General features: G+C 46.8%; 2 protein-coding genes across 2 annotated transcripts; one reads left to right on the top strand and one right to left on the bottom strand.

Moving 5' to 3' along the window:
- Positions 1–46,798: 46,798 nt before the first annotated feature.
- LOC123054340 (pre-mRNA-splicing factor ATP-dependent RNA helicase DEAH1) lies at positions 46,799–50,444 on the top strand. Its single transcript, XM_044478093.1, has one exon. The coding sequence runs from the start codon at positions 47,220–47,222 to the stop codon at positions 50,400–50,402; it is 3,183 nt and encodes a 1,060-aa protein (XP_044334028.1). The 5' UTR covers positions 46,799–47,219; the 3' UTR covers positions 50,403–50,444.
- A 264-nt stretch (positions 50,445–50,708) lies between these two features.
- Positions 50,709–54,936, bottom strand: LOC123054333 (cyclin-dependent kinase C-2). The gene is made up of 12 exons (XM_044478088.1): positions 54,712–54,936; positions 54,533–54,614; positions 54,359–54,449; positions 54,233–54,262; positions 54,008–54,120; positions 53,859–53,931; positions 53,640–53,760; positions 53,429–53,546; positions 51,926–52,065; positions 51,763–51,820; positions 51,551–51,621; positions 50,709–51,423 (listed from the first exon to the last, which is right to left on the bottom strand). Exons 1-12 carry the CDS (start codon positions 54,819–54,821, stop codon positions 50,889–50,891), a joined length of 1,542 nt encoding a protein of 513 aa, XP_044334023.1. The 5' UTR covers positions 54,822–54,936; the 3' UTR covers positions 50,709–50,888.
- Positions 54,937–72,089: the final 17,153 nt, after the last annotated feature.

Below are 72,089 nucleotides of genomic sequence, written 5' to 3'. Positions count from 1 at the left end.
TCGAGGCGCTATCCACGCCTAGGCCGAACAAAGCCGACTCCTCGCTCTAAGAGGCATAAGTCTTTAGGGACTCGAAAACCTCTCGAACAGCGACCAGCTCTCGCCTCATCATGACGGTCAGTTTTAGCTTTCTCTACTAAGGTGCTTAGCCTAGCTCAACTGGGGCACAACCGCAGTAGTTCTCCTAGTGCTACCTTAGCCGATATAACGGAACGTAAGGTACCAAAACATAGGAGCCGGGCAAACCCAACTATTGACCCAAGACATGATTCGGAGCTGATGCATATAATGCTATAAGTTCGGGGTGCCGCACTTGTGAAAGTGTTCGGACTTCTTGCACCGTATTGTGGGGTACTTAAGCCCCTGGCGTGTTGGCCGTACCAAAGTGTATGGGTGCAACATGTCATTAATGAACATATATTCGTAAAAAAGAGTAATGCAATAATATACGGAAGCTATGCATTGTTTATTTAAAAAGGCTGTGATCAAAGCAGAACGATACAAATAGTGCGATAAGCAAAAAATGGGACTATTTAACGTGTCCTTTCCAGGGGCGAGCTGCGGAATGGCATGTGAAACAGGTATACTGCTTGTTATAGAGACCACCTTAGAGTTCCGTAGTGCGGCGTAGCTTTCTGCTTCCCTGGTTGTATCGTTTGTGCGGCAATTGTATTGCCGGACATGCCTTCCGAGAATGGAGTCCTGGAAATAAGAGAAAATTAAGAAATCGGCGGCCCCTAGTGCGGTTTAAGCCGTGTTTCGGGCGTGCCGTGTGAAAGATCATGGATGTCGCCTAGAGGGGGGTGAATAGGCGTTTTAAAATAATTACGGTTTAGGCTTTAACAAATGCGGAATAAACCTAGCGGTTAATTTGTCAAGCACAAAACCTAAAACAACTAGGCTCACCTATGTGCACCAACAACTTATGCTAAGCAAGATAAGCAACTATGTGATAGCAAGATATATGACAAGAAACAATATGGCTATCACAAAGTAAAGTGCATAAGTAAAGGGGCTCGGGTAAGAGATAACCAAGGCACGCAAAGACGATGATGTATCCCGAAGTTCACACCCTTGCGGATGCTAATCTCCGTTTGGAGCGGTGTGGAGGCACAATGCTCCCCAAGAAGCCACTAGGGCCACCGTAATCTCCTCACGCCCTCGCACAATGCAAGATGTCGTGATTCCACTAAGGGACCCTTGAGGGCGGTCACCGAACCCGTACAAATGGAAACCCTTGGGGGCGGTCACCGAACCCGTACACTTTGGTAACCCTTGGGGGCGGTCACCGGTACCCGTCAAATTGCTCGGGGCGATCTCCACAACCTAATTGGAGACCCCGACGCTTGCCCGAAGCTTTACACCACAATGATTGAGCTCCGAACAACACCAACCGTCTAGGGCGCCAAGGCACCCAAGAGGAACAAGCTCTAGGGTGCCCAAACACCCAAGAGTAATAAGCTTCTCAAACTTCACTTCCACGTAGCACCATGGAGAACTCAAACCGATGCACCAAATGCAATGGCAAGGGCACACGGAGTGCCCAAGTCCTTCTCTCTCAAATCCCACCGAAGCAACTAATGCTAGGGAGGAAAATGAGAGGAAGAACAAGAAGGAGAACACCAAGAACTCCAAGATCTAGATCCAAGGGGTTCCCCTCACATAGAGGAGAAAGTGATTGGTGGAAATGTGGATCTAGATCTCGTCTCTCTTTTCCCTCAAAAACTAGCAAGAATCCATGGAGGGATTGAGAGTTAGCAAGCTTGAAGAAGGTCAACAATGGGGGAAGAACACGAGCTCAAAGGATAAGGTTCATTGGGGAAGAAGACCCCCTTTTATAGGAGGGGGAAAATCCAATCGTTATGTGCTCAGCCCGCACACGAGCGGTACTACCGCTCCATGAGCGGTACTACCGCTCAGGCGGAAGAAACAGGGAAAAGGAGCAACAAAACATGAACCTTGGGGCGGTAGTACCGCAGGAGACAGCGGTACTACCGCTGGGTTAAGCGGTACTACCGCTCCCTTCGGCAGTACTGCCGCGCAGAACGAAGGGGAAAGGGAAAGAGGGAACCGGGCGGTACTACCACGAAGGAAGGGCGGTACTGCCGCTAAGGAGCGGTACTGCCGCTAAGGAGCGGTACTGTCGCACTACTGCCATAGCGAGGTACCGCACAATCCGACACAGAAAAAGACCCCTCGAATCGACGCGGTAGGGACCTGGTAAGCCAGCGGTAGTACTGCTGCGGAGTCACCGCCGGTACTACCGCTATGGAGCGGTACTGCCGCTTGAGACCCCTCAGCGGTACTACCGCTGGGTACCACGGTACTACCTCTGGGACCCTGACAAAAACCACACTCAAGAAAACAAGAACTGCCATAACTTCTGCATATGAGCTCCGAATTGAGCAAACTCAAGCTTGTTGGAAACAAGACGACGAGTAGCATCAAAACAAAAGGGAGGCAGGGGAGGTATGCCTAACAAAAAGAGGAGTGAAACCTCCAACCGAGAAGAACCGGCAAAACCTCCAACATCGAAAACATCATAGAAGAAGCAAGCGAACTCCGTTTTCGATGAACTCAAGCTTGTCAACAAGATGACCGTAATCTCTAAGACTCACAAAGAGAACCAAACAAGAACCAAGAAAGATGATGCAAGGATGCAATGGTTTGAGCTCTCAATGAACGATACGATCAAGCTACTCATTGAGATCCCCCCTTGATAGTATGGCAATCGATCCTATAACCCGGTCTCCCAACTACCATCATGAGACCGGTAAAATAGAAAACCTATCAAGGGCAAACCTTTGCCTTGCACATGGTCCACCTGAGCTAGATGATGACGATCTTGACTCCCTCAAGTTGGACCAGCTTTCTTGATTGTGTTGGCTCGATGAAGACTAGTTGATTGCTCCCCCATACTCCACTATGGGTGAGCCTTTCTTCCGCACATCTTCACAAGTCCATTGTCACCACAAAGGACGGAAAGCTTCAAGCATTTGATCTCTTTGTGATGATCCACTTGAACTTGCACACCACAACCTTTCTTGATTGTGTTGACTCGATGAAGACTAGTTGATTGCTCCCCCATACTCTACTATGGGTGAGCTACTCTTCCGCACATCTTCAGAGGTCCATTGTCACCACAAAGGACAGCAAGCTTCAGGCATTTGATCTCTTCGTGGTGCTCCACTTGAACTTGCACACCGCAACCTAACCCCACAAAGAACCCTCACAAAGACCATGGGTTAGTACACAAAGCGTAATTGACAATGCTTACCATACCATGGGATCACTTGATCCCTCTCGGTACATCTTCTACGCTTTGTGGGTTGATCAACTTGATTCACTTTTTAATTTAGTCTTGATCAACCTCTCACAAGACCAATCTTTAGGTAATTCCTTGAATAGCACCTTGGTCGACACAAACTCTCCTTGAAACCAACACATGTACTCCAAGAAAAGCCTATGGACAAAACCTTCAAATATAACTCAAGGCAACCATTAGTCCATAGAGATTGTCATCAATTACCAAAACCAAACATGGGGGCACCGCATGTTCTTTCACCGTGATGGTGCCCCTCCCCCTGTGCCCATGGTATTTCCAGAGCATAGTTATGTACGCGCAATACTGGTTTCGCAAGTTCACGAGGGCTGGGGTTGGGGCCGCATTGCTACGCTTGCTCGGAACGTGCCAGGTGGTCTTGTTGTAGGTTACTCCGGGCACGCTTGACGGTGTCCAGATGTTTAATGGTCGGACTGGAGAATTGCCTTGAGAGGCTGCTTTGTACTTCCACTGCGATAGCCGCCGTATGCTCCTCCGTTCGGAGAGAGCGTTCGGTGTTTCCATTGACCGTGATGACTCCTCGAGGGCCTGGCATCTTGAGCTTGAGGTATGCGTAGTGTGGCACCGCATTGAACTTAGCAAATGCAGTTCGCCCAGCAGTGCGTGATAGCCACTGCGGAACGGGACTATGTCGAAGATTAACTCCTTGCTTCAGAAATTATCCGGAGATCTGAAGACCACTTCAAGTGTAACTGAGCCTGTACAATTGGCCTCTACACCTGGTATGACACCTTTAAAGGTTGTTTTAGTGGGTTTAATCCTCGAGGGATCGATGCCCATTTTCCACACTGTATCCTGGTAAAGCAGGTTCGGGCTGCTGCCGCCGTCCATAAGGACTCTAGTGAGGTGAAATCCGTCAATAATTGGGTCTAGAACCAATGCAGCGAATCCGCCATGACGGATGCTAGTGGGGTGGTCCCTTCGATCAAAAGTGATCGGGCAGGAAGACCATGGGTTGAACTTTGGGGCGACTGGCTCCATCGCGTATATGTCCCTTAGCGCACGCTTCCGCTCCCTCTTGGGGACGTGGGTTGCGTATATCATGTTCACCGTACGCACTTGTGGGGGAAAACCTTTCTATCCACTGTTGTTCGGCGGCCGGGGCTGCTCCTCGTCATCGCTATGTAGGCCCTTGTCTCTGCTTTCGGCATTTAACTTGCCTGCCTGCTTGAACACCCAACAATCCCTGTTGGTGTGATTAGCTAGTTTTTCGGGGGTGCCATGTATCTGGCATGAGCGGTCGAGTATTTGGTCCAAACTGGACGAGCCCGGAGTATTTATTTTGAATGGCTTTTTCTGCTGACCGGGTTTAGAGCCTCTGAATCCGGCATTAACTGTCGTATCCTCAGCATTGTCGCCGTTAATGCGGTGCTTTTGCTTGTTGCGACACGACCTGCCACTGCTGTCCTTGGTATTCAAATTACCAGGGCTCTTGGTCATGTTATTGCTGCGAGCTAGCCAGCTGTCTTCTCCCACGCAAAAGCGGGTCATAAGTGTCGTGAGGGCTGCCATAGATTTCGGCTTTTCCTGTCCTAGGTGTCGTGCAAGCCACTCATCGCGGATGTTATGCTTGAAGGCTGCTAGGGCCTCTGTGTCCGGACATTCGACGATTTGATTTTTCTTGGTTAGGAACCGTGTACAGAATTGTCTGGCTGATTCCTCTGGCTGCTGAATTATGTGGCTTAGGTCATTGGCGTCTGGTGGTCGCACATAAGTGCCCTGGAAATTGTCGAGGAATGCGGCTTCTAGGTCCTCCCAACAACCAATTGATTCTGCTGGCAAGCTATTAAGCCAATGCCGAGCTGGTCCTTTAAGCTTGAGTGGGAGGTATTTGATGGCGTGTAGGTCATCACCGCGGGCCATGTGGATATGAAGGAGATAGTCCTCGATCCATACCGCAGGATCTGTTGTGCCATCGTATGATTCGATGTTCACGGGTTTGAAACCCTCGGGGATTTGATGATCCATTACTTCATCTGTGAAGCATAGTGGGTGTGTGGCGCCTCTGTATTGGGCTATATCATGATGCAGCTCAAACGAGCTTTGTCTACTGTGTTCGGCCCGGCCGGATTTACTGTATCCGGCGTGACGTGTACCGTCTCGTGCCGTGGGGCGCCCACGCGATCCGTAGATCGATCTTGTTTACCTTGCCTTGTCCTCCAATATATCTCGCAGGCCTGGCTTGGAGGGCGTTTGAGTTCATACTCTTCGGCCGCAAGGACTTCAGTCCATCTGTCGGCTAGCAAATCTTGATCAGCTCTAAGCTGTTGCTGTTTTTTCTTGAGGCTGCTTGCTGTGGCCATAAGCCTGCGTTTGAAACGCTCTTGTTCGACAGGATCCTCCGGCACGACAAATTCGTCGTCGCCGAGGCTTGCCTCGTCTTCGGAGGGAGGTATGTAATTATCATCCTCGACCTCTCTGTCTGCCGCTCTCTCATGAGGGCTGGCTTCTCCATCCTCCTGTGCTGAATCTTGCTGGAGGTGGTTGTCTTCAGCACTGTCCGGGGTTTTATTATCTCCCGTGCCGGAATCACCGTTTTTGCTTTGGCGGGATTTAGAGCGGCGCCGCTGACGCCGGCGCTTAGGCTGCTTCTTGGAGGGGTCATCCTCCGCTGTTCCATCGCCATTGCCTTCTTTTGGGGTGTCCACCATGTATATATCATATGACGAGGTGGCTTTCTAGTGCCTATAGGCGCTAGTTCTTGATCGTCTCCTGCATCGGCGTCCATACCGTTGATGTCTTCGGAGTCGAAGTCGAGCATGTCGGTTAAATCATCGACAGTGGCTACGAAGTGGGTGGTGGGTGGGCTTTGAATTTCTTCATCATCCGCATCCCAACCCTGCTGACCATAGTCCGGCCAGGGCTCTCCTGACAAGGAGAGAGACTTTAGTGAATTCAGAATATCGCCGAAGGGCGAGTGCTGAAAGATGTCCGCGGCGGTGAACTCCATGATCAGTGCCCAATCGGGTTCGATCGGTAGGGGCGCAGAGGGCTCGGAGTCTGGAGAGGAGTCCGGCTCCTTGGAGTCACGGGCTTCGCAGAGAATAGGGCTGGTGTTCGGCTTGATCGCCGTAGAGATTGCAGCCCCCGAGGCGGTGTCCAACCACCCATCCTCGATTGGCGCAGTTGGCTCTGAACTAAGGGTCGGAGCTGATGCGGGTGCGGCCTCCAGGGCACTGTTCGGTGGCAGAGCTAGATCATGCCCATCGTGACAGTGCGGCGCGCTCGGCTGTGGCTCGAATCCATCAAAGATCAAGTCTCCGCGGATGTCGGACGTGAAGTTCAAACTTCCAAATCTGACCTGATGGCCAGGGGCGTAGCTTTCGATCTGCTCCAGATGACCAAGCGAGTTGGCCCGCGGTGCAAAGCCGCCGAATACGAAGATCTGTTCGGGGAGAAAAGTCTCACCCTGGATCGCATCACTGTTGATGATCGGAGAAGCCATCGGGCCTAAAAGTGACGACACATAGGAACTCTCAATGAAAGCACCAATGTCGGTGTCAAAACCGGCGGATCTCGGGTAGGGGGTCCCGAACTGTGCGTCTAGGTGGATGGTAACAGGAGGCAGGGGACACGATGTTTTACCCAGGTTTGGGCCCTCTTGATGGAGGTAAAACCCTACGTCCTTCTTGATTAATATTGATGATATGGGTAGTACAAGAGTAGATCTACCACGAGATCAGAGAGGCTAAACCCTAGAAGCTAGCCTATGGTATGATTGTTGTTCGTCCTACTGACTAAAACCCTTCGGTTTATATAGACACCGGAGAGGGCTAGGGTTACACAGAGTTGGTTACAATGGTAGGAGATCTACATATCCGTATCGCCAAGCTTGCCTTCCACACCAAGGAAAGTCCCTTCCGGACACGGGACGAAGTCTTCAATCTTGTATCTTCATAGTCCAGGAGTCCGGCCAAAGGTATAGTCCGGCTATCCGGACACCCCCTAATCCAGGACTCCCTCAGTTGGAATATATTTCCAAGAATTATAACAATGGTCTTTATGTGACCTGGTAAGGTGATGTCGTGCCTAGCACCACCTGGCCGGAGGCCCTATTGTTATAGATTCCTTTTCAGCAAGGTTACCCGTTCTTCCATGAGGAAATTGTAAGACTTATTCTATAAGTTGTTTCCGATGGATCCTTTGTATCCAAAGTCTTACCTTTTGCTTGAAGACCGTGCCAATGCTACCTCGAAGCATGTATATGGTACTCTGATTTTCAACAAGAACATTTGAAGCCCAATGTTAAATGTTTCTCGCTCAATTATCCAAACACCATTGTATGGGTAATGTCATAAAATGTCTCTCACCTTACCTAAAGAGTTTACTACATTATATCATGTCCTGGATATCATGCTCTGCTTGTCCTTGGGAAGGACATACCCTTGAAATATGTGTTTAAACACATTTTCCTTTCCATTGTTCTATTTAATTCTGATAATCATATCTTCCTTTCCATTGTTTGGTTTAACCTTTCTTGGGATCTATATGATCTAAGCAGTAATATTCTCCTGCTTTTGTAAACACCTCGGTGTACAATTCTGTCAGAAAGACCCTGTTACTTTTGTTGATGACATTCTGGTAACCACCGATGGACGAGAACTTTGCCTACTGGTCTGCCTCGTTCAACAAGCAGGAAAATGGTTTTCTTCGTCCCTCGCCCTTGGTACCGATGTTGTTGCCGACATAACAGGCAGACTATCCTCTGACATGCCTGGCTTACATGATCGTACAAGATGTCACCGACCTTCCTACTTGTAACCACATGGTGGGCCCATAACCCACAGTTCCACAGGATCGGAACCTGACTCTACTATACACCCCCTGTTTCGAAAGTTATTCCTCACGCTTGGCTTCGTATGTAATTCACGAGCCACCTTCCGAGAGATCATCAATCCTAGTAGGAAACACAATACTTATTCCCGTTGCTCTGAAACCCTTTTTCACACTCCGTTTCAGGCAACGAGCGATTGCCTGCCCGCTCGGAATTTCCCATTATACCTCCTTACTTTGCTCTCGATATTTCCTTAAATTTCAATTCAAGAGATACTTGTTCCACCTTCCCTGAGGTTATCGACTAGGTAGTCGACCTTGCAGAGGTCTGTTCTTCCGGAATACCCACCCTTTATTATTTCGTAAGTACGATAGAGTTCCCAAAGAAAGGATGTCGACTTCATCATGAAGACCTGAAGCAGAGAAATGAAGACATCAACAGAATGGATAAACTTCTTCGGGAAGAGCAACCAAGACCGAGAACACTCGTTAGAATTTTGTATGCAATTCCTTCCCCCTAACTCTACCACTTAAATCTCGGGACGAGATTTCTTGTAGTGGAGGAGAATTATAACACCCGGATAATTAAGCTACAGTAATCCCATGCTAATGGTGCCATGTCATCGCTTTAAGTGTTGCTAATCTCACGTTGATTCAAAACTGATTCGAAATTCAAATTTAAAATAAAGGCAAATAACAAACTTTTCAAACATTAAAACTAAAATGTTCTAGAGGTGACAAATACTGCATATGTAATTTTGGTGGAGAAACCTAACTTTGATAAAATGTTCAAAGGCTCTAGAATAGTTAAAACAGTAGTTAAAGCAATTAAATAAATGTCTATTAAACTTTGAAAAATACTAAACCATTTTTATTTTGGGGTAAAACTTTTATGGCAGTGAGTTATAACATTGTTTTAGTAGCTATTGTCATATTTTAATAAACTAAAAATAATGTGTAACTAAAATAAAACATAAAAGAAAAAAATAAGCAAAGAGAAAATAACAAAAAAAGGTAAAGAGAGAGACCCCCCCCCCACCGGGCCACGGCCCAGCTGGCCTCTCTGCCAACCGGGCCGGCCCGACCGGCGCCTACAGCCCCCACGGGTGATCGAACCCTAGCGATCCCCTCCCCACAACCTCCACTCCTCCCGCACGACCCACCCCCACTCTCCCCACTTCGCCTCTCCCTCTCATCCCTCTCGATCTAGATCGAGATCGGTGGTTTGGCCTCGTTACTCACCGCCCGTTGCCCATCGCATTGGATCGCCGCCCCGGACCGCCGTCACCGCTCGCCGGATCCGCCGCCTCACGTCCCCGTCCTCCTCCCCAACGGCCTCCACCTCGTCGTGCCAGACTGCCCCGACCCCGTCGCCCAGTCATCTCCAATCTCCACCTCGCGCCCCGCTGCCTAAGACCCTACGGCCCCGCCATGAGCTCCGGCCTCCCTTCCTCTCTCCCCTGGTTCTCGGTCACCGGCGCCGTCCACTGGCGCGCGCATGATCGTAGCCCCGCCTCGTCGCCCCTGCTCGCCTGGCCTCGGCATGGCGCGTGCCCACGCGCGCCCGGCCGCCCGCGGCACAATGGCGCCCGCCGCCGTCCGCGTCGCGCTCCGACCACGCCCCCCTGAGACCTGCCCGCGCCTTGGTCACGACCGCCCCCCTGCCCTTCTCTGCTCGTGGCCTCGCCCGCCTGCGTACAACACCGCTGCTGCCGTCGACCTTCGCCTGGCCGTGCCCTCCCGCACCGCTGCCCCCGCACTCGGGCTTTCCCCATTGCTCGCCGCGTCGCCCCCTTGTTGTTGCTGCTGCTACCCCGCGCACCACTGCAGCTTGCCGCCCGCTCCTCGCTGCACACTGCCACGGCCCCCCACCTCTGCTCCGGCGCCCCGACGCGGCCCCGCCGTGGCCTCGCCACTGCCGCCTCCGGCGGCCGGCCTCGCCGTGCCCTACTGTGGCCGGTGCCCCCTGGTGGCCGGGGCATACGCCCAAATGGGCTGGGCGCCCAGCACCCTTTACGCCCGTGGCCCCGCCAGTTCCGGCGGCACCGAGCCGTGCACTGTGCCCGTTAAGCCCCTCGGTCGCTGACAAACGGGGCCCACCCCCTGGAATGATTTTTTTTAAAAGAAGAAGAGAAAGAATAATAAAAATAAAAGAATTAATTAAATAATTAAAAATAATTAAAATATTAATTAATTAAAGAATTAGTTAAATTAATTAATCTTGATTAGATAACCTAATTAACTAATTAAACTAATTAATGTGTTTTAGTTAATCTCAAAGTATGATAGGTGGGACCCACACGTCAGGTTGACCAGTCAACCCGTGTTGACTGATGACATTAGCATGCCATCATGTTGATGTCATAAATCCAATTTCAATTAAATTAAATAATTAATTAAATTTCGGAAATTAATAAAATATTTTGAAAATCATATCTTTTAATACGTAACTCGGATTAAAATATTTTCTACATGAAAGTTGCTTAGAACGACGAGACGAGTCCAAATACGCGGTCCATTCGTCCGCCATGCAACCCTAGCATAGAGAACCCGTAACTTTTCATCTGTTTCCGGTAGATGAATAGTGCATAACTGGTGCCTATTAATTCCAACTGCCATACTAAAATAACTAGTGTGACTTAGACATACTTTTAGGAAACCCTGCACCGCACCCTAGCTGTCACTTGCCTCTAACCCCACAGGCTTGGAACATTCCCCTCCTATCATATGTCTGGCACATGTCCGAAACCGGGAAAACTTTCCTGGGTGGGTTCCCCCTTCCTTGGTATCGTGTAGCATTGCGATAGAACACACCCGGCATTGCGTGTTATCATGTCTTGTATTGTGCTGCATTGCTTGCTTTGTATTTGCTATTTCTCCCCCCCCCTCCTTCCCTCTCGTTAGAGACCGAGACCACCACCAACGATGTTGCTGTGTACGACTACGGTGTTGACGACCTGTCCTTCTTGCCAGAGCGACCAGGCAAGCCCCCCCCCCCACCTTGATCACCAGATATCGCCTACTCTTCTCTCTACTGCTTGCATTAGAGTAGTGTAGCATGTTACTGCTTTCCGTAAATCATATCCTGATGCATAGCCTGTCATTGTTGCTACAGTTATTGATACCTTACCTGCAATCCTAAGTGCTTAGTATAGGATGCCAGTTTATCATCAGTGGCCCTACAGTCTTGTCCGTCTGCCATGCTATACTATCAGGTCGTGATCACTCGGGAGGTGATCACGGGTGTATACTTATATACATATTATATGATACCTGTGATGACTAAAGTCGGGTCGGCTCGTAGAGTACCCACGAGTGATTCACGGATTGGGTCCGAAAGGACGTTTGTCCCGACGGCCCTCTGAGTGGATCTTTGTGGCGGAGCGACAGGGTAGGCTGAGACCACCTAGGAGAGAGGTGGGCCTGGCCCTGGTTAGCATCCGCGGTTATTTCAAAATAACACGCTTAACGAGATCTGGGTATTTGATCTGAGTCTGGCCACTGGCCTATACGCACTAGCCAACTACGCGGGAACAGATATGGGCACTCGACGTCGTGGTATCAGCAGAAGCCTTCTTGACGTCAGCGACTGAGCAGCACGCGTCGGGTTGGACTGGAACGCCTGCTCTTATATAAGGGAGGCTAGGTCTGCTCGCCGGCCGCGTACGCAACATGCAGGTGTGCAATGGGCGATGGGCCCAGACCCCTGCGCCATAGGATTTAGACCGGCGTGCTGACCTCTCTGTTGTGCCTAGGTAGGGCTGCGACGTGTTGATCTTCCGAGTCCGGGCATGACCCAGAAAAGTGTGTCCGGACAAAGGGGATCGAGCGTGTTAGGAAATGTGGTGCACCCCTGCAGGGAAGTTTATCTATTCGAATAGTTGTGTCCCTCGGTAAAAGGATGACCCGGAGTTGTACCTTGACCTTATGACAACTAGAACCGAATACTTAATAAAACACACCCTTCCAAGTGCCAGATACAACCGGTGATCGCTCTCTCATAGGGAGACGAGGGGAGGATCACCGGGTAGGATTATGCTATGCGATGATACTTGGTGAACTTACCATCTACTCTCTTCTACATGTTGCAAGATGGAGGTTGCCATAAGCGTAGTCTTCGACAGGACTAGCTATCCCCCTCTTATTCTGGCATTCTGCGGTTCAGTCCACATATACTACCCCTTTCATTTGATACCAATGCATATGTAGTGTAGCTCCTTGCTTGCGAGTACTTTGGATGAGTACTCACGGTTGCTTTGCTTCCCCTTTTTCCCCTTTCCATACCCGTTTGTTGTGACCAGACGTTGGAGCCCAGGAGCCATACGCCACTGTCGAGGACGACTCCTACTACACTGGAGGTGCCTACTACTACGTCCAGGCCGCAGACGATGACCAGGAGTAGTTTAGGAGGATCCCAGGCAGGAGGCCTGCGCCTCTTTTGATATGTATCCCAGTTTGTGCTAGCCTTCTTAAGGCAAACTTGTTTACTTATGTCTGTACCCAGATTTTGTTGCTTTCGCTGACTCATCTATGATCGAGCTCTTGTATTCGAGCCCTCGAGGCACCTAGCTTGTAATATGATGCTTGTATGACTTATTTTATTTGTAGAGTTGTGTTGTGATATCTTCCCGTGAGTCTATGGTCTTGATCGTACACGTTTGCGTGTATGATTAGTGTACGGTCAAGTCGGGGGCGTCACAGAAGCGCCTCACCGTCAGAGGCGACTCACAACTCCTCGTCAACTTCTCCAACAAGATGTACGAGCCGAAGGACGAGCATATGGAGGCCTACCTCGCGGAGGTGCGCAAAATGGAGAAGCAGTTCTCGGGCCTGGAGCTGCAGCACGTGCCCCGGGGCACCAACAAGGAAGCCGACGACATCGCGAGGAGAGCATCCAAGCGGCAACCGCAGGAGCCGGGCATCTTTGAGGAGCGGCTCTTCAAGCCATCAATTGCGCCACCTCTTTCAAGCACGACTCAACCTCGGGAGGAGCTCCCCCAGCCTCCGGCCACGGGATCCCCAGCCTGTGGCCCGATCTCAGGAGCTCGGCTGCTCTTGGCGCTCGAGCCCCAGGAGGAATGCTGGACCAAGGAATTCAAGGAGTACTTAACACACGGGATGCTTCCGGAGAAGGAAGAGGAGGCGGAGCGCGTGGCCCGGCAAGCCACGGCATACTGTATCCAAGACGGTGAGTTATACAGGAGACGACAAAACGATGTCACACTGTGCTACATATCCATCAATCAAGGAAGGGAGTTGCTGATTGACATACACGGCGGGGAATGCAGACACCACTCGTCATCACGGACCCTCGTCGGCAAGGTGTTCCGTAGTGGATTCTACTGGCCTACAGCACTCAACGACGCGGCCGAGCTGGTGAAATCCTGCGAAGCTTGCCAATTCCACGCCATGCAAATCCATCAGCCAGCTCAGGGCCTTCAAACTGACCCACTCGCATGGACGTTCGCGGTCTAGGGGCTGGATATCCTAGGCCCGTTCCCTCGGGCGCCAGGGGGCTACCGCTACCTCTATGTCGCCATCAACAAGTTCACCAAGTGGGCGGAAGTGGAAGCCGTCCGTACCATCCCAGCCGGCTATGCTGTCAAGTTCATCAAGGGCCTCGTAAGCCGCTTAACTGCATCATCATAGATAACAGTTCACAGTTTACTAGCAACCTCTTCAAAACCTACTGTGCTAATCTTGGAACGCGGATCTGCTACACTTCGGTGGCCCACCCCAGGAGTAATGATCAGACCGAACGTGCTAACGCGGAGGTCCTGAGGGGCCTCAAGACCAGGACCTTCAAGAAGAAGTTGGAGGCCTGCGGCAGGGGCTAGCACGATGAGCTCTAGTCCGTACTGTGGTCCATCCGAACCACCGCCACCAAGCCAACGGGAGAAACTCCGTTCTTCCTCATCTACGGAGCTGAAGCGGTCCTTCCTCAGTAGGTCAAGCATCGCTCCGCATGGGTCCTGGCGTTCGACGAAATGCAGCAGGATGCCACACAGGGGATGGACCTCATGTTGGGGGAGGAACATCGCTGTGAAGCTGCGCTACGGGCGGCAAGGTACCAGCAAGCACTACGGCGATACCACTGCCGCAACATCCGCTCCAGGACACTCGAGACGGGTGACCTAGTCCAGAGGCGGGTCCTCTCCAGGGAAGGGTTGCATAAGCTTTCACCAATGTGGGAGGGCCCGTTTAAGGTCGTCCACATCTCCGGGCCTGGCGCCGTGCGCCTGGAGACACAAGACGGGGTACCAATCCAAAACTCCTGGAACATCCAGCACCTCAGGAAGTTCTACCCTTGAAGCAAGGCCCAGAGCCTGTGAAGCAAGGCCCAGAGCCTATGAAGCAAGGCCCAGAGCCTGTGAAGAAAGGCCCAGAGCCTGTGAAGAAGGCCCGGTGCTTGTGAAGAATCGCCGCTCGTGACACTCTCACGTAATAATGAGTTGGGGTTGTACACGCCCCGGAGTCTCAGGAGTGCCAGCCTCGGGACCTGGGGCTCCCGCCCACGCCTAGTGACAACACTTAGCTCCGCGTTGGTGAGAAGACTTCAAGACTAGATTAGGTGTCGGACGCGGCTTTTCATTTGCTTTCCGCAGTTGGCTCGCTTTTCCTTAATCGAAGTTTGCTTTTGGTATTCCTTGCTGATCTGACCCCCTCACCTCTCACTGCATTTTTCCATCCTGGATTTGCTCGTGTTCTCTCCCTCGCATGCCTCACAAGGGGGCTAGGCAGGTACATGCCCTCGCGAGCATTTTTCACCCTTCTCTGCCTTCTCGCGAGCCACCCTCGTTCGAGCCCAAAAGCTCGCGTGATTCTCCTAGTCCGTGCCCCTCGGGTACCGCGATACAAAGCGCCAGGTCAGGGCCAGGGTGAATGATACGTCTCCAACATATCTATAATTTTTGATTGCTCCATGCTATATTATCTACTGTTTTGGACATTATTGGGCATTATTATCCACTTTTATATTATTTTTGGGACTAACCTATTAACCGGAGGCCCAGCCCAGAATTGCTTTTTTGCCTATTTTAGGGTTTCGAAGAAAAGGAATATCAAACGGAGTCCAAACGGAATGAAACCTTCGGGAATGCGATTTTCTCATCGAACATGATCCAGGAGACTTGGACCCTATGTCAAGAAACAAAGGAGGAGGCCACGAGGTAGGGGGAGTGCCTACCCCCCCCCCCAGGCGCGCCCTCCACCCTCGTGGGCCCCCTGTTGCTCCACCGACGTACTCCTTCCTCCTATATATATACCTACATACCCCCAAATCATCAGATACGGAGCCAAAACCCTAATTCCACCACCGTAACTTCCTGTATCCATGAGATCCCATCTTGGGGCCTGTTCCGGAGCTCCATCGGAGGGGGTATCCATCACGGAGGGCTTCTACATCAACACCATAGCCTCTCCGATGAAGTGTGAGTAGTTTACCTTAGACCTTTGGGTCCATAGTTATTAGCTAGATGGCTTCTTCTCTCTTTTTGGATCTCAATACAATGTTCTCCCCCTCTCTTGTGGAGATCTATTCGATGTAATCTTCTTTTTGCGGTGTGTTTGTTGAGACCGATGAATTGTGGGTTTATGATCAAGATTATCTATGAACAATATTTGAATCTTCTCTGAATTCTTTTATGTATGATTGGTTATCTTTGCAAGTCTCTTCGAATTATCAGTTTGGTTTGGCCTACTAGATTGATCTTTCTTGCAATGGGAGAAGTGCTTAGCTTTGGGTTCAATCTTGCGGTGTCCTTTCCCAGTGACAGTAGGGGCAGCAAGGCACGTATTGTATTGTTGCCATCGAGGATAACAAGATGGGTTTTTATCATATTGCATGAATTTATCCCTCTACATCATGTCATCTTGCTTAAGGCATTACTCTGTTTTCATGAACTTAATACTCTAGATGCATGCTGGATAGCGGTCGATGAGTGGAGTAATAGTAGTAGATGCAGGCAGGAGTCGGTCTACTTGTCTCGGACGTGATGCCTATATACATGATCATACCTAGATATTCTCATAACTATGCTCAATTATGTCAATTGCTCAACAGTAATTCGTTCACCCACCGTAAAATACTTATGCTCTTGAGAGAAGCCACTAGTGAAACCTATGGCCCCCGGGGTCTATCTTCATCATATTAATCTTCCAATACTTAGTTATTTCCTTTGATTTTTAATTTGCTTTTATTTTACTTTGCATCTTTACCACAAAAATACCAAAAATATTATCTTATCATATCTATCAGATCTCACTCTCGTAAGTGACTATGAAGGGATTGACAACCCCTTATCACGTTGGTTGCGAGGAGTTATTTGTTTTGTGCAGGTACTAGGGACGCGCGTGCAACCTCCTACTGGATTGATACCTTGGTTCTCAAAAACTGAGGGAAATACTTATGCTACTTTGCTGCATCATCATTTCCTCTTCGGGGAAATCCAACGCAGTGCTCAAGAGGTAGCAAGAAGAATTTCTGGCGCCATTGCCTGGGAGGTTCGCGCAAGTCAAGATCTGACTCCCGACAACAAGCCATTTCTGGCACCATTGCCGGGGAGTCTATGCAAAAGTCAACATACCAAGTACCCATCACAAGCCTTATCTCCCGCATTACATTATTTGCCATTTGCCTCTCGTTTTCCTCTCCCCCACTTCACCCTTGCCGTTTTATTCTCCCTCTCTCTCTCTATCCTCCCTATCTTTCTCTATTTGCCTCTTTTTGCCCGCTTGCTTTTTGTTTGCTTGTGTGTTGGATTGCTTGCTTGTCACGATGGCTCAAGATAACACTAAGTTGTGTGACTTTACCAATACCAACAACAATGATTTTATTAGCACTCCGATTGCTCCTCTTACCGATGCTGAATCTTGTGAAATTAATGCCGCTTTGCTGAATCTTGTCATGAAAGATCCGTTTTCCGGCCTTCCTAGTGAAGATGCCGCTACCCATCTAAATAGCTTCGTTGATTTGTGTGATATGCAAAAGAAGAAAGATGTGGATAATGATATTGTTAAATTGAAGCTATTTCCTTTTTCGCTTAGAGATCGTGCTAAAGCTTGGTTTTCGTCTTTGCCTAAAAATAGTATTGATTCTTGGAACAAGTGCAAAGATGCTTTTATCTCTAAGTATTTTCCTCCCGCTAAGATCATCTCCCTTAGAAACGATATTATGAATTTTAAGCAACTTGATCATGAACATGTTGCACAAGCTTGGGAGAGGATGAAATTAATGATACGTAATTGCCCTACTCATGGTTTGAATTTGTGGATGATTATACAAAAATTTATGCCAGATTGAATTTTGCTTCTAGAAATCTTTTAGATTCGGCCGCGGGAGGCACTTTTATGGAAATCACTTTAGGAGAAGCTACTAAACTCCTAGATAATATTATGGTTAATTATTCTCAATGGCATACTGAAAGATCTACTAATAAAAAGGTGCATGTGATAGAAGAAAATTAATGTTTTGAGTGGAAATATGGATGAACTTATGAAATTATTTTCTAGTAAGAGTGTTTCTTCTGATCCTAATGATATGCCCTTGTCTACTTTGATTGAGAATAATAATGAATCTATGGATGTGAATTTTGTTGGTAGGAACAATTTTGGTAACAACGCGTATAGAGGAAATTTTAATCCTAGGCCTTATCCTAGTAATCCCTCTAATAATTATGGTAATTCCTACAACAATTCTTATGGAAATTATAATAAGATGCCCTCTGATTTTGAATCTAATATTAAAGAATTTATTACTTCGCAAAAGAATTTCAATGCTTTGATTGAAGAAAAATTGCTTAAGATTGATGATTTGGCTAGGAACGTTGATAGAATTTCTCTTGATGTTGATTCTTTGAAACTTAGATCTATTCCTCCTAAGCATGATATCAATGAGTCTCTCAAAGCCATGAGAATTTCCATTGATGAGTGCAAAGAAAGAACCGCTAGGATGCGTGCTAAGAAAGATGCCTTTATAAGAGCGTGTTCTTCTAGTTCCTATGAAAATAAAGATGAAGATCTAAAAGTTATTGATGTGTCCCCTATTAAATCTTTGTTTTGCAATATGAATCTTGATAATGATGGGACTGAATATGATCCACCTTTACCTAGAAGGCGTTCCAAAAATTCGGAGTTTTTAGATCTTGATGCTAAATTTGATGAAAGTGGGATTGAAGAAATTAAAACCCTAGATGTTGCTAAACCCACTATTTTGGATTTCAAGGAATTTAATTATGAAAATTGCTCTTTGATTGATTGTATTTCCTTGTTGCAATCCGTGCTAAATTCTCCTCATGCTTATAGTCAAAATAAAGCGTTTACTAAACATATCGTTGATGCCTTGATGCAATCTTATGAAGAAAAACTTGAGTTGGAAGTTTCTATCCCTAGAAAACTTTATGATGAGTGGGAACCAACTATTAAAATTAAGATTAAAGATCATGAGTTCTATGCTTTATGTGATTTGGGTGCTAGTGTTTCCACGATTCCAAAGACTTTGTGTGATTTGTTAGGTTTCCGTGATTTTGATGATTGCTCTCTAAACTTGCACCTTGCGGATTCCACTATTAAGAAACCTATGGGAAGAATTAATGATGTTCTTATTGTTGCAAATAGGAATTATGTGCCCGTAGATTTTATCGTTCTTGACATAGATTGCAATCCTTCATGTCCTATTATTCTTGGTAGACCTTTCCTTAGAACGATTGGTGCAATTATTGATATGAAGGAAGGAAATATTAGATTCCAATTTCCGTTAAGGAAAGGCATGGAACACTTTCCTAGAAAGAAAATTAAATTACCTTATGAATCTATTATGAGAGCCACTTATGGATTGCCTACCAAAGATGGCAATACCTAGATCTATCCTTGCTTTTTATGCCTAGCTAGGGGCGTTAAACGATAGCGCTTGTTGGGAGGCAACCCAATTTTATTTTTATTCCTTGATTTTTGCTCCTGTTTAGTAATAAATAATTTACCTAGCCTCTGTTTTGGTTGTGTTTTTTGTGTTTAATTAGTGTTTGTGCCAAGTAGAACCGTTGGGAAGACTTGGGGAAAGTCTTGATATCTTGCTGTAAAAAACAGAAACTTTAGCGCTCACGAGAACTGCTGCCATTTTTATTTGGAAAGTGCTATTTAGTTAATTATTTTGAAGATGATTAAAAGACAAATTACTCACGTCCATAAATTTATTTTAGAATTTTTGGGGTTCCAGATCTTGCGCTAGCTACAGATTACTACAGACTCTTCTGTTTTTGACAGATTCTGTTTTTCCTGTGTTGTTTGCTTATTTTGATGAATCTATGGCTAGTAAAATAGTTTATAAACCATAGAGAAGTTGGAATACAGTATGTTTGACACCAATATAAATAAATAATGAGTTCATTACAGTAACTTGAAGTGGTCTTTTTTTTTCTTTCGCTAACGGAGCTCACGAGATTTTCTACTTTAAGTTTTGTGTTGTGAAGTTTTCAAGTTTTGGGTAAAGATTTGATGGATTATGGAACAAGGAGTTGCAAGAGCCTAAGCTTGGGGATTCCCATTTCACCCCCAAGATAATCTAAGGACACCTAAAATCCAAAGCTTGGGGATGCCCCGGAAGGCATCCCCACTTTCGTCTACTTCTATCGGTAACTTTACTTGGAGCTATATTTTTATTCGCCACATGATATGTGTTTTTCTTGGAGCGTCTTGTATGATTTGAGTATTTATTTGATAGTTTACCACAATCATACTTTCTGTACACACCTTTTGAGAGAGCCATACATGATTTTGAATTTGTTAGAATACTCTATGTGCTTCACTTATATCATTTGAGTTATATAGTTTTGCTCTAGTACTTCACTTATATCTTTTAGAGCACGGTGGTGGATTTGTTTTATAGAAACTATTGATCTCTCATGCTTCACTTAGATTATTTTGAGAGTCTTAAATAGCATGGTAATTTTCTTAAATAATCCTAATATGCTTGGTATTCAAGAATAATAAAATTCTCTTATGAGTGTGTTGAATACTATGAGAAGTTTGATGCTTGATAATTGTTTTGAGATATGAAGATGGTGATATTAAAGTTGTGCTAGTTGAGTAGTTGTGAATTTGAGAAATACTTGTGTTAAAGTTTTTGATTCCCGTAGCATGCACGTATGGTGAACCGTTATGTGATGAAGTCGGAGCATGATTTATTTATTGATTGTCTTGCTTATGAGTGGCGGTCGGGGATGAGCGATGGTCTTTTCCTACCAATCTATCCCCCTAGGAGCATGCGCGTAATACTTTGCGTTGATAACTTGTAGATTTTTGCAATAAGTGTATGAGTTCTTTATGACTAATGTTGAGTCCATGGATTATATGCACTTTTCTTCCTTCCACCATTTCTAGCCTCTCTAATACCGCGCACCTTTCGCCGGTATCATACACCCACCATATACCTTCCTCAAAACAGCCACCATACCTACCTATTATGGCATTTCCATAGCCATTCCGAGATATATTGCCATGCAACTTTCCACCATTATGTTTATTATGACACACTCCATCATTCTCATATTGCTTTCCATGATCATGTAGTTGACATCGTATTTGTGGCAAACCCACCATTCATAATTCTTTCATACATGTCACTCATGAGTCATTGCTTATCCCGGTACACCGCCGGAGGCATTCATATAGAGTCATATTTTGTTCTAAGTATCGAGTTGTAATTGTTGAGTTGTAAGAAAATAAAAGTGTGATGATCATCATTATTAGAGCATTGTCCCAGTGAGGAAAGGATGATGGAGACTATGATTCCCCCACAAGTCGGGATGAGACTCTAGACGAAAATAAAAAAGAAAGAAAAGAGGCCATAAAAAAAGAAAAGGCCCAAATAAAAAAATGAGAGAAAAAGAGAGAAGGGGCAATGCTACTATCCTTTTACCACACTTGTGCTTCAAAGTAGCACCATGATATTAATGATAGAGAGTCTCTCATTTCTTCACTTTCATATACTAGTGGGAATTTTTCATTATAGAACTTGGCTTGTATATTCCAATGATGGGCTTCTGCAAAATGCCCTAGGTCTTCATGACCAAGCAAGTTGGATGCACACCCACTTAGTTTCTTTTTTGAGCTTTCATATACTTATAGCTCTAGTGCATCCGTTGCATGGCAATCCCTACTCACTCACATTGATATCTATTGATGGGCATCTCCATAGCCCGTTGATACGCCTAGTTGATGTGAGACTATCTTCTCCCTTTTTGTCTTCTCCACAACCACCATTCTATTCCACCTATAGTGTTATATCCATGGCTCACGCTCATGTATTGCGTGAAGATTGAAAAAGTTTGAGAATGTCAAAAGTATGAAACAATTGCTTGGCTTGTCATCGGGGTTGTGCATGATTTAAATACTTCGTGTGGTGAAGATAGAGCATAGCCAGACTATATGATTTTGTAGGGATAACTTTCTTTGGCCATGTTATTTTGAGAAGACATGATTGCTTTGTTAGTATGCTTGAAGTATTATTATTTTTATGTCAATATTAAACTTTTATCTTGAATCTTTTGGATCTGAATATTCATACCACAATTAAGAAAAATTACATTAAAATTATGCCAAGTAGCATTCCACATCAAAAATTCTGTTTTTATCATTTACCTACTCGAGGGAGAGCAGGAATTAAGCTTGGGGATGCTTGATACATCTCCAATGTATCTATAATTTTTGATTGCTCCATGCTATATTATCTACTATTTTGGACATTATTGGGCTTTATTATCCACTTTTATATTATTTTTGGGACTAACCTATTAACCGGAGGCCCAGCCCAAAATTGTTGTTTTTTGCCTATTTTAGGGTTTCGAAGAAAAGGAATATCAAACGGAGTCCAAACGGAATGAAACCTTCGGGAACATGATTTTCTCACCGAACATGATCCAAGAGACTTGGACCCTACATCAAGAAACAAAGGAGGAGGCCACGAGGTAGGGGCGCGCCTCCCCCTTCCCCCCCAGGCGCGCCCTCCACCCTCGTGGGCCCCCTGTTGCTCCACCGACATACTCCTTCCTCCTATATATACCTACGTACCCCCAAACGATCAGATACGGAGCCAAAACCCTAATTCCACCACCGTAACTTCCTGTATCCACGAGATCCCATCTTGGGGCCTGCTCCGGAGCTCCACCAGAGGGGGTATCCATCACGGAGGGCTTCTACATCATCACCATAGCCTCTCCGATGAAGTGTGAGTAGTTTACCTCAGAGCTTTGGGTCCATAGTTATTAGCTAGATGGCTTCTTCTCTCTTTTTGGATCTCAATACAATGTTCTCCCCCTCTCTTGTGGAGATCTATTCGATGTAATCTTCTTTTTGCGGAGTGTTTGTTGAGACCGATGAATTGTGGGTTTATGATCAAGATTATCTATGAACAATATTTGAATCTTCTCTGAATTCTTTTATGTATGATTGGTTATCTTTGCAAGTCTCTTCGAATTATCAGTTTGGTTTGGCCTACTAGATTAATCTTTCTTGCAATGGGAGAAGTGCTTAGCTTTGGGCTCAATCTTGCGGTGTCCTTTCCCAGTGACAGTAGGGGCAGCAAGGCACGTATTGTATTGTTGCCATCGAGGATAATAAGATGGGGTTTTATCATATTGCATGAATTTATCCCTCTACATCATGTCATCTTGCTTAAGGCGTTACTCTATTTTCATGAACTTAATACTCTAGATGCATGTTGGATAGCGGTCGATGAGTGGAGTAATAGTAGTAGATGCAGGCAGGAGTCAGTCTACTTGTCTCGGACATGATGCCTATATACATGATCATACCTAGATATTCTCATAACTATGCTCAATTCTGTCAATTGCTCAACAATAATTCATTCACCCACCGTAAAATACTTATGCTCTTGAGAGAAGCCACTAGTGAAACCTATTGCCCCCGAGTCTATCTCCATCATATTAATCTTCCAATACTTAGTTATTTCCTTTGCTTTTTTACTTTGCTTTTATTTTACGTTGCATCTTTACCACAAAAATACCAAAAATAATATCTTATCATATCTATCAGATCTCACTCTCGTAAGTGACCGTGAAGGGATTGACAACCCCTTATCGCGTTGGTTGCGATGAGTTATTTGTTTTGTGCAGGTACTAGGGACGCGCGCGCAACCTCCTACTGGATTGATACCTTGGTTCTCAAAAACTGAGGGAAATACTTACGCTACTTTGCTGCATCATCCTTTCCTCTTCGGGGAAATCCAACGCAGTGCTCAAGAGGTAGCAGTGAACGACGGATCTTTTAACGCACTTCTTGACGAGTTTTTTTTGTAGTTCCCGAGCGAATGCATGCCACCAAGGTAAGATGGACACGAGGAAATGAGCGCCTCATGAGGAAGAGGGTGTCCCGAATATACCAGGTTAAGTTATCTTTGCACGAAATAACGACACAACACGGGAACAACACACATAGTGCAACAACCGAGGAACTATAGTTCGATACACGCCCCCCTGGGCCCATACTGGTTTCATTCTTGAGGCAGGAGAAAGAGTAAAACAAAAGTAGCGTTGCAGCAATTCATGAGGCAGACCCCTAGCGGCACCCCGAGCCTAGCCGGATCCTTCTTCGCGCTTCACGGAGGCGCAGCGACGAGATGAGCCACTGCCGCCTTCAAAGCGGGCGCGGTGGTGCGGCGGCTGGTCGTAGCCACCACTGCTGGAGCTGTCGCCGGAGGAAGAGCCGCCGTAGCTGGACAAGACACGGCCGCCGCTAAGGGCGGGCTCTCCCTCATCCTCGTCGCGACCGTCCCCAAGCCCGAGCACCTCCTCACCATCGTTCGCCTCGGGGCAGCACCCGGCACGGCGATGCTACCTCTTGAGCACTGCGTTGGTTTTCTCCAAAAAGGAAGAGATGATGCAGCAAAGTAGCATAAGTATTTCCCTCAGTTTTTGAGAACCAAGGTATCAATCCAGTAGGAGGCTACGCGCGAGTCCCTCGTACCTGCACAAAACAAATAAATCCTCGCAACCAACGCGAATAGGGGTTGTCAATCCCTACACGGCCACTTACGAGAGTGAGATCTGATAGATATGATAAGATAATATTTTTGGTATTTTTGTGATAAAGATGCAAAGTAAAATAAAGGCAAAGTAAAAAGCAAAGGAAATAACTAAGTAGTAGGAGATTAATATGATGAAGATAGACCCGGGGGCCATAGGTTTCACTAGTGGCTTCTCTCGAGAGCATAAGTATTCTACAGTGGGTGAACAAATTACTGTTGAGCAATTGACAGAATTGAGCATAGTTATGAGAATATCTAGGTATGATCATGTATATAGGCATCACGTCTGAGACAAGTAGACCGACTCCTACCTGCATCTACTACTATTACTCCACTCATCGACCGCTATCCAGCATGCATCTAGAGTATTAAGTTAAAAACAGAGTAACGCCTTAAGCAAGATGACATGATGTAGAGGGATAGACTCATGCAATATGATGAAAACCCCATCTTGTTATCCTCGATGGAAACAATACAATACGTGCCTTGCTGCCCCTACTGTAACTGGGAAAGGACACCGCAAGATTGAACCCAAAGCTAAGAACTTCTCCCATTGCAAGAAAGATCAATCTAGTAGGCCAAACCAAACTGATAATTCGAAGAGACTTGCAAATATAACCAATCATACATAAAAGAATTCAGAGAAGATTCAAATATTGTTCTTAGATAGACTTGATCATAAACCCACAATTCATCGGTCTCAACAAACACACCGCAAAAAGAAGATTACATCGAATAGTTCTCCACAAGAGAAGGGGAGAACATTGTATTGAGATCCAAAAAGAGAGAAGAAGCCATCTAGCTACTAACTATGGACCTGTGGGTCTGAGGTAAACTACTCACACTTCATCGGAGAGGCTATGGTGATGATGTAGAAGCCCTCCGTGATCGATGCCCCCTCCGGCGGAGCTCCGAACAAGCCCCAAGATGGGATCTCATGGATACAGAAAGTTGCGGCGATGGAGTTAGGTTTTTGGCTCCGTATCTGATCATTTGGGGGTAGGTAGGTATATATAGGAGGAAGGAGTACGTCGATGGAGCAACAGGGGGCCCACAAGGGTGGAGGGCGCGTCTTGGGGGGGTAGGCGCGCCCCCCTACCTCGTGGCCTCCTCTTTTGTGTCTTGACATAGGGTCCAAGTCTCTCGGGTCTTGTTCGTTGAGAAAATCACGTTCCCGAAGGTTTTGTTCCGTTTGGACTTCGTTTGATATTCCTTTTCTTCGAAACCCTAAAACAGGCAAAAAACAGCAATTCTGGGTTGGGCCTCCGGTTAATAGGTTAGTCCCAAAAATAATATAAAAGTGGATAATAAAGCCCAATAATGTCCAAAAGAGTAGATAATATAGCATGGAGCAACCAAAAATTATAGATACGTTGGAGACGTATCAGGCGACCATCTTCCCCAAACACCCTCACATAGAGGGTCGATCCACCATCGTATGAAGTGGAGGGCACACCGCCTGCCCAAGCCGCGCGCGCGGGCGAACGTCTGCCAGCCGTGGGCCAGGGCTATGTTGCTCACGGCAGAAGTCGTGACTGCAACCCAAGAGGCCTTGCTACAACAACCATCCGTCTGTAGCCAGATTATGCCTGGACCGGAGGCCGGTAGCTCGTCGGCGAAGAAGCGCGGAAGTTGGAGCCAGTTGCCGGCCGGATTCTCCGACCAGACGACAAACTCCAGCGACACTTCCACCGTGTGAAAGAGCGGACGGGGGGTCGCGCTACCAAAGCACGCCTCCCCTCATCAACTGGATCGCCATGGCTGGGACGACCCCCTCTGCGTGCCGTGGCGCTGCTCCGATGGTGGGCCGCGGCAGGGGATGCGGTGTGCTTGTGTGGACAGCCACGTCCGCGCTTGGGCGCCGGGGAGCCGGGTCCCTCGCGAGGGGCCTTTCCCTTCTCGGTGATGGAGAACTTCCTTCATGGCGCCATTGTGGCACTGCAAGCAATGGAGCGAAGAAGAAGTAAGCAAGCGAGGAAGAGATGGGCAACAGGGCCTCAGCCCCCTCCCCATTTATAGCAAGAGAAGGCCAAGCGGCACCTCCCACGTTCAAGGTAATGATGGTTTTCCTTGCATGTCGCAGGGACTTGTCAAGTCGTGCAGTTGCTGAGGCAGTGTGGGGAAGCAGAGACGCCCACGTCCAATCAACCGTCACACGTCGACCGAGGTCGCATGCTTTTGGGGCCCGTGGTGCTCCGTACTTGACCCTTGGCTTCGCCGTGAAGCCAAGCCCGAGCACACCTTGGGCCCGGGGGCTACTATCGGCATTCTGGGAACTGGGGTCCCCAGACTTGCCTGCCTGCAGCCCGCGGTGTGGCTAAGCCAGCAGGCCGTACGGCCTGTCTTCATTAACAAGGCATCCAAGACCTTCGCGAGGGGCCAAGCCTCGCGAGGTAGACGACACGAGACCCCATCTAGAGTGGCCTAGTCGGGCAGGCTCACGAGGAGCGGAGATATCAAGGCGAGGCGAACCTCACGAGGCTCTCATGATGTCAGCCATGACAATCGACACCAGGAGGGCGCCAGGCGGGCACCAGCGCGCATAGTGTACTTGTTTCCTCTTTGGTGCTAAGGAGGCCAGCGCAGGTGAGGAGTACCAAGGCATTAGGCAAAGGTTGCCATATCGGTGCAACAAGACCAAGACCAGAAGGACGGCAAGATGGAGGTCATCATGGAGCCCAAGACGGCGTCACCACCAGAGCCTTTCGCAGGCGGAGACCACCTTTGTTAGGATGGCTTGTACTAGTTGTCCCCCTTCAAATTTGCCCGCCGTTGTTGGCTCCCTTCCCGCTCAATATTTGGGGACAGGACCAGGGCCTATATAAGTAGAGCTAGCCACCACAGTACGGGCATCGAGCAGTTCATCCAGCACTCACCCACACAAGTTATCCAAGCACAAGAACACCTCAACACGAGGAGGCTGTTCTTCCCCTTGTATTGTTCGTCATCAGCCCAAGAGGAAATCCACTACCACCACACTAGAGTAGGGTATTACACCACAACGGTGGCCCGAACTAGTATAAATCTTGTGTCTTTCTGTGTTGCGAGTTCGTCGAGTTCGTCCGCGAGATCTTAGCGAGCTAGGGCGTAGATCAGTGGGAGGAAAAGACTTCACGCACACCCCAGTGTTCGAACCTTAAGGGTTTGCCGGAACCCCACATCCGACAGAGTCTGAGAGAGACGCGCCTCCTCACAGATGAGCATCATATCCACAAGATATGCATGCACTTTGTCCTTGTCACCAATGCGTGGAAAAAGAGAGATGTGGAAGATGCGATACATGATGTCAAGGAAGGAGTTCAGCACACATGCCTTCTTGCCACTGGGGAGCAACTTCTCAACATAGTAGGGTTGAAGCTTGTTCTTGTTGGCTGACTCGGGATTGGCATGAGGGCGAACACCAACGGGCGTGTTGAGCCCCTCATCAGGAACCCGAAGCAAATCCATGAAGTCCTTCCATGTAGCAGTCATCCGTTGTCCGTTGGTCATCTAGGACATGGTTCGTTCCTCATTAGGATGGAAGTGGACCGTGGCAAAGAACCGGGCCACAACCTCAGGGTCATAATCCAGATGGAAAGATATCACATCCTCAATGCCAAACTGCTCCACGAGGTCCAGAGCCTCACCAATGTAAGCACGATGCCTATCATCCCTCATGTGATGCATGTCCATCCAGTGCACGTCCACATAGATGTTCTACTTGGCCTTGATCACGTCCAGATAAATGAGATACTGTTGTTTGGTCCAGAACAGATCATTCCCTCTAAAGTTGGCACGAGGATTCACATAGGGGTTGATCTTCCTTCGAGCGGCAAACTCGGCAAGTGGTATCTCATTCATGCCCTTGGAGGGCTCCTTGATCTTGTTGTCGGTGGTCTTGGTCCTGCATTGGGGGCATTGGATCCCTCTGGAGCTTCATCTTGGTTGCACAAATGCTTGGAGCCCGTGTCACGGCTGGGATTGGAACGGCATGCATGGGCACCGAAGCCACCACCTATGACACAAAAACACAAACCACGAAAGAAAACGAGAAGGATCAATGCAAAGACCAGAGCAAAACCGGTGAAACAAGTAGAACTCGCACTTGCTAAATGTCACATGGGAGATTTGACAACAACGGTAGTATCGCATGGGTGCGCGGTACTAAAATTTTAGTGCTGCTCCTAACCACGGTAGTACCGCGCCAGGATGGCACGGTAGTACCGTGTCTCGGAGCGGCAGTAAAATTTTAGTGCCGCGCCTCGCACGGTAGTACCGCTCCTGAGGAGCGGTAGTACCGTACAAGCGGTAGTACCGTACAAGCGGTAGTACCGCACCGGAGATGCGGTAGTACCGCACGGTGTCAGATCCGAACCTCAACAGGATCTGAGCACAGCCGTGAAAACGAAGCGGTACTACGGTTGATCAAATCTACCACGGGACAACATATCAAGTGCCATCTCTACGCATTACTACTCTCCTACATCCTACTCTTGCATAAATTTAGCCTAAAATCTCAAAAACAACATGCATCTCCCCAAAAACCTAGAAATGAAAGAACGAACCAAAGGGAGAGGGATTTGGGGAGAAACCTTGTTCCATGTCAAGAGGAAGTGGTGGGGAATGATCCCACCAGACGGAATGCGAGGAGAGCGGCCGGAGACAGAGATCTGGCGAGGGTCTCTGGCGCCGTTCTTGGGCAGGAGAGAGAGAAACGGCGTGGGGAGAAAGAGTGAATGGGTATGGGGGAGTTGTAACTCCCCCTGCCCGCTCTTAACCCCCACGCGCTCTCGACTGCGCAGTAGTACCACCCGGACGGAAGTACCACACCATGGGCGGTAGTACCGCTCCCCAGGCGGCAGTAAAAAATTACTGCCATGTTGGGTGCGGTAGTACCGTGCGCAACTCCTGCGGTAGTACCGTGACTAACCACGGTAGTACCGTGAACCCAAGAAAATGCATGTCAAAAATAGAGAAGATAGAGGACTTTGCAATGAAACCTTCACGCGAGCTAACCCAAGATACCACACACACAAGCTTGGCACGAAGAAAGAAAGGCAAGAGACAACAAGGACTAGACATGCAACACAACCTCTCCAAAGAGAGGGCGGTGGCTGGAGCCACCTATGTTTGAGTCAATTGGTATGGCACCGCGAAGATTTATCCTTGGACCCATGACCCAAACTCATCTTTGAAGCACAAGTACCATCAACAATGACTAATGTGAAAGAGTTGATCAATTTATGCATAATGGGGGGAGGGAGAGTTCATTGAGAGAACAACACTCCCCCTATGTCCATGCCTACACCTAAACAAGATAACAAGTTGAGTATGGTGGGATGTGCAACGGTTCAAGCAACATTGCTGGAATCAATGATATTTAGCTCATGCCTTAACTCACGAAATCTTGCTTCATCCAAAGGCTTTGTGAAGATATCTGCAAGGTTATCATGAGTGTTGACATAGTTAAGCTCGATCTACCCTCTCCTGATATGATCCCGGATGAAGTGATAACGGATCTCAATATGCTTCATCTTGAAATGTAGCACCGGGTTGAGAGAAATCTTGATTGCACTTTCATTGTCACACCAAAGAGGCACTTTGTCACAAATGACACCGTAATCCTTTAAGTTTGTCTCATCCAAAGAAGTTGTGCACAACAACTACCGGCAGCCACATACTCCGCTCTTGTGGACGAGAGAGACACACAACTTTTCTTCTTGGAAGACCAACTCACCAGAGAGCAACCAAGAAATTGGCACCCTCCGGAAGTGGACTTCCTATCCACTTTGTCTCCCTCCCAATCGGAGTCTGAATAGCCCACAAGGTTGAAGTTAGATCCTCTTGGATACCATAAGCCAAAGTTTGGGGTATGAGCCAAATATCGAAAGATTTGCTTGACCGCCACATAGTGGCTTTCCTTAGGTGCGGCTTGAAATCATGCACAAATTCCCACACTCAACATGATATCCGGTCTAGATGCACAAAGGTAAAGCAAGGAGCCAATCATGGAGCAATATACCTTTTGATCCACCGCTTTACCCTTGGGATCTATGTCAAGTTGGCATTTGACGGGCATTGGAGTGGAAGCCGGCTTGACATCACTTAGCTTGAATCTCTTGAGCATGTCTTGAGTGTATTTGGCTTGGTTGATGAAGGTTCCTTCTCTTTGTTGCTTGACTTCGAACCCGAGAAAGAACTTCAACTCTCCCAATATGGACATCTTGAACTTGGAGGTCATAAGTGCGGAAAATTACTCATTGAAAGCTTTGTTAAGGGAACAAAAGATAATATCATCAATATATAGTTGGCACACAAACAACTCCCCTTTGACCTTCTTAGTAAAAAGAGTGGGGTCGATTTTCCCAATTTCAGAACCACGATCTTGCAACAACTCGGTAAGGTGGTCATACCATGCACTTGGGGCTTGCTTAAGGCCATAGAGTGCCTTATCGAGTTGGTACACATGATCGAGAAAATAGGGATCCTCGAACCCGGGGGGTTGCTTGACATATACCAACTCATTAATAGGACCATTAAGAAAATCACTCTTCACATCCATTTGTTGTAGTTTAAAGTTATGATGAGAAGCATAAGCAATCAACATGCGAATGGATTCAAGGCGAGCAACGGGAGAAAAGGTTTACCGTAGTCGATACCCTCGACTTGGGAGTAGCCTTGAGCTACCAAACGAGCCTTGTTGCGAATGATAGTCCCATGAGAATCTTGCTTGTTCTTGAATATCCAGTTGGTTCCAATGACATTATGGTTCCCCGTTGGACTTGGCACCAATCTCCACACCTTGTTGTGCTCGAAGTTGTTGAGTTCTTCATGCATGGCATTAAGCCAATCCGGATCCTCGAGCGCCTCATAGACCTTTTGGGGTTCAACACAAGAGACAAACGCGTGATGTTCACAATGGTTTGCTAATTGTCTACGAGTGCTTACCCCCTTTCTTAAGCTTCCAAGCACATTTGTCATGAGATGATCTTTGGTGGATAGCTTGGATGCGATCTTGGCGGCACGACGCTCTAATTCCTCCTCTGGAGAGAGTTGAGGGTCGTCTTGAGCTCTTTCTTGATCTTGAGCTTGCTCGGATGAGAGAACTTGACCTTGGGCATCACTTGGTGATTCAACACCATCTTGAGGTTGATCTTGCCCTTGGTCTTATTCATGAGGTTGAGGGCCTTCACTTTGTTCTTCGGAAGCATGTGGGCCTTGGGTTGGTGATGGCTCCACGTGAGTGGAACATTGTCCTTCTCCTTCAGCCACAAGGGGATCCTCAATGGGTAGGATAAAACCAACACCCATTCTTCTTATGTCTTGGGGAGGAATTTCATTACCTACATCACAAGTGCCACTTTGCTCCACTTGGAAGCCGTTATTCTCATCAAACTCCACGTTACATGTCTCCTCAATAAGTCCCGTGGACTTATTGAGGACACGGTAAGCATGAGAGTTTGTAGCATAATCAACAAATATGCCCTCATGAACTGCCTCAAATTTAGACAAACGAACACCTTTCTTGAGAATGAAACACTTACACCCGAACACCCGGAAGTACTTGAGGTTGGGCTTGTTACCGGAGAGTATATCATATGGACTCTTGTTCAAGCCTTTGCGGAGATAGAGCCGATTGGATGCATGACATGCGGTGTTGATGGCTTCGGCCCAAAAGTTGTATGGAGACTTGAACTCCGCCATCATGGTCCTTGCCTCGTCCATCAACGTCCGGTTCTTCCTCTTCGCTACACCATTTTGTTGAGGGGTGTAAGGTGCGGAATATTGATGCTTGATCCCCTCATCACTAAGAAACTCATCCAAGGTGTAGTTCTTGAACTCGGTGCTGTTGTCGCTTCTTATTGTCAAGATCTTTGCATTGTGTTGACGTTGAGCTTCATTTGCAAAGTCAATGACGGTTTGTTGGGTCTCGCTCTTCCTCTTGAAGAAACATACCCAAGTGTATCTTGAATAATCATCCACAATCACCAAGCAATACTTTCTACCGCCAAGACTATCAAAGGATGGAGGCCCAAAGAGATCCATGTGAAAGAGCTCCAAAGGCCTCTTTGAGTAAATGATAGTCGTGGGAGGGTGAGCCTTTTCATGTAGCTTTCCTTCGATACAAGCACTGCAAGCACGATCTTTAGCAAAACTAACATTTTTTAGTCCACAGACATGGTCCCCCTTGAGAAGACTTTGCAAAGATCTCATATTAACATGGGCTAAACGGCGATGCCAAAGCCATCCCACGTCAACTTTATCCATTAGGCATGTCGCGGTCTTAGTGGGTTGCTCCGAAAAGTTAATCACATAGAGACCATTCTTGACATGCCCAACAAAGGCTACTTTAAGAGTCTTGCTCCACAAGAGGGCCATGGTATCAACATCAAAGAAAGTGGCAAAGCCCATGAGTGCAAGTTGACGAACGGAAAGTAAATTGTATCCAAGGGACTCAACAAGCATGACCTTCTCGATCGTGAGATCATGAGAAATGACAACCTTGCCAAGTCCCAGTACCTTAGAGGACGAGGCATCACTCCACTCGACATTGGTGGGCATAGATGTAATCTTGTGAACGTCCACGACCAAGTCCTTGCTTCCGGTCATATGATTAGTGGCTCCACTATCGAGCAACCATGATCCCCCACCGGAAGCAAACACCTACAAGAGATCAATGCTTGGTTTTAGGTACCCATTTTGTAATGGGTCCTTTGAGGTTAGTAACAAGGGTCTTAGGAACCCAAATAGACCATTCAATGTACTCATAGGAGAAACCAACAAATTTGGCATAAACATGTCCATCACTAGCACTGCATAACACATAAGAAGGGCTAAAGTCGCCAGCTTTGTTGGGAGGGGTAGCATTGCCCTTCTTGGCATCTCTACCCTTCACAATGCTCTTATTCTTCTCCTTGGAAGAACCCTCTCCCTCCTTCACAAAAGTTTGCTTGAGAGGGGGAGGTTGTTTGGCCTTGTCTTCCTTCTTGTTGTTCTTGAACTTGGGTGTGAACCCAATTCCTTCCTTGGCTACAACCTCCTTTTGATTGCTCAAAAGTTCGTTGAGGTTCTTCTCACCTTGTATGCATGACACAAGGCTTTTCTCAAGTTGCTTCTTCAACTTTGCATTCTCCTCAACAAGATGCACATGCTCACAACAAGGGTTAGTAGCATTTGCATTATCAATTAAAACCATGTGAGAAAAAGTGGCTTTCTCCTTGGTTAGCTTTACTTGGAGTTGATCATGAGACTCTTTGAGACTAGCATGAGCACCCTTCAAGACCTTGTGAGCCTTGTCAAGTAAGTCAAACTCCTCTTTGAGTCTAGCAAGATCAACCCCAAGCTTGGCCTTCTCGGAGTTTAGCACACGAGATACAACAAGACATTATCAAGATCTTTCTTTAATTTAGTGTGGTCACCATTGTATGACTCCTCAAGAGCCAAACGAAGACCTTGCTCTTCCTCAAGAGCATTCGAAAGATCCAAAATTTCATCGGCATAGTCACGACTATGCCCCTCCATCTTAGAGATGGTATCTTCGTGAGCCTCGATCATGTCATTGGCTTCACCAAGTTGTTCCAAGAGAGCAACAAAGTGCTTCTTGGATTTCCCCTTGAGTTTACTCATAAAGGACTCAAATTCATTCTCCTCCACATTGGACCCCTCATGTTCATCAGTGCAATCCGTCAACGAAGGATTATTAATGATGGTAGTTTTGATGTTGGGAGTTACCTTGTTGGTGTCTTTAGCCATGAGACACTTGGCGGTGATGTTCTCATTGGGTGAGTTGAAGAGAGATACCCGTGGAGTTGTCGCAATGGCAACGGAGGCCATGGAAACCGACTCACCGTCTTCATCATCATCCTCATGGTACTCTTCTTGTGCCACCAACCCCTTGGGAGGAGTCTTCTTGATGAAGTTGCTCTTGTTGGGGAAAGACTTGGCCTTGTCTTTTCAAATGAGCTTGTGCTACCTCTTGAGCATGCGTTGGTTTTTCCTTGAAGAGGAAAGGGTGATGCAACAAAGCAGCGTAAGTATTTCCCTCAATTTTTGAGAACCAAGGTATCAATCCAGTAGGAGACCATGCGCGAGTCACCTCGTACCTACACAAACAAATATGAACCTCGCAACCAACGCGATAAAGGGGTTGTCAATCCCTTCACGCCCACTTGCAAGAGTGAGATCTGATAGAGATAATAATAATAAGATAATTTTTTTTGGTATTTTTATGATATAAATTGAAAGTAAAGATTGCAAAATAGATTGCAAACTTGTATGATGGAAAATAGACCCGGGGGCCATAGGTTTCACTAGTGGCTTCTCTCAAGATAGCATAAGTATCACGGTGGGTGAACAAATTACTGTTGAGCAATTGATAGAATTGAGCATAGTTATGAGAATATCTAGGTATGATCATGTATATAGGCATCACTTCCGTGACAAGTAGACCGACTCCTGCCTGCATCTACTACTATTACTCCACACATCGACCGCTATCCAGCATGCATCTAGAGTATTAAGTTCATAAGAACGGAGTAACGCTTTAAGCAAGATGACATGATGAAGAGGGATAAACTCATGCAATATGATATAAACCCCATCTTTTTATCCTCGATGGCAACAATACAATATGTGTCGTTTCCCCTACTGTCACTGGGATCGAGCACTGCAAGATTGAACCCAAAGCTAAGCACTTCTCCCATTGCAAGAAATATCAATCTAGTAGGCCAAACCAAACTGATAATTCAAAGAGACTTGCAGAGATAACCAATCATACATAAAAGAATTCAGAGAAGATTCAAATATTGTTCATAGATAATCTTGATCATAAACCCGCAATTCATCGGATCTCGACAAACACACTGCAAAAAGAGTTACATCGAATAGATCTCCAAGAGAATCGAGGAGAACTTTGTATTGAGATCCAAAGAGAGAGAAGAAGCCATCTAGCTAATAACTATGGACCTGAAGGTCTGAGGTAAACTACTCACACATCATCGGAGAGGCTATGGTGTTGTAGAAGCCCTCCGTGATCAATGCCCCCTCCGACGGAGCGCTGGAAAAGGCCCCAAGATGGGATCTCACGGGTATAGAAGGTTGCGGTGGTGGAATTAGGTTTTCATGGTGTTCCCTGATGGTTTGGGGGTACGTACGTATATATAAGAGGAAGAAGTAGGTCGGTGGAGCCACGAGGGGCCCACGAGGGTGGAGGGCACACCCCCCTGCCTCGTGGCTTCCTCGTTGGTTCCTTGATGTCCACTCCAAGTCCTCTAGATCACGTTTGTTCTAGAAATCATGCTCACGAAGGTTTCATTCCGTTTGGACTCCGTTTAATATACTTTTTCTGCGAAACACTGAAATAGGCAAAAAAACAGCAATTTGGGCTGGGCCTCCGGTTAATAGGTTAGTCCCAAAAATAATATAAAAGTGTATAAACAAGCTCATTAAACATCCAAAACAGAATATATAATAGCATGAAACAATCAAAAATTATAGATACGTTGGAGACGTATCAGCATCCCCAAGCTTAATTCCTGCTCGTCCTTGAGTAGGTAAATGATAAAAACAGAATTTTTGATGTGGAATGCTTCCTAACATATTTCTCAATGTAATTTTCTTTATTGTGGCATAAATGTTCACATCCGAAAGATTCAAGATAAAATTTTAATATTGACATAAAAATAATAATACTTCAAACATACTAACTAAGTAGTTATGTCTTCTCAAAATAACATGGCCAAAGAAAGTTATCCCTACAAAATCATATAGTCCGGTTATGCTCTATCTTCATCACACAAAACATTAAATCATGCACAACCCCGATGACAAGCCAAGCAATTGTTTCATACTTTTGATGTTCTCAAACTTTTTCAACTTACACGCAATACATGAGCGTGAGCCATGGACATAGCACTATAGGTGGAATAGAATGGTGGTTGTGGAGAAGACAAAAAGGAGAACATAGTCTCACATCAACTAGGCGTATTAACGGTCTATGGAGATGCCCATCAATAGATATCAATGTGAGTGAGTACAGATTACCATGCAATGGATGCACTAGAGCTATAAGTGTATGAAAGCTCAACAAAAGGAACTAAGTGGGTGTGCATCCAACTTGCTTTCTCACGAAGACCTAGGGAAATTTGGGGAAGCCCATCATTGGAATATACAAGCCAAGTTCTATAATGTAAAATTCCCACTAGTTTATGAAAGTGACAACATAGGAGACTCTATATCATGAAGATCATGGTGCTACTTTGAAGCACAAGTGCGGAAAAAGGATAGTAACATTGTCCCTTCTCTCTTTTTCTCTCGTTTTTTTTTATTTGGGCCTTCTTTCCTTTTTTTTCTTTTGGCCTTTTTAATTTTTTATTTTTCGTCTGGAGTCTCATCCCGACTTGTGGGGGAATCATAGTCTCCATCATCCTTTCCTCACTGGGACAATGCTCTAATAATGATGATCATCACACTTCTTTTACTTACAACACAAGAATTACAACTCAATACTTAGAACAAATATGACTCTATGTGAATGCCTCCGGCGGTGTACCGGGATAATGAATCAAGAGTGACATGTATGAAAAAATTATGAACGGTGGCTTTGCCACAAATACGATGTCAACTACATGATCATGCATGGCAATATGACAATGATGAAGCGTGTCATAACAAACGGAACGGTGGAAAGTTGCATGGCAATATATCTTGGAATGGCTATGGAAATGCCATAATAGGTAGGTATGGTGGCTGTTTTGAGGAAGGTATATGGTGGGTGTATGATACCGGTGAAAAGTGCGCAGTAATAGAGAGGCTAGCAAATGTGGAAGGGTGAGGGTGCGTATAATCCATGGACTCAACATTAGTCATAAAGAACTCACATACTTATTGCAAAAATCTATTAGTTATTGAAACAAAGTACTACGCGCATGCTCCTAGGGGGATAGATTGGTAGGAAAAGACCATCGCTTGTCGCCGACCGCCACTCATAAGGAAGACAATCAATAAATAAATCATGCTCGGACTTCATCACATAATGTTTCACCATATGTGCATGCTACGGGAATAACAAACTTCAACACAAGTATTTTCTCAAATTCACAACTACTCAACTAGCATGACTCTAATATCACCATCTCCATGTCTCAAAACAATTATCAAGTATCAAACTTCTCATAGTATTCAATGCACTTATATGAAAGTTTTTATTATGCCTAAGAGCAAATTACCATGTTGTTCTAAAGGACTCTCAAAATAATATAAGTGAAGCATGAGAGATCAATTATTTCTATAAAATAAAACCACCACCGTGCTCTAAAAGATATAAGTGAAGCACTAGAGCAAAAACTATATAGCTCAAAAGATATAAGTGAAGCACATAGAGTATTCTAACAAATTCTGAATCATGTGTGTCTCTCTCAAAAGGTGTGTACAGCAAGGATGATTGTGGTAAACTAAAAAGCAAAGACTCAAATCATACAATACGCTCCAAGCAAAACACATATCATGTGGTGAATAAAAATATAGCTCCAAGTAAAGTTACCGATGAACGAAGACAAATGAGGGGATGCCTTCCGAGGCATCCCCAAGCTTAGGATTTTTGGTGTCCTTGGATTTTACCTTGGGGTGCCTTGGGCATACCCAAGCTTAGTCTCTTTCCACTCCTTGTTCCATAATCCATCAAATCTTTACCCAAAACTTGAAAACTTCACAACACAAAACTTAACAGAAAATCTCGTGAGCTCCGTTAGCGAAAGAAAACAAAACACCACTTCAAGGTACTGTAATGAACTCATTCTTTATTTATATTGGTGTTAAACCTACTGTATTCCAACTTTTCTATGGTTTATAAACTCAATTACTAGCCATAGATTCATCAAAATAAGCAAACAACACAGGAAAAACAGAATCTGTCAAAAACAGAATAGTCTATAGTAATCTGTATTAAACGCATACTCGTGGAACCCCAAAAATTCGAAAATAAATTTCTGGACGTGAGTAATTTACCTATTAATCATCTTCAAAAAGAATTAACTAAATAGCACTCTCCAATAAAAAATGGCAGCAATTCTCGCGAGCACTAAAGTTTCTGTTTTGTACAGCAAGATCAAAAAGACTTTCCCCAAGTCTTCCCAACGGTTCTACTTGGCACAAACACTAATTAAAAACATAAAACCACATATAAACAAAGGCTAGACGAATTATTTATTGAATAACATCAAGAAAAAAATTGGGTTATCTCCCAACAAGCGCTTTTCTTTAAAGCCTTATAGCTAGGCATAATATTTCAATGATGCTCACACGGAAGATAATAATTGAGACAAATAGAGCATCATGAAACATGTGACAAACACATCTAAGTCTAAAATACTTCCTATGCATAGGCATCTTATAGGCAAACAAACTATCAAGGCAAGCAAAAACTAGCATATGCAAGGAAGCGGAACGAAACAATAGCAATCTCAACATAACGAGAGGCAATTTCGTAACATGAAAATTTCTACAATCATATTTTCCTTTCTCATAATAATTACATGTGGGATCATAAGCAAATTCAACAAAATAGCTATCACATAAAATATTTTCAACAGGATCCACATGCATGCAAAGTTGGCACTCTTCCAAAATAGTGGGATTAACATTAACTAAAGTCTTGACCTCTCCAAACCCACTTTTATCGAAAATTGCATAAGATTGAACATTCTCCAAATACGTGGGATCTAAAGTTAACACTCTTCCAAATCCACTTTCAATATTGCAATCATTATTATCAATCTTATATTCATCATGGGGCTTAAATAAGTTTTCAAGATCAAAAGAAGAATCACCCCAATCATGATCATTGCAACAAATAGTAGTCATAGCAAAACTAGCATCCCCAAGCTTGAGGTTTTGCATATCATTAACACAATTGTCATTAAGAGAATTTATGATAAAATCATTGGAATCATGCTTTTCATTGAAGGAACTATCATGTATGGGTGCAATAGCAACGATCTCATGTTTAACATAAGGAACTATAGCAAATTCATCTTCATAAATATTAGCATCATGGCCACAAGAATAGCAAGCATCATATTCATCAAGGGATATTTCAATCAAATCATCGGAATTATAATCATCTATAGATTCATGCATATCATTATTCTCTTTCAAAGCAATGGACATTTTTTCAATAAATTCTTTGACATACACATTATGAGCATAGTTTTCATAGCAATATTTAAGTATGTCCAAATTTTCAGATTCGTAGAGAGTAATATCATACTTTTCAAACAAAGAAGCAACTTCATAAGCACCCTTAAAAGCAACAAATTCTTCAAATTGTTTGAGATCGTAGTAACTATAAACACCCTTTGCATAAGAAGATAAGATTTCATTATAATTAAACTGACATAGGTAGGGGAGGTGTTTTTTTAGGGTTCTTAGAGCAAAAAGTAAGATCAATAATTTCACAAAGATTCCAAGCATAACATAGCAATCTGTTTATTTGATCCCATAAGAGTCTCCCTTTTTCAGACAAACGGTGACGCACAAAATGAGCATGCTCATCTAAAGATTTCCCATCAACTAGGCTAGTTGGGGTTTCAGCACAAACGCATAAGGATCGAAGATGATCCAAGCAGAACACTTTAAGTGGATCTATATCAATAGATTTTTAGCAAGCAAAGATGCAAGCAAATAGAAGGCACGTGGAAACACAAAGAAAGATACATACGGGAAGAAGGCAAACGGAAAAATGGCGAATAAAACGGCAAGGGTGAAGTGGGGGAGAGGAAAACGAGAGGCAAATGGCAAATAATGTAATGCGAGGGATAAGAGTTTGTGATGGGTACTTGGTATGTCTTGACTTGGCGTAGATCTCCCCGGCAACGGCACCAGAAATCCTTCTTGCTACCTCTTGAGCATGCGTTGGTTTTCCCTTGAAGAGGAAACGGTGATGCAGCAAAGCAACGTAAGTATTTCCCTCAGTTTTTGAGAACCAAGATATTAATCCAGTAGGAGACCACGCATGAGTCACCTCGTACCTACACAAACAAATAAGAACCTCGCAACCAACGCGATAAAGGGGTTGGCAATCCCTTCACGGCCACTTGCAAGAGTGAGATCTGATAGAGATAATAATAATAAGATAAATATTTTTGGTATTTTTATGATATAAATTGAAAGTAAAGATTGCAAAATAGATTGGAAACTTGTATGATGGAAAATAGACTCGGGGGCCATAGGTTTCACTAGTGGCTTCTCTCAAGATAGCATAAGTATCACGGTGGGTGAACAAATTACTGTCGAGCAATTGATAGAATTGAGCATAGTTATGAGAATATTTAGGTATGATCATGTATATAGGCATCACGTCCGTGACATGTAGACCGACTCCTGCCTGCATCTACTACTATTACTCCACACATCGACCGCTATCCAGCATGCATCTAGAGTATTAAGTTCATAAGAACGGAGTAACACTTTAAGCAAGATGACATGATGTAGAGGGATAAACTCATGCAATATGATATAAACCCCATCTTTTTATCCTCGATGGCAACAATACAATACGTGTCGTTTCCCCTACTGTCACTGGGATCGAGCACCGCAAGATTGAACCCAAAGCTAAGCACTTCTCCCATTGCAAGAAAGATCAATCTAGTAGGCCAAACCAAACTGATAATTCAAAGAGACTTGCAAAGATAACCAATCATACATAAAAGAATTCAAAGAAGATTCAAATATTGTTCATAGATAATCTTGATCATAAACCCACAATTCATCGGATCTCGACAAACACACCGCAAAAAGAGTTACATCGAATAGATCTCCAAGAGAATTGAGGAGAACTTTGTATTGAGATCCAAAGAGAGAAAAGAAGCCATCTAGCTAATAACTATAGACCCGAAGGTCTGAGGTAAACTACTCACACATCATCGGAGAGGCTATGATGTTGATGTAGAAGCCCTCCGTGATCAATGCCCCCTCCGGCGGAGCGCCAGAAAAAGCCCCAAGATGGGATCTCACGGGTACAGAAGGTTGCGGCGGTGGAATTAGGTTTTCGTGGTGTTCCCTGATGGTTTGGGGGTACGTAGGTATATATAGGAGGAAGAAGTAGGTCAGTGGAGCCATGAGGGGCCCACGAGGGTGGAGGGCGCGCCCCCCTGCCTCGTGGCTTCCTCGTTGGTTGCTTGATGTCCACTCCAAGTCCTCTGGATCATGTTTGTTCCAAAAATCACGCTCCCGAAGGTTTCATTCCGTTTGGACTCCGTTTGATATTCTTTTTCTGTGAAACACTGAAATAGGCAAAAAAACAGCAATTTGGGCTCGGCCTCTGATTAATAGGTTAGTCCCAAAAATAATAAAAGTGTATAAATAAGCCTATTAAACATCCAAAACAGAATATATAATAGAACAATCAATAATTATAGATACGTTGGAGACGTATCAGCTTGCCACCATTGTCTTCCCTTTTCTCATAAGGACATTCCGCAACAAAGTGGCTCACATTGCCACAATTATAGCAAGTCCTCACTCGTTGCTTGACCTTTGCGCCACTTGAGTTGTTCTTGTTGAAGTTGGGCCTTGTGTTCTTCTTGCTCCAAAATTTCCTTGAAGCAAGAGCCATGTGTTCATGATAAGCATACTTTGTATCTTCGGGATTGCTCTCCTCTTCTTCCTATTCTTCCACACTAACCTTGGCCTTCAAGGCAAGGTTGGGCTTATTTGCTCTTTGAGAGCGTAACACCACATTGTCGGCGGTCTTGTCCAAGATGCTCATAGCCACAAACTCATCCAGCACTTCACTTGAGGACAAGGTGTGGAAGTCCGGCCTTTGACGAATGACGGAGGACATGGCCTTGTGGTAAGGCATCATGGCCTTAAGGAATTTGCGCTTGATCCAATTGTCATATGTATCCTTGCTCCCATGATTTCAGAGTGAGACCGCGAGAGTATTTAATCTCCGATAAAGCTCGCGAGGTTCTTCATCTTCTTTCATTGCAAACTCATCGGCTTCATCTTGCACCACTTCATAGTTGGAGCGTTGAATGCTTGCGCTTCCCCGGTAGAGAGACACAACATGGCGCCATGCATCCTTGGCCATGGTGAATGGTCGGAGGTGAGCCAGATCTTCGGGTGGAATTGCATCTTGGATGATGAAGAGAGCATTCTCATTGAATTGATTGTCTGTGGCTTCTCTAGGGGTGAAGTTGCTTCGGTCATGCGGATAAAAACCTTCTTCAATGATTCTCCAAAGGTTAGTATTAACATGATTCAAATGACGCTTAAAGCGATAAACCCAATAATCAAAGTCCTCATTTTTTAGAATCTTAGGGGGAGGACCGGCATGATTCAAATGAGTGGAAGGAATCGGTCCACCATAAGTAAGTGGAGGTTACACATGGGCAAAGATGTCGTTGCCAATTTTACCACTAGAAGAAGGAACCTTTTCACTAGTAGCTTCCCCCTTGTCGGAGTTAGCATCTGTCACCTTGTTAGTGGGATCACCCACTTTCATCGGTGCGGTAGATAGTTTAAGCCCTTCTAAGAATTTGTTAGACATGCTTTCAACCTTGGTCGTCATGGAGGTTTTCAATGTGTCCAAAGCCACATTGAATTCCTCACGAGAGACCGCAGTTCCCCCATCGGCCGTAGACGAAACCGGATTCACACCGAAGTGCTCCTCCACACCGTCTACGGTGTCAACCATACTCTTCGGACGGCAAAGTCCTTAATAAAGAGATGAGGCTCTGATACCAATTGAAAGGATTGATAAAGTTGACTAGAGGGGGGTGAATAGGCAACTAACAGTTTTTAGCTTTTCTTTACCAATTTAAACTTTGCATCAAAGTAGGTTGTGTAGATATGCAACTAGGTGAGCAACCTATATGATGCAACAAGAACAAGTGGACAAGCAAGCAAGGGATATAACACAAATAAGCTTGCACAAGTAAAGGCACGAGATAACCAAGAGTGGAGTCGGTGAAGACGAGGATGTGTTACCGAAGTTCCTTCCTTTTGAGGGGAAGTTCGTCTCTGTTGGAGCGGTGTGGAGGCACAATGCTCCCCAAGAAGCCACTAGGGCCACCGTATTCTCCTCACGCCCTCACACAATGCGAGATGCCGTGATTCCACTATTGGTGCCCTTGGAGGCGGCGACCGGACCTTTACAAACAAGGTTGGGGCTATCTCCACAACTTAATTGGAGGCTACCAACGATACCACAAAGCTTCACCATAATGGAATATGGCTCCGTGGTGACCTCAACCATCTAGGGTGCTCAAACACCCAAGAGTAACAAGATCCGCAAGGGATGATTGGGGGAATCAAATTTCTCTTGGTGAAAGTGTAGATCTAGGCCTTCTCAACCAATCCCTAGAGAATCAACAAGTTTGATTGGCTAGGGAGAGAGATCGGGCGAAAATGGAGCTTGGAGCAACAATGGTGCTTGGGGATGGAAGAGATAGTCAACTCGGAGAAGAAGACACCTCTTATATAGTGGAAGAACAAATCCAACCGTTATCCACCAACTCAGCCTGCGTAGCACGGTACTACCGCGCCGGGCACGCGGTACTACCGTAGGGCCCCGCGGTACTACCGCCCGAGCAGCAGAAACTAGAACAGCCCAGATGAAATGAAGCAGAGGGCGGTAGGACCGCTGGCGTGGTACTACCGCTCCCCCTTGCAGTACTACCGCAAGGCAGGGATGGTCCAGATTTTGGGAAGGCACGGACATATAAAAATACATCCATGGCAACTTCCGCTGAGTTGGGATCTATGCAAAAATCCGACACGGCAGTACCGCAAGCCAAGAGTGGTACTACCGCGCGGGGTGCGGATGTAAAAAATTACATCCGCTCCTACTGTCGTGCAAGCTGTTGAGCCTGGCCAGAGTGCACGGTACTACCGCGCACCAGGTGCGGTACTACCGCATAGGGCGCGGATGTAAAAAATTACATCCGCCCCTACTACCGCAATAGCAGCAGCGCCTGGCCTGAGGCCACAGTACTACCGCTCCAAGGAAGCGGTACTACCGTGGGCACTTGCGGTACTACCGCTTCTAGGAGCAGTACTACCGCATGCCCCAGATCAGCAAACACGACATTTTGCATAGACAAGAAAACACGAAGGATGCTCCAAAGTGCCAAAGGAAAGGCGGTGCAAAGGAGTAGACGTGTATGTGATGATTCCACCCAAACCTTTCCAAAGTGGATCCCCTCTTAATAGTACGGCTTTCCTACAACTCAAATCCACCAAAAAGAAACATGGAGAAACGCCGTCTTCAATAGTCTTCGAGGGGCACCAAATCGTCTTGTGCCTAGTGATGAAATGTCTGAAATACTCAATGCACACGATTAGTCTGCAAAAACATTGTCATCAATCACCAAAACAATTAAGGGATAAATATGCCCTTACATGAATATGATTTGTGAGTAGTTACGTTTGTTCTTGAGGACATGAGAGAAGTCTTCCTGTAAGTAGTCATGTGAATTTGGCATTCGTTCGATATTTTGATGAGATGTATGTTGTCTCTTCTCTAGTGGTGTCATGTGAACGTCGACTACATGACACTTCACCATTGTTTAGGCCTAGGGGAAGGCATTGGGAAGTAATAAGTAGATGATGGGTTGCTAGAGTGACAGAAGTTTAAACCCTAGTTTATGAGTTGCTTCGTAAGGGGCTGGTCTGGATCCATATGTTTCATGCTATGGTTAGGTTTACCTTAATACTTCTTCTGTAGTTGCGGATGCTTACAAGAGGGGTTAATCATAAGTGGGATGCTTGTCCAAGGAAGGGCAGCACCCAAGCACCGGTCCACCCACATATCAAATTATCGAAGTATCGAACGTGAATCATATGAACATGATGAAAACTAGCTTGACGATAATTCTCATGTGTCCTCGGAAGCGTTTTCTTTTATATAAGAGTTTGTCCAGGCTTGTCCTTTGCTACAAAAAGGATTGGGCCATCTTGTTGCACCTTATTTACTTTCATTACTTGTTACACGTTACAAATTACCTTATCACAAAACTATATGTTATCGATAATTTCAGTGCTTGCAGAGAATACCTTACTGAAAACTGCTTATCATTTCTTTCTGCTCCTTGTTGGGTTCGACACTCTTACTTATCGAAAGGACTATAATAGATCCCCTATACTTGTGGGTCATCAGTTACTGAAACACAAACACAAAGGACCATAAACACCTAGAGTACCCTAAGACAACCATAACACAAGAATATCTTCGGAGCTCCGTGTCATCATCCCTGGATCTTGAGAGAAGACCCCTGCAGCAGAAGGATCTGCAACCAGGCGCAAGCAGGTCATCATCTTCGACCACGGTACAATTGTCGCCGCGCTGCTTCCTCCTTTCTTGACACCAGCGCTGAGAGGGCATGGACATCAATCCAACACACCTGCAAGAGCCGTCGCCATCTTTGGCTTTGAGTACCGCGAAAAGTGTCCCTTTCGGAAGGAAGAAAAATCGAGTCATCCAACCGGTCCAGCACCGCGAAAAGTGTCCCTTCCGGAAGGAAGAAAACTCGAGTCATCCGACCGGTCCAGCACCGCGGCCAGGCCATCCGCCCGGACAAAGCAGGATCTCCCACCAGTATCGGCGCAAAGGAAGGAGAAGAACAGCAGCAGCAAATCATACCGACAAGAAAGAAGAAGGGTCTTCGTCTCTCTACATCCATCGCCCATCTGGGGACCCAAACGGCCAGTGCCAATGGACCTCCATCCACCATAGCCCGCGACCTCGACGAGATCCGGGCATCCCCCATCCCGCTGGCTCCTAGACGAAGGCAAAAGCCTCGCCTGACCACGGACGGAGCCCGGAGAAACTTATTCTGACGCGACACCATCGCAACGGCCTCGGCAGCGTCTCCCTCAACCCTAACCCTACCACACACCCACCAAGCGAACAGACCCGAGGTTCCCCCTCCCTCCCGCCGCCGTAGCGGCCGACGAAGAGAGAGGGAACCGGTGGCGCCACCGACGGCGTGTAAGGGAACCCTCGTCGCCTCCCTAGATCGCCTCGTGCGATCCTACTTTCCCGGAGCGGAGCGGTCAGTTTTTTATGTAGCTACTGCCATTTATTATGAAGGGATGCCAGGAGATTTTCTTTGTTGATGTGTTTCAAAAAAATGTTAAATAAGCCGAGTCGAGGCGGGAGGGGCGTTGCGCGGAAGGACTACCCACCCCTAGGCCAAACGACACGTGTGAAGAGAAAGAAGTTCCAACCATGCAAGCCTGTCCTATTGACCAGAGTCAAGTAAGGGCATGTCCAACGCGGCGCTTAAACACAGGCGTCAGGGTCTAAATCCCGGTCAATTAGCAATTGATTTCTTTAATCCTGGTGCCAGGTGAAGCGTCGGCGCAAAAGTGTGCATCGAGCGCCAGGCACTTTTCCTTCCCGCTGTAAGCGCCCAGGCTGTTTGATTAGCCCATGTCATTAGCATCTGCCGTTGTAAGTCCGGGCGCTTAGATGACTTTTTAATTTTTAATCTTTAATTTTTCCTTCATTAGCGTCTATACAAGCGGCTCCCATTGGAGATGCCCTAATGGTATTCAATTCATGTCGGTCAAGCTATTGTTTCTTGACGACCAAGAAAGCTAATGTACAACTCGTTACAATTAACCAGAGAATTTCTTCGAACTTGATCACTTGAGCCCGAAATACTATAAACATCGAGTCGGCCTGCAACACCGCCGCCACTCATCCGGCCAAATTGCCGTCGACGCGTTCATCTCCTTGTTGAATCGCTGATGCGAACTCAACGACTCGCACGGCGCGGTGTGCGCACCTTTGCCGGCCAGCAATAGAAAGAAACGAAGGGCTGAGATCTACTCCACCCGCGGTGGAGCCACGGATTCCCAACTCACTGCCGAGTCGGTTTGGAACCGCCATACCCAGTTTCCGATCACGTACACAATAATAATCTGGTCAGAATAAACATCCATCAACGGAAGCGCGGATAAAGCGGCCGCACGTCTACCCCTCCGCTCGAAACCGACTTCGCTCTCGCGTGTGGCCGGGGAGGCGGCGGCGGCGTCGCGGCCGGGATCGACGAGAGTGCTGTGCGCCCGGCCGGCCTCGCCATGGCCAGCGAGGAGGGCCAGCTCAAGACGCGGGTGTCCGACCGTCTGATGGCGCTCGTGGGCTACTCCGAGGTCATGGTGGTGCGTCTGGTGCTCCGCCTCGCGCGGGACAGCGCCTCGCCGGCCGACCTCGCGGCGCGCCTCGTCGACCTCGCCGGCCTCCCCTCCTCCGCCGACACCGTCGCCTTCGCGGAGGACGTGCACGCCATGTTCCCCCGCAAGGGCTCCCGCGTCAGCGAGTACCGGAAGCAGGTGCAGGAGGCGGCGGCGTTCGCCAGGAAGCAGAGCGCCCTCAAGCTGCTCGACGATGAGGACGATGTCGCCAAAGACGCCGGCGCCACCGCCACCGCGTCGTCCTCTAACAACAGCGGCAGGAAGCGTTTCAGGCAGAAGGCCGCGAGCCAAGGGGATGACGACGGCGAGGAGGAGGCGAGTGTAGTGCGCGATTCAGGGCGGAAAGTGCGAGCGCGGCGTGGACCGGCGGAAGACGGCGGCGACTCTGGTGGGGAGGAACTACAGGAGATGGACCGTGACCAGATCGAGAAGGCTCAGCTCGACCGGCACATCAGAGAACGCGACGCGGCCAGCACTAGGAAACTGACGGACCGGAAGCCGTCCAAGCGAGAACAGGGCGAGCTCGCCCGGCTGTCCGAAGCCATGGACAGGGGCGACACCTCGGAGCTCAGGACGGCCTCGCGGCACGCGTACCTGGAGAAGCGGAAGAAGATGAAGGTGGAGGAGATGCGAGACGAGATCATCGACAACGAGCTCATCTTCGACGGCGTCAAGATGACCAACGCCGAAGAGGAGGAATTCAGGCGCAGGAAGGAAATCTACGAGCTTGTCAAGGACCGCGTCGGAAAGGACGCCGACGCCGGCGACTACTACAGGATGCCAGAGGCATACGACGCCGCAGAAAACGTGGATCAGGCCAAGCGGTTCGCCGTTCCGAGGCAGCGGTACCATGACCCCGAGGCGTCGGCGGCGAGAGACGGCAAGAGGAGCAGTTTCTTCTCGGAGCAGGAGGCCTGGGAAGAGCAGCAGATAAGGAAGTCTCGGCTGCACTTTGGATCAGGTGATGGTGGCCGGGCCGGCGGCGGCTACGAGCTCGTCTTGGAAGACGTGGTCGACTTCGTCAAGTCAACGGTGCAGTCCGGCGCCGAGCCGGACGGCGAGATGGACGAACTGGCCGAGGCCGTCGACGCCAAGGTCAAGTTACAGCGGGAGCTGCAGGACGAGCGGAAGAACCTACCCGTGTACAAGTTCAAGGACGATCTGCTCAAGGCCATCGAGAAGTACCAGGTGCTGATCATCGTCGGAGAGACCGGCTCCGGCAAGACCACGCAGATACCGCAGTACCTCCACGAGGCCGGGTACACGGCCAAGGGGAAGAAGATCGCGTGCACGCAGCCGCGGCGCGTGGCGGCCATGAGCGTGGCGGCGAGGGTGGCGCAGGAGCTGGGCGTCAAGCTCGGGCACGAGGTCGGCTACTCCATCAGGTTTGAGGACTGCACCTCGGACAAGACGGTGATCAAGTACATGACGGACGGGATGCTCCTGCGCGAGTTCCTCGGCGAGCCGGACCTGGCGAGCTACAGCGTGGTGATCGTGGACGAGGCGCACGAGCGCACGCTCTCCACCGACGTCCTCTTCGGCCTGGTAAAGGACATCGCGCGCTTCCGGCCGGACGTGAAGCTGCTCATCTCCAGCGCGACGCTCAACGCCGAGAGGTTCAGCGACTTCTTCGACGAGGCCCCCATCTTCAAGATCCCCGGGAGGCGGTACAAGGTGGACATCCACTACACCACGGCGCTGGAGGCGGACTACATCGCCGCCGCCGTCGTCACGGTCCTGCAGCTGCACGTCAAGCAGCCCGCCGGCGACATCCTGCTGTTCCTCACGGGGCAGGAGGAGATCGAGACGGTGGAAGAGCTGCTGAAGCAGAAGATGAGGACGGTCGGCAGCAAGATTGCGGAGCTGGTGATCTGCCCGATCTACGCGAACCTGCCCACCGAGCTCCAGGCCAAGATCTTCGAGCCGACGCCGGAGGGCGCCCGCAAGGTGGTTCTGGCGACCAACATCGCCGAGACGTCGCTGACCATCGACGGGATCAAGTACGTGATCGACCCGGGCTTCTGCAAGCTCAAGTCGTACAACCCGCGCACGGGCATGGAGTCGCTGCGCGTGGAGCCCATCTCCAAGGCGTCGGCGGACCAGCGCGCCGGCCGGTCGGGGCGCACGGGCCCGGGCAAGTGCTTCCGCCTCTTCACGGAGTACAACTTCAGGCATGACCTGGACGACGACACGGTCCCGGAGATCCAGAGGAGCAACCTGGCCAACGTGGTGCTGCGGCTCAAGGCGCTGGGCATCAACGACCTGGTGGGCTTCGACTTCATGGACCCGCCGGCGTCGGAGGCGCTGCTCAAGGCCCTGGAGGAGCTCTTCGCCCTCGGCGCGCTCAACAGCCGCGGCGAGCTCACCAAGACCGGGAGGCGGATGGCGGAGTTCCCCCTGGACCCCATGCTCTCCAAGGCCATCGTGGCGTCGGAGAAGTACGGGTGCTCCGAGGAGGTGGTGACCATCGCGGCCATGCTGTCGGCCGGCAACGCCGTCTTCTACCGGCCCAAGGACAAGCTGGTGCTCGCCGACACGGCGCGGCAGGCCTTCCACGCGGGCAACGTCGGCGACCATGTGGCGCTGCTCAACGTGTACAGCGCGTGGAGGGAGTCGGGCTACTCGTCGCAGTGGTGCCGCGAGAACTTCGTGCAGCCGCGCACCATGAAGCGCGCGCGGGACGTGCGGGACCAGCTGGAGGCGCTGCTGGAGCGGGTGGAGATCGAGCACTGCTCCGGCGCCGGCGACCTCGACGGGATAAGGAAGGCGGTCACGGCGGGATACTTCCGCAATGCCGCGCGGCGGCAGAAGGACGGGTCGTACCGTGCCGTCAAGAGCCGGCAGACGGTGTTCGTGCACCCGAGCTCCGGGATGGCGGATGTGCCGCCGGCGTGGGTGGTGTACCACGAGCTGGTGCTGACCAGCAAGGAGTACATGCGGCAGGTGACGGAGCTCAAGCCGGAGTGGCTGCTGGAGATCGCGCCGCACTATTACCAGCGCAAGGACATCGACGGGCACCAGCCGAAGAAGACGGGCAAGGACAAAGGTCCAGCGGCGAGGCAAACCTGAACCTCGACAATATTTCGACCTATAAATCCTGGAATTCAAATTTGTGTATAAAGATTATTCTTTTTACTCTACTTGTTTGTGTAAGATAAAAAATCCAGTGACGACGCACTACTACATTCTCTCCATTTCAAATTAATTGAAGTATGTCCCCAAATAAGCTTCTTTTAAGTGTATAAACAAATTCTAATCATGAAACTAATATATTTTATGATGAATCTAATGAAACTAATTTAGTGTACTATATGTTGCTGTGTTTTTTCTATATAAATATATAGTTGATTAAACTTTAAATTAGTAGGACCAAACTAAAACTTTAAATTAGCTTATCATATCAAGCCCAGCAAAAGGCACATCAGTTAAATTAAACTTGAAATACAAGTATCAGCGCATAGGTTTCCACTTATCATGGGCAATTCCTACATGCCATGGCCTTCTTGAAAAGGAAAAAGAAATCTACATGACATGGTATTGTTGAGATGCTACATACTATTGCCAGTTTCCATACTGCTGCTGCTGGTTTCGAGAGCCAGCTTGTGGGGGATAATTTGGCCCCCGGCCTGGGCCGCCGCCAGGACCATAAGGACCGGCTTGTGGAAAGTTTGGAGCACCACCATAGCCACCGCTGCTGCCGCCACCCCTTGGGCCACCGCCAGGGTACGGAGGAGGCCCTCGACCTTGTTGAGGGGGGTAAGGGCCACTCCCATAGCCGCCACCTTGCCCTCCACGGTTCGGATACCCTCCACCACCTTGGTTCCCGCCCGGTGGGTACCTGTTTGGCCCTCCTGGCCCTCGGGGCTTTCCATAGTGATGATTTGACCCAGATGCCATTGGTGGATGCGGGTTGTTGGTAGGCTGGGCTGGCCTTATTTGATGGCCTGATTGCTGGATTGGGGGCAAACGGGCATGAGGAGGCTGAGGATGATGCGTCTTTTGCCGCTTTGCAGCAGCATCATCAGCTTGCCGCTGCTGTTGACGTCTTTTCTTTGTCTGATATTCATGTGAAGCCTCATACTTTGGCAAGCTGCATCAGCAAACACAAAAGGAAATGGACATCAATTAATTAATCATAGTGGGGTATGTCTTAATAGAACTTAGGGTGATTATGGCAAGCCACGAGTCAGGGAATGGAAAAGGCCTACGAGCATCACCTTTTAGGATCACATGGTAGGGGATCAGTCCAGAAATATTCAGAATCAAGAGCTTCATTTGCAGATATCCTCTGGAGAGTGCAAGTCATGTCAAATTATGGTTGAATAATAAAAAGAATTGGCAGTTACGAAAACATGAACAAAAAAGCCAGGCTCACAAACACTTCACATATCAAAGCATATAAACGTAAGCAAACAAGAAGCAACTATACCTTTGACGGGTCCAATGTTAACATCCTCTCCAGCAGATCCAGAGCATGAAAATCAAAACTAGAACCACACATGGTAAGCAAACACTCTTCCGAAAGGGCAACTGAACAAGCTTCAAGTACAAAAGATGAAAAGAGAAGTACGAGTATAATACATAGTACTTACTGTTTAAAAGCATCCTTAACATGCCTCTTCAATTGGCGGGGAGGCTTCAAATTATTATACCATGGCATTTTTGTCACACCCGGCCAAATCAATTCGTCAGGGGTACCACAAAGCTCGAATATTTTGGTCAGTTGGTCTGGCTGCACAAAATATCAGAGACAAGCGGATTACTCGTGATTGCAGTAGACTACAAGTTCAAGCTTGGAACAAATACACTTTAGTGCTAGGTGATTCCAGATACTGACTGGAAGTGCCTCAAAGTAAAGAACTGCTGGGCTAGACAGGGAGCAACTATATTTTTATAACCACGAAGAGAACCACGCACATTTTGAAGAAATTAAGAGTAAAGATGAATGAGGACAGAGGAGTTAATTTCAGGTTTCTCTTGCAAAGTAGAGAAGCATTCCCTAACTTCCAAAACATTTACAACGAGATTGGTGCACTTCTTTTTTCACATAACAGGGCTACTACAAGAATGGAATTTGTTTCCCTACTGTAACCAACTTTAAATGTATAGCTAAAGATTATTTGTAGATATGGAGAATTTTGTAAGAGTGTTCGAACTAACAAGAGCAACATTTTCACATAACAGGAGTACAAACATAGTAGGATGTGTTTTTCCTTCCATAACCAAGTTAAAATGTCTAGCTTCACATGGCTAGATATTCCCTAAGTACGATTTGTTGTAGGATATATATCCAACAGTGTACAGTCTATAGGAGATATTCCCCGAGTAGTAGAAAAATAGTAGGATGTGTTGCCGTCAGATAGATATGGATAATTTTGCAACATTGTACAATCTCTAGTTTTCCCCAGGTGTGTTACACATGGCTGCTAGTTTATCTTTACCTAGATGCTCTAGCTTCACATCATGACATATATTCTCCAAGTAGTACAAAAATAGTAGGATGTGTTGCCGTCATAGTTAAAAAAGGCGCGCCTAAGCGAGCGCTTAAGCGCACCTGGGCTCTAGGCGTTGGCAAAACGCATTGTGCATAACTACGCTTAATCTGTGCATAACTGCGCATAAGTATGCGCTTTGGCAGTAAAGCGCAAGGCGGTGGCAAAACGCACAATTAACGCCTAGCGCTTTTTTGAACTACTTGCCGTCAGATAGATATGGATAAGCTTGCAACATTGTACAATCTCTAGTACTCCCCAGGTGTGTTACACATGCAAATGGCTGCTAGTTTCTCTTTACCTCAATGCTCCAGCTTCACATTATGATATATATTCCCAGTCTTTCATAATTATAAAAAATGATTCTTACACTATTTAGGTTTGAGAACTAAATGAATTGAAGATATTCAATTGATAATAAGTATATTCCAAGTCTCTCCATAATCATATTTAATGGATAATAAATTAAAGATATTCCAAGTCTCTTCATAGTCATAACATTAAGTATTTGACAGCTAATAGGAATTATGATAATAACAAAACTCATCACATCAAATAAGCAATTGATAAAAATAATCTGTCCAACACCTTTAGAAACCATACCTCATTCTTTCCAGGCAGTATTGGCTTTCCATTGAGAAGCTCTGCAAAAATACAACCCACCGACCACATGTCCACCGCTGGCCCATATTTTGTGCTTCCTAGCAGCAACTCTGGAGGTCTGAAATCATTAACCCAACAAAAGAGTCAGCAAGATCCAATTACAAACACTGCACTAGATAACTTGCAGGCCGAAAGGATAACACTGCAATACCTGTACCACAGAGTGATCACACGGTTAGTGAGGTTTGCGTTATGATCACTCGAAAATGATCTTGCTAGGCCAAAATCAGCCAGTTTTAAGTTACCCTCGTTGTCTATCAAGAGGTTAGATCCTGCAGGAGTAAATTTTGATACATGATTAGCATAAAAACAACAAAGTCACCATCACAACATAACACACAAATTCATGCAAGTTATCTGCCGTAGATACCTTTAATATCACGATGCAGAACTTGATTGATATGGCAATAGTGAAGGCCCGTGAGGAGTTGCTTCATGTAGCACTGGTACATGACATTATATCAGGAACTACACTTGTAGCAACCAGTTCCGTCATCATACACTTATGGATGGTTTTACCTTAATCTGTGGAATGGTGAAGCGCATCCCAGGCTTATCAGCCAACCCAGTCAAGTCATGGTCCATGTACTCAAAGACCATGTAAATGCTCCCTTTGTACTTGTTGCCATCGACTATGGAACAACAACACGACAGGTCAAATGGCAAAACTAGGCAACTGACCATTCATTTTAGTTTTTTGAGAAGAATCAAAAACACTAATATCGTTCTTAGAAAGAACCGTACTTTGCTTCCCCTGCTCGTCTCTGTCCGGCCCTGCAAGAATCAACCCAACACCCATTAGTCCTCTGGACGCAGGCAGTTAACAATCCAACATGAAGTTCTTCTGATTCGTGTGATGATTAGTCGAACCTGGGGATGTAACGATCTCCTTGAGCTGGATGACGTTCTGATGGTGCAGCTTCTTGAGGATTTTGATCTCGCGGATGGCGGTGATAGGGAACTGCGTCGAATCGAGAAAAGAAAGCCTCAGAGCCAAGAACATCATTTATTTAGGAAAAAAGAAAGACGCGGCAGGATACTTACACCCTCGCGCTCGTTGTCCATGCGGATCTTCTTGAGCGCGACGATCTCCTTGGTCTCCGTCTCCTTGGCCATGAACACTTGCCTGGCAACAACAAAGACGACGCAGCCGAATCAGACCGACGCATAGGCGTTTCGCGGGATTGGGGGGGATTGGGATTGAGGGGTCGATAGGCGCGTACCCGTATGTGCCCTCGCCGATCTGCTCGAGCTTCTCGAAGCAGTCGACGCCGCGGGAGCCCCACGACGGGTAGTCGTCGAGGTTGAGCTGCCCCGGCGCCGCCGTCGCCATGGCTTCCGGCGCTTTCTCCTCGCGGCGAGTTAGGGTTTAGAGGACGCGCCGCGAGGATTGGGTTGGTGGGCGGCGTGGGAAAGGAGAGGAAAGTAACGGGGCCGACGAAGAGGGGTGTGGTGTGGACTCTGAAGCCTGAACAAGTCGAGTCGGGTTGGTTGTCATAAGCTTCAATCGTGTCCGTCCGTTCTCCGGGTAGTCGTGTGATGAGATTGAACACGTGCGTGTTTCGGTGTTTCTATCTGTTTTCCCCCCTTTTTTCCGATTATGGGGTATTAGATAGGAAAAAGGCAGAATAATCGACACATTTTCTAAAAAAATAAAGTGCAACATTACAATCATGTCAAATTTTAAATTTAAGCTCTTTTTTTTACTGTGGACCTATGAAAAACAAACTCAATGTCATTTTTTATAATAAACATGGGAATTTGAAGAAACACAACAATAAAATGGCACGCCATCTTTGATGTTTACGACATTGCATGTGTGTTTGAGGGATTCTTTGTATTGTACGATTTTCTTGTATGTTGTGCTTCTTTCACAAAGGTTCAAATTTGATTAGGGTAGAAACTTGGTTTTGAGGTTGTGCTAGAAATTTGCACTGCTAGCTAGAGGTGCGGCGAAAGAACCCGTCCAGATGCTTGTTGTTGTTTTGGCAAGAAAAAAGCAATTTTGTAAAATGTCACATGATCAAACTTTTGTTAGCTCTTTGCCGAGCTTACTGTATATCAACTGGTGGTCTCAGCACATGTCATGGTAAATATGAAAAGAAAGTTTATCTTTCGGTAGAAGTAGTCACTTCTTATCTAAGGTCTGAAACAACCCTAAACATCTAAAAACAATAGAAAAATTGTCCCAGCAATTTTAAAATCCTTATAGACAATGGAAAGTAAGCACTGCCTAGTAGCGAACAATTACCATATGTCGTCTCATTTTACATCACGGGCTTGTTTCTTTTTCAATGAAAGTAGAATTAGGGGCATTGCCCTGAAGATCATTCTTTTTACATCATGGTCCTTTGAAAGGCCGGTGCAACCATTGTTTTTCTCAAATGCGCAGAGCGTGCGCACTATATATTAAAGAAGGGAAAGGGGGAGAGGCCCTCCACGTTGGGTGTTACATGAAGTTACATTACATGAAACCCAACTACACCGCAAAGGTAAAAAACTACACTTCTACTCTCTCATACGCTCCCCACCTAGCCACAGCCCTAAAGAGAGTTTCCATGTCTCCCTTTATAAGTCCCGCATCCTTCCAAACCCTACCTTCCTTCTCAATGGTTTGCAACAAGACTCACAAGGATGGTGTGGCTCCATAAAAAACGATGGCGTTCCAGTGCTTCCATAGCTCCCATAGGACAAGGAGGATGGTCGTCCTCATTTTCTTCATGCTCTGGCTCGTGTCGTTCTTCTCCGCATACCACTCCACCAATGTTGTTTCGCTTGTCGGTACCCAATCTGGCTTGTCCAGAGCCGCACAGACAACAGTCCAAAAGCTCCCTAGCCATGATGCAGTTCAGCAGAATATGCCTAATGGTCTCCTCATGTTGGGCGCATAAAGGGCAAGCGTCGTGGTGATCAAGGCCATGTCGGGCCAGCCGGTCCGCCGTCCAGCATCTACCTTGAATTGCAAGCCAGGTGAAGAAGCGACGGCGTAGCGATGCCCTTGATGACCACGTGAAGACAGCAGTCGGCGACACTTCATGGCCCCAAAAATTAGCCTGATAGGCAGAACTGCATGAGTATGTACCATCCCGTTCCCAGGCCCAACTAATCTCATCAATGGCCTCCGGAATCAGGGTCACCCAATTGACCTGCGTGAAGGAAATATGCCCTAGAGGCAATAATAAAGTTATTATTTATTTCCTCATATCATGATAAATGTTTATTATTCATGCTAGAATTGTATTAACGGAAACATGATACATGTGTGAATACATAGACAAACAGATTGTCACTAGTATGCATCTACTTGACTAGCTCGTTGATCAAAGATGGTTATGTTTCCTAACCATAGACATGAGTTGTCATTTGATAAACGGGATCACATCATTAGGAGAATGAAGTGATTGACTTGACCCATTTCGTCAGCTTAGCACTTGATCGTTTTAGTTTACTGCTATTGCTTTCTTCATGACTTATACATGTTCCTATGACTGAGATTATGTAACTCCCGATTACCGAAGGAACAAGTTGTGTGCTACCAAACGTCACAACGTAACTGGGTGATTATAAAGGTGCTCTACAGGTGTCTCCGATGGTACTTGTTGAGTTGACATAGATCAAGATTAGGATTTGTCACTCCGATTGTCGGAGAGGTATCTCTGGGCCCATTCGGTAATGCACATCACTATAAGCCTTACAAGCATTGTAACTAATGAGTTAGTTGCGGTATGATGCATTACAGAACGAGTAAAGAGACTTGCCGGTAAACAGATTGAACTAGGTATTGAGATACCAACGACCGAATACCGGGCAAGTAACATACCGATGACAAAGGGAACAACGTATGTTGTTATGCGGTTTGGCCGATAAAGATTCGTAGAATATATGGGAGCTAATATGAACATCCAGGTTCCGCTATTGGTTATTGACCGGAGACGTGTCTCGGTCATGTCTACATAGTTCTCGAACCCGTAGGGTCCGCACGCTTAAAGTTCGGTGACGATCGGTATTATGAGTTTTTGTGTTTTGATGTACTGAAGGTAGTTCGGAGTCCCGGATATGATCACATACATGACGAGGAGTCTCGAAATGGTCGAGACGTAAAGATCGATATATTGGATGACTATATTCGGACACTGATCCGGATGAGTCTGGATCGCAAACCGGATACGTGTTTATATTGAACGGTGGAGCTGTCAGTTGGAGCAGTTCTCAACAAAGCGTCGTGGCGGGATCTACATGTGAAGCGGAGTACATTGCTGCTTCGGAAGCAGCAAATGTAGGAGTGTGGATGAAGGAGTTCATATCCGATCTAGATGTCATACCTAGTGCATCGGGTCCAATGAAAATCTTTTGTGACAATACTGGTGCAATTGCCTTGGCAAAGGAATCCAGATTTCACAAGAGAACCAAGCACATCAAGAGACGCTTCAATTCCATCCGCGATCAATTCTAGGTGGGAGGCATAGAGATTTTCAAGATACATACAGATCTGAATGTTGCAGACCCGTTGACTAAGCCTCTTTGACGAGCAAAACATGATCAGCACCAAGACTCCATGGGTGTTAGAATCATTACTATGTAATCTAGATTATTGACTCTAGTGCAAGTGGGCGACTGAAGGAAATATGCCCTAGAGGCAATAATAAAGTTATTATTTATTTCCTCATATCATGATAAATGTTTATTATTCATGCTAGAATTATATTAACCGGAAACATGATACATGTGTGAATACATAGACAAACAGATTGTCACTAGTATGCCTCTACTACTTGACTAGCTCGTTGATCAAAGATGGTTATGTTTCCTAACCATAGACATGAGTTGTCATTTGATAAACGGGATCACATAATTAGGAGAATGATGTGATTGACTTGACCCATTTTGTCAGCTTAGCACTTGATCGTTTTAGTTACTGCTATTGCTTTCTTGATGACTTATACATGTTCCTATGACTATGAGATTATGTAACTCCCGGTTACTGGAGGAACACTTTGTGTGCTGCCAAACATCACAACGTAACTAGGTGATTATAAAGGTGCTCTACAGGTGTCTCCGATGGTACTTGTTGAGTTGACATAGATCAAGATTAGGATTTGTCACTCCGATTGTTGGAGAGGTATCTCTGGGCCCACTCGGTAATGCACATCACTATAAGCCTTGCAAGCATTGTAACTAATGAGTTAGTTGTAGTATGATGCATTACAGAACGAGTAAAGAGACTTGCCAGTAATGAGATTGAACTAGGTATTGAGATACCAATGATCTAATCTCGGGCAAGTAACATGCCGATGACAAAGGGAACAGCGTATGCTGTTATGCGGTTTGACCGATAAAGATTTTCCTAGAATATGTGGGAGCTAATATGAACATCCAGGTTCCGCTATTGGTTATTGGCCGGAGACGTGTCTTGGTCATGTCTACAAAGTTCTCGAACCCATAGGGTCCGCACGCTTAAAGTTCGGTGACGATCGGTATTATGAGTTTTTGTGTTTTGATGTACCGAAGGTAGTTCAGAGTCCCGGATATGATCACGGACATGACGAGGAGTCTCGAAATGGTCGAGACGTAAAGATCGATATATTGTACGACTATATTCGGACACCGGAAGTGTTTCAGGTGATTTCGAAGAAAACCAGAGTGCCGGAGGGTTACCGGAACCCCCCCGGGAGAAATAATGGGCCTTATGGGCCTTAGTGGAGAGAGAGAGAGGGCTGGCCTAGGGCAGGCCGTGCACCCCTCCCACTTTGGTCCAAACTGGACTAGGAGAGGGGGGCGGCGCCCCCCTTTCCTTCTCCCTCTCCCCCTTCATTTCCCCCTCCTAGTAGGAGTAGTTCCTACTCCTACTAGGAGGACTCCTCCTCCTGGCGTGCCATAGAGGGCCGGCTGGCCTCCCCCCTTGCTCCTTTATATACGGGGACAGGGGGCACCTCTAGACACAAGTTGATCATTGATCCCTTAGCCGTGTGCGGTGCCCCCCTCCACCATAATCCACCTCGATCATATCGTAGCGGTGCTTAGGTGAAGCCCTGCGTCGGTAGCAACATCATCACCGTCAACACGCCGTAGTGCTGATGGAACTCTCCCCTGAGGCTCTGCTCGATCGGAGTTCGTGGGACGTCATCAAGCTGAACGTGTGCTGAACTCGGAGGTGTCGTGCGTTCGGCACTTGGATCGGTCGGATCGTGAAGACATTCGACTACATCAACTGCGTTCTCATAACGCTTCTGCTTACGGTCTACGAGGGTACGTGGACGATACTCTTCCCTCTCATTGCTATGCATCACCATAATCTTGCGTGTGCGTAGGAATTTTTTTGAAATTACTACGTTCCCCAACACTGCACCCATAGCTGCAGGTATTCCTGCAATGCCTCCATAGAGAGTTCAGGGCTGATGTCCCTAGCCCAACCAGCAGATTTCAGGGCCTGATTCACCGTTCTAGAGCGCCTGACAGTTCGGCTCACGGACGCGTAGACGTGCGGCGCGATCTCCTGTAGCCGAAAGCCACCAAGCCACCGATCTTCCCAGAAAAGGGTGTGCATTCTGTTCCCGACGGTGGATCACTGATTGCTCCCTGACTATAGCGCCAAAAAACTCCTGTCTGCTAGGACTACGTCGGTATTTCCCCAAAGAGGAAGGGATGATGTAGCACAGTGAAGGTAGGTATTTCCCTCAGTGATGAAACCAAGGTTATCGAACCAATAGGAGAATCAAGCAACACAATGTAAACAACACCTGCACACAAATAACAACACCTCGCAACCCGACGTGTTCAAGGGGTTGTCAATCCCTTTCGGGTAACGATGCCAGAAATATGTAGTAGATTGAAATAATAGATCGTAAATAAAATAAAGTGCAGCAAATTATTTTTGTATTTTCGGCTTAATAGATCTGAATAAAAATGCAAAGGAAAAGTAGATCGCAAGCAAATATATGAGAAAGAAGACCCGGAGGCCGTAGGTTTCACTAGTGGCTTCTCTCGAGAAAGATAGCAAACGGTGGGTAAACAAATTACTGTTGGGCAATTGATAGAACCTCAAATAATTATGACGATATCCAGGCAATGATCATTACATAGGCATCACGTCCAAGATTAGTAGACCAACTCCTACCTGCATCTACTACTATTACTCCACACATCGATTGCTATCCAGCATGCATCTAGTGTATTAAGTTCATGGAAAAACGGAGTAATGCAATAAGAACGATGACATGATGTAGACAAGATCCGTTTATATATTGCATAGATACAGATCCCATCTTTTTACCCTTGGTAGCAACGATACATACGTGTCGGTTCCCTTTCTATGACTGGGATCAAGCATCGTAAGATCAAACCCACTACCGCGCACCTCTTCCCATTGCAAGATAAATAGATCAAGTTGGCCAAACAAAAGCCAAATATCGGAGAATAAATATGGGGCTATAAGAGATCATGCATATAAGAGAACAAAGAACCTCAAATAACTTTCATGGATATAAAAAGATATGACTAATCATAAACTCAAAGTTCATCGATCCCAACAAACACACGCAAAAGGAGTTACATCATATGGATCTCCAAGAGACCATTGTATTGAGAATTCAGCGAGAGAGAGAAAGCCATCTAGCTACTAACTACGGACCCAAAGGTCTACAAAGAACTACACACGCATCATCGGAGAAGCACCAATGGAGGTGGTGAACCCCATTCGAGATGGTCTCTAGATTGGATCAGGTGGTTCTGGACTCTGCGGTGGCTGGATGAATATTTCGTCGGCGCTTTTAGGGTTTGATACGTCTCCAACGTATCTACTTTTCAAACACTTTTGCCCTTGTTTTGGACTCTAACTTGCATGATTTGAATGGAACTAACCCGGACTAACGCTGTTTTCAGTAGAATTGCCATGGTGTTATTTTTGTGCAGAAATAAAAGTTCTCGGAATGACCTGAAATCAACGGAGACACATTTTGGAATTAATAAAAAATACTAACGAAAGAATCAACACCAGGGGGCCCACACCTTGTCCACGAGGGTGCAGGGCGCGCCCACCCCTGCCTCGTGGGCCCCCTGAGACTCCACCGACCTCAACTCCAACTCATATATTCATGTTCGGGGGGGGGGGATCAAAGAGAAGGATTCATCGCATTTTATGATACGGAGCCGCCGCCAAACCCTAATCTCTCTCGGGAGGGCTGGTCTGGAGTCCGTTCGGGGCTCCAGAGAGGGGAATCCATCGCCATCGTCATCATTAACCTTCCTCCATCACCAATTTCATGATGCTCACCACCGTGCGTGAGTAATTCCATCGTAGGCTTGCTGGACAGTTATGGGTTGGATGAGATTTACCATGTAATCGAGTTAGTTTTGTTAGGGTTTGATCCCTAGTATCCATTATGTTCTAAGACTGATGTTGTTATGACTTTGCTATGCTTAATGCTTGTAACTAGGGCCCGAGTGCCATGATTTCAGATCTGAACCTATTATGTTTTCATGAATATATGTGAGTTCTTGATCCTATCTCGCGAGTCAATAGTCACCTACTATGTGTTATGATCCGGCAACCCCGAAGTGACAATAATCGGGACCACTCCCGGTGATGACCGTAGTTTGAGGAGTCCATGTATTCACTAAGTGTTAATGCTTTGGTCCGGTACTCTATTAAAAGGAGGCCTTAATATCCCTTCGTTTCCAATAGGACCCCGCTGCCACGGGAGGGTAGAACAAAAGATGTCATGCAAGTTCTTTTCCATAAGCACGTACGTTCGGAATACATGCCTACATTACATTAATGAACTAGAGCTAGTTCTGTGTCATCCTATGTTATAACTGTTGCATGAGGAATCGCATCCGACATAATTATCCATCACTGATCCATTGCCTACGAGCTTTTCACATATTGATCTTTGCTTAGTTACTTTTCCATTGCCATTGTTACGATTGCTACAAAAACTACTACTGTTACTTTTGCCACTGTTACCGTTACGTCCATACTACTTTGCTACTAAATACTTTGCTGCAGATGTGAAGTCTTTTAGGTGTGTTTGAATTGACAACTCAACTATTAATACTTGAGAATATTCTTTGGCTACCCTTGTGTTGAATAAATAAATTTGGGTTGAATACTCTACCCTCGAAAACTGTTGCGATCCCCTATACTTGTGGGTTATCAAGACTATTTTCTGGCGCCGTTGCCGGGGAGCATAGCTCTATTCTTTGAGTCACTTGGTATTTATATCTGTTGATCACTATGAGGAACTTGAAAGATGAAAGAACCAAGTTTTTTCCCTCAACTACGAGGGGAGGTAAGGAATTGTCATCTAGCTCGCACTTGATTCACCTTCTGTTATGAGTAAATTTGTGACACCTACACCTGCTATTGATTCTGATATGTCGCATGTTATTGATGATGCCACTTCTGCTATGCATGATGCTTATGATGAAACTACTTCTATGATTGATAATACCGTGCCATTAGGTGAAATTCTAGAAGAACAACTTCCTAGGGTTAGAGTGAAGGAAATATGCCCTAGAGGCAATAATAAAGTTATTATTTATTTTCTTATATCATGATAAATGTTTATTATTCATGCTAGAATTGTATTAACCGGAAACATGATACATGTGTGAATACATAGACAAACAGAGTGTCACTAGTATGCCTCTACTTGACTAGCTCGTTGATCAAAGATGGTTATGTTTCCTAGCCATAGACAAAGAGTTGTCATTTGATTAACGTGATCACATCATTAGGAGAATAATGTGATTGACTTGACCCATTCCGTTAGCTTAGCACGTGATCGTTTAGTTTGTTGCTATTGCTTTCTTCATGACTTATACATGTTCCTATGACTATGAGATTATGCAACTCCTGTTTACCGGAGGAACACTTTGTGTGCTACCAAATGTCACAGCATAACTAGGTGATTATAAAGGTGCTCTACATGTGTCTCCAAAGGTACTTGTTGGGTTGGCGTATTTCAAGATTAGGATTTGTCACTCCGATTGTCGGAGAGGTATCTCTGGGCCCACTCGGTAATGCACATCACTTAAGCATTGCAACTAATGAGTTAGTTGCGGGATGATGTATTACGGAACGAGTAAAGAGACTTGCTGGTAACGAGATTGAACTAGGTATTGAGATACCGACGATCGAATCTCGGGCAAGTAACATGCCGATGACAAAGGTAACAATGTATGTTGTTATGCGGTTTGACCGATAAAGATCTTCGTAGAATATGTGGGAGCCAATATGAGCATCCAGGTTCCGCTATTGGTTATTGACCGGAGACGTGTCTCGGTCATGTCTACATAGTTCTCGAACCCGTAGGGTCCGCACGCTTAACGTTTCCATGACAATTATATTATGAGTTTATATGTTTTGATGTACCGAAGGTTGTTCGGAGTCCCGGATATGATCACGGACATGATGAGGAGTCTCGAAATGGTCGAGACATGAAGATTGATATATTGGAAGCCTATATTTGGATATCGGAAGTGTTCCGGGTGAAATCGGGATTTTACCGGAGTACCGGAGGGATGCCGGAACCCCCCGGGGGTTAATGGGCTGAGGGAGTCCTGGATTAGGGGGTGTTCGGGTAGCCGAACTATACCTTCGGCCGGACTCCAGGACTATGAAGATACAAGATTGAAGACTTCGTCCCGTGTCCGGATGGGACTTCCCTTGGCGTGGAAGGCAAGCTTGGCGATGCGGATATTCAAGATCTCCTACCATTGTAACCGACTCTGTGTAACCCTAACCCTATCCAGTGTCTATATAAACCGGAGGGTTCTAGTCCGTAGGACAACTCCATCATACAACAATCATACCATAGGCTAGCTTCTAGGGTTTAGCCTCCTTGATCTCGTGGTAGATCTACTCTTGTACTACCCATATCATCAATATTAATCAAGCAGGAGTAGGGTTTTACCTCCATCGAGAGGGCCCGAACCTGGGTAAAAACATCGTGTCCCTTGTCTCCTGTTACCATCCGCCTAGACGCATAGTTCGGGACCCCCTACCCGAGATCCGCCGGTTTTGACACCGACATTGGTGCTTTCATTGAGAGTTCCTTTGTGTCGTCACTTTTAGGCCCGATGGCTCCTTTGATCATCAACGACGATGCGGTCCAGGGTGAGACTTTTCTCCCCGGACAGATCTTCGTCTTCGGCGGCTTCGCACTGCGGGCCAACTCGCTTGGCCACCTGGAGCAGATCGAAAGCTATGCCCCTGGCCATCAGGTCAGGTTTGGAAGCTTAAACTACACGGCAGACATCCGCGGGGATTTGATCTTCGACGGATTCGAGCCACAACCAAGCGCGTCGCACTGTTTTGAGAGGCATGATCTTGCTCTGCCGCCGAACAGTGCCCTGGAGGCCGCACGCGCACCGGTTCCTACCCTTAATCCGGAGCCTATTGCGCTAATCGAGGATGAGCGGCTGGACGTCACCTCAGGGGCTACGATCTCAAAGGCGATCGAGCCAAACGTCAGCCCCGCGTTCTGCGTGACCCGTGGCTCCAAGGATCCGGATTCCTCTCCGGACTCCGAACCCCCTGCGCCCCTACCAATCGAATCCGATTGGGCGCCGATAATGGAGTTCACCGCAGCGGACATCTTTCAGCACTCGCCCTTCGGCGACATCCTAAACTCACTAAAGTCTCTCTCTTTATCAGGAGAGGCATGGTCGGACTACTGTCAACAAGGATGGGATGCGGACGACGAAGAAATTCGAAGCCCACCCACCACCCACTTTGTAGCCACTGTCGACGATTTAACCGACATGCTTGACTTCGACTCCGAAGACATCGATGGTATGGACGACGATGCAGGAGACGAACAGGAACCAGCACCTGTAGGACGCTGGAAGGCCACCTCGTCATATGATATATACATGGTGGATACTCCAAAAGATGGAGATGGCGATGGAACAGCGGAGGATGACACCTCCAAGAAACAGCCAAAGCGCCGGCGTCAGCGGCGCCGCTCTAAATCCCGCCAAAGCAAAAACGGTGATTCCGGCACGGGAGATAATACTACCCCGAATAGCGCTGAAGAACACCCCCTACAGCAAGATTCGGCACAGGAAGATGGAGAAGCCAGCCCTCATGAGAGAGCAGCAGACCGAGAGGTTGAGGATGATAACTATATGCCTCCCTCCGAAGACGAGGCAAGCCTCGACGACGACGAATTCGTCATACCATCGGACCCCGCCGAACAAGAGCGTTTCAAACACAGGCTTTTAGCCACGGCAAGAAGCCTCAAGAAAAAGCAGCAACAGCTTAGAGCTGATCAAGATTTGCTAGCTGACAGATGGACCGAAGCCCTTGCAGCCGAAGAGTATGAACTCGAATGCCCCTCCAAGAGTTACCCAAAGCGCAGGCCGCTACCCCGATTAGAGGAGGAAGCACCTACATCACCAGCGCACGACATGGCTGACCGGCCACCTCGTGGCCGCGACAGAGAGGCCTCTCGGCCCTCCACCCAAGCCATGCCCCGGCGCCGTTCAACCAAGGCATGGGAAAATGCACCAGACCTGCGAGACGTATTGGAGGACAAGGCAAGACAAACAAGATTGATCTACGGATCGCGCAGGCGCCCCACGACACGTGATGGTGATCTTCATTCTGGATACAACAAATCCGGCCGGGCCGAACACAACAGACATAGCTCCTTCGAGCTGCGTCGTGATATAGCCCAGTATAGAGGCGTCGCACACCCATTATGCTTCACAGATGAAGTAATGGATCATAAAATCCGAGAGGGTTTCAAACCCGTAAACATCGAATCATATGATGGAACAACAGATCCTGCTGTATGGATTGAGGATTATCTCCTCCATATCCACATGGCCCGCGGCGATGATCTACATGCCATCAAATACCTCCCGCTCAAACTTAAGGGACCGGCCCGACATTGGCTTAACAAATTGCCAGCAGACTCAATCGGTTCTTGGGAGGACCTGGAAGCCGCATTCCTCGACAACTTCCAGGGCACTTATGTGCGACCACCGGATGCCGATGACTTAAGCCACATAATTCAGCAGCCAGAGGAATTGGCCAGGCAATTCTGGACACGGTTCCTAACAAAGAAAAACCAGATAGTCGACTGTCCGGACGCAGAGGCCCTAGCAGCCTTCAAGCATAATATCCGCGATGAGTGGCTTGCCCGACACCTGGGACAGGAAAAGCCGAAGTCCATGGCAGCCCTCACGACACTCATGACCCGCTTTTGCGCGGGAGAAGACAGCTGGCTAGCTCGCAGTAACAACTTAGCAAAGAACCCTGGTAATTCGGATACCAAGGACAAAAGTGGCAGGACACGTCGGAATAAGCAAAAGCGCCGCGTTAGCAGCGATAGCAACGAAGACACGACAGTTAATGCCGGATTCAGAGGCTATAAATCCGGTCAGCGGAAAAAGACATTCAAAAAGAATACTCAGAGCCCGTCCAGTTTGGACCGAATACTCGACCGCTTGTGCCAGATACATGGCACCCCCGAAAGGCCAGCCAATCACACCAACAGGGATTGTTGGGTGTTCAAGCAGGCAGGCAAGCTAAGAGCCGAAAATAAAGACAAGGGGCCGCATAGCGATGACGAGGAGGAGCCCAGGCCGCCGAACAACAGTGGACAGAAGGGTTTTCCCCCACAAGTGCGGATGGTGAACATGATATACGCAACCCACATTCCAAGAGGGAGCGGAAGCGTGCGCTACGGGACGTATACGCGATGGAGCCAGTCGCCCCAAAGTTCAACCCATGGTCCTCCTGCCCGATCACTTTTGATCGAAGGGACCACCCCACTAGCATCCGTCACGGCGGCTTCGCCGCATTGGTTCTCGACCCAATTATCGATGGATTTCATCTCACAAGAGTCCTCATGGACGGCGGAAGTAGCCTGAACCTGCTTTACCAGGATACAGTGCGGAAAATGGGCATAGATCCCTCGAGGATTAAGCCCACAAAAACGACCTTTAAAGGCGTTATACCAGGTGTAGAGGCCAACTGTACAGGCTCAGTAACACTTGAAGTGGTCTTCGGGTCTCCGAACAATTTCCGAAGCGAAGAGTTAATCTTCAATATAGTCCCGTTTCGCAGTGGCTATCATGCCCTGCTCGGGCGAACCGCATTTGCAAAGTTCAATGCGGTGCCGCACTACGCATATCTCAAGCTCAAGATGCCAGGCCCTCGAGGAGTAATCACGGTCAATGGAAACACCGAACGCTCCCTCCATATGGAGGAGCACACGGCGGCCCTCGCAGCAGAAGTACAAAGCAGCCTTCTTAGGCAATTCTCTAGTTCGGCCGTTAAAAAGCCAGACACTGCCAAGCGCGCCCGGAGTAACCTACAAAAAGACCGCCTGGCACGTTCTGAGTAGGCGTAGCAATGCGGCCCCAACCCCAGCCCTCGCGACATGGTGAAACCAGTGCCTCGCGTACATAACTACGCTCTTGAAATACCATGGGCACAAGGGAAGGGGCACAATAACGGCAAACCCAAAATACGGCTTAAAACGTACTAGGGGCCGCCGAATTCTTTTTTTTTTAATTTTCTCTTACTTTCAGGACTCCACACTTCGGACGACCTGTTCGGCAATTCAACTGCCGCACAAACGATGCAAGATCCAGGGAAGCAGACAAGCCATGCCGCATTATGGAACTCCCAGGTGGTCTTTGTTACGAGCAGTATACCTGTTTTGGCATACAATTCCGCGGCCTACTCCTGGCCAGGACATGTTAAATAGCCCAATATCTTTTGCTTATCGCACTACTTGTATCGTTCTGCTTTGATAGCAGCCTTTCTATAAACAATGCATAGCTTTTTGTCTATTGTTTGCATTATCCTCCTTTCATATATATGTTTATTAAATGACATGTTGCACCCGTACACCATGGTACAGCAAACACGCCAGGGGCTTCAGTTGAAGGAAATATGCCCTAGAGGCAATAATAAAGTTATTATTTATTTCCTTATATCATGATAAATGTTTATTATTCATGCTAGAATTGTATTAACCAGAAACATAATACATGTGTGAATACATAGACAAACAGAGTGTCACTAGTATGCCTCTACTTGACTAGCTCGTTAATCAAAGATGGTTATGTTTCCTAACCATGAACAAGAGTTGTTATTTGATTAACGGGATCACATCATTAGTGAATGATCTGATTGACATGACCCATTCCATTAGCTTAGCACCCGATCGTTTAGTATGTTGCTATTGCTTTCTTCATGACTTATACATGTTCCTATAACTATGAGATTATGCAACTCCCGTTTACCGGAGGAACACTTTGGGTACTACCAAACGTCACAACGTAACTGGGTGATTATAAAGGAGTACTACAGGTGTCTCCAAAGGTACATGTTGGGTTGGCGTATTTCGAGATTAGGTTTGTCACTCCGATTGTCGGAGAGGTATCTCTGGGCCCTCTCGGTAATGCACATCACATAAGCCTTGCAAGCATTGCAACTAATGAGTTAGTTGCGAGATGATGTATTACAGAACGAGTAAAGAGACTTGCCGGTAACGAGATTGAACTAGGTATTGGATACCGACGATCGAATCTCGGGCAAGTAACATACCGATGACAAAGGGAACAACGTATGTTGTTATGCGGTCTGACCGATAAAGATCTTCGTAGAATATGTAGGAGCCAATATGGGCATCCAGGTCCCGCTATTGGTTATTGACCGGAGACGTGTCTCGGTCATGTCTACATTGTTCTCGAACCCGTAGGGTCCGCACGCTTAAGGTTACGATGACAGTTATATTATGAGTTTATGCATTTTGATGTACCGAAGGTTGTTCGGAGTCCCGGATGTGATCACGGACATGACGAGGAGTCTCGAAATGGTCGAGACGTAAAGATTGATATATTGGAAGCCTATGTTTGGATATCGGAAGTGTTCCGGGTGAAATCGGGATTTTACCGGAGTACCGGGAAGGTTACCGGAACCCCCCGGGAGCTAAATGGGCCATGATGGGCCTTAGTGGAAAAGAGAAGAGGCAGCCCTACATGGGCTGCGCGCCTCCCCCTTCCCCTAGTCCTATTAGGACTAGGAGAGGTGGCCGGCCCCCTCTCTCTCTTTTCCCCCTCCGCGAATCCTATTCCAACTAGGATTGGGGGGGGGGAATCCTACTCCCAGAGGGAGTAGGACTCTCCTGGCGCGCCACACCTTGGCCGGCCAGCCTCCCCCCTCTAGTCCTTTATATACTGAGGCAGAGGCACCCTAGAACACACAAGTTGATCCACGTGATCTATTCCTTAGCCGTGTGCGGTGCCCCCAGCCACCATATTCCTCGATAATACTGTAGCGGAGTTTAGGCGAAGCCCTGCTGCTGTAGTGCATCAAGATCGTCACCACGCCGTCGTGCTGACGGAACTCTTCCCCGACACTTTGCTGGATCGGAGTCCGGGGATCGTCATCGAGCTGAACGTGTGCTCGAACTCGGAGGTGCCGTAGTTTCGGTGCTTGATCGGTTGGATCGTGAAGACGTACGACTACTTCCTCTACGTTGTGTCAACGCTTCCGCAGTCGGTCTGCGTGGGTACGTAGACAACACTCTCCCCTCTCGTTGCTATGCATCACATGATCTTGCGTGTGCGTAGGAATTTTTTGAAATTACTACGAAACCCAACAGTGGCATCCGAGCCTAGGTTATTTATGTTGATGTTATATGCACGAGTAGAACACAAGTGAGTTGTGGGCGATATAAGTCATACTGCCTACCAGCATGTCATACTTTGGTTCGGCGGCATTGTTGGACGAGACGACCCGGACCAACATTACGCGTACGCTTACGCGAGACCGGTTCCCCCGACGTGCTTTGCACATAGGTGGCTTGCGGGCGACTGTCTCTCCAACTTTAGTTGAACCAAGTGTGGCTACGCCCGGTCCTTGCGAAGGTTAAAACGGAGTCTATTTGACAAACTATCGTTGTGGTTTTGATGCGTAGGTGAGATTGGTTCTTACTTAAGCCCGTAGCAGCCACGTAAAACTTGCAACAACAAAGTAGAGGACGTCTAACTTGTTTTTGCAGGGCATGTTGTGATGTGATATGGTCAAGGCATGATGCTGAATTTTATTGTATGAGATGATCATGTTTTGTAACCGAGTTATCGGCAACTGGCAGGAGCCATATGGTTGTCGCTTTATTGTATGCAATGCAATCGCGATGTAATGCTTTACTTTATTACTAAGCGGTAGTGATAGTCGTGGAAGCATAAGATTGGCGAGACGACAACGATGCTACGATGGAGATCAAGGTATCGCGCCGGTGACGATGGTGATCATAACGGTGCTTCGGAGATGGAGATCACAAGCACAAGATGATGATGGCCATATCATATCACTTATATTGATTGCATGTGATGTTTATCTTTTATGCATCTTATCTTGCTTTGATTGACGGTAGCATTATAAGATGATCTCTCACTAAATTATCAAGAAGTGTTCTCCCTGAGTATGCACCGTTGCCAAAGTTCGTCGTGCCCAGACACCACGTGATGATCGGGTGTGATAAGCTCTACGTCCATCTACAACGGATGCAAGCCAGTTTTGCACACGCAGAATACTCGGGTTATACTTGACGAGCCTAGCATATGCAGATATGGCCTCGGAACACGAAGACCGAAAGGTCGAGCGTGAATCATATAGTAGATATGATCAACATAATGATGTTCACCAATGAAACTACTCCATCTCACGTGATGATCGGACATGGTTTAGTTGATTTGGATCACGTAATCACTTAGAGGATTAGAGGGATGTCTGTCTAAGTGGGAGTTCTTAAGTAATATTATTAATTGAACTTAAATTTATCATGAACTTAGTCCTTGTAGATCAATAGCTCGCGTTGTTGCTTCCCTGTGTTTTTGATATGTTCCTAGAGAAAATTGTGTTGAAAGATGTTAGTAGCAAAGATGCGGATTGGATCCGTGATCTGAGGTTTATCCTCGTTGCTGCACAGAAGAATTATGTCCTTGATGCACCGCTAGGTGACGGACCTATTGCAGGAGCAGATGCAGACGTTATGAACGTTTGGCTAGCTCAATATGATGACTACTTGATAGTTTAGTGCACCATGCTTAACGTCTTAGAATCGGGACCTCAAAGACGTTTTGAACGTCATGGACCATATGAGATGTTCTAGGAGTTGAAGTTAATATTTCAAGCAAATACCCGAGTTGAGAGATATGAAGTCTCCAACAAGTTCTATAGCTAAAAGATGGAGGAGAATCGCTCAACTAGTGAGCATGTGCTCAGATTGTCTGAGTACTACAATCGCTTGAATCAAGTGGGAGTTAATCTTCCAGATAAGATAGTGATTGACAGAATTCTCTAGTCACCATCACCAAGTTAGTAGAACTTCGTGATGAACTATGATATGCAAGGGATAACGGAAACGATTCCCAAGCTCTTCGTAATGCTGGAAATTGACGAAGGTAGAAATCGAGAAAAACATCAAGTGTTGATGGTAGACAAGACCACTAGTTTCAAGAAAAGGGCAGAGGGAAGAAGGGGAACTTCAAGAAGAACAGCAAGCAAGTTGCTGCTCAAGTGAAGAAGCCCAAGTCTGGTCCTAAGCCTGAGACTAAGTGTTTCTACTGCAAA

The sequence above is a fragment of the Triticum aestivum genome, chromosome 1A (assembly GCF_018294505.1).
Source record: "Triticum aestivum cultivar Chinese Spring chromosome 1A, IWGSC CS RefSeq v2.1, whole genome shotgun sequence".
Classification (NCBI taxonomy): Eukaryota; Viridiplantae; Streptophyta; class Magnoliopsida; order Poales; family Poaceae; genus Triticum; species Triticum aestivum.
This window is presented reverse-complemented; position numbering and strand designations above follow the sequence as displayed.

What these genes read in the sequence shown, in the direction of transcription:
- LOC123054340 (XM_044478093.1), top strand. Translation starts at nt 47,220, where the DNA reads ATGGCCAGCGAGGAGGGCCAGCTCAAGACGCGGGTGTCCGACCGTCTG.
- LOC123054333 (XM_044478088.1), bottom strand. Translation starts at nt 54,821, where the DNA reads ATGGCGACGGCGGCGCCGGGGCAGCTCAACCTCGACGACTACCCGTCG. An exon ending in GTGATCACTCTGTGGTACAG is followed by an intron (nt 53,547 to 53,639) that starts GTATTGCAGTGT and finishes TAATGATTTCAG; the next exon opens with ACCTCCAGAGTTGCTGCTAG. An exon ending in CTACCATGTGATCCTAAAAG is followed by an intron (nt 51,424 to 51,550) that starts GTGATGCTCGTA and finishes TTGCTGATGCAG; the next exon opens with CTTGCCAAAGTATGAGGCTT.